The sequence below is a fragment of the Protopterus annectens genome, chromosome 3.part0 (assembly GCF_019279795.1).
Source record: "Protopterus annectens isolate FY-2018-M chromosome 3.part0, PAN1.0, whole genome shotgun sequence".
Classification (NCBI taxonomy): Eukaryota; Metazoa; Chordata; order Ceratodontiformes; family Protopteridae; genus Protopterus; species Protopterus annectens.
Window position 1 is genome coordinate 1,486,018,486 of NC_056731.1, and position 72,089 is coordinate 1,486,090,574.

Here is a 72,089-nt window from a genome sequence, read left to right on the forward strand (position 1 = left end):
ATATTGACCAGACTGGCAGGAGAAAATTTAGGAAATTGTCTATCCATATTTGTCAGAAACTGAAAGAGCTAAGAGGGTGGAGGAAGGTCTAAGAGTAGTACTACTAGATGTTAACACAAGTGCTACTAAGGGAAAATTTGCAGCTGGAATACCTCAAAAAGGGTTAAAAACATTCATGTGAAGCTCTGGTTGCAGCAGACCTGTATATAGACTATGCTACTCAATGTTAAGCTTAAAAACTCAGTAAGAAATACCCACAATGAAGCACAGATTAATCACTTATAGTCAAAAGAATAGAACCCACAGTATGAAATAATACAGTTAAACAGCAATGAAATGAAGTAAAATGTAGTTAAACAGTAATGAATTGCAGTGGATAGCAATGAAGTATATTTAATCAGCAGATTGCTTTGAAACAGAAGCTTACAATCACAACAGTAACAGACAGCGATTCAGTTGAATACTGTCATCAATTTACTGAGGTTACCAACAAGCAGTAATCAATATGACAAACATAAATGAAGCAGAAAGAGGTACATTTTTTTTTAGTAGAAAGTGAAAATGAGGTAATTCAAGGTTCAGAAGCTAAAGGGGTGGGCCTTTACTAAGTTCTTACTATAAACAGTAGAATGAGCTGATGTAATGTGACTGAGGGGAGTGTCCAGTATCAACTTAATATTAGAGGTGGGCAACTCAAAGGCACCAAGATTTAAGACCAGCACAACAGCTGGCTGGGCAGGAGGGTGGGACAAAAAACAGTTGCACAGATTACACCAATATGCAGTAAAACAGAAGTGTAGAAAACTAATGAAAATAAGCACTTTCCTTTTTCCAATATCACAGCAGAGCAAATGGCAGAAGGCCTATCTCATGCAACTTTCAACAGCTTGAGAAAATAAGTACAACTGGTTTAAAAGGCTGGCTATTAAAGGCAGAGAAACATAAACCAGCCTAATTATCCAATCAAAGTAACAGTGTTGCAGGAATGCTTCTAGCTTGATCAAACCAGACTGATTTTTTTCTGCTGCAAAGAAAACAGCTAGGCCTCTCTAGACAAAAGATTTCACTACAAGCTTTAAAAGCTGGAATGTATTGTAACATAAACCAATGCTTGTTAATGATCTCTTGTATTTTAATTATGTTGTATCCTCTGTTTTAAAAAATCTTTAGCCATAGCCATAAACATATTCTCTTGGTTTGTATTTAACATAGCTAACCTTGAAAATTGGTTTCTAACTATATTGTTAAAACTATGTGGAGGGTGTGCACTTTGTTTATATAGATATATGTTTTTCTTGACAGTTAAAAGTGTGGTTTCTATTTTTCTAGTAGTACCTTTATATAACCATATGTCTCAAAAGTCTATCTGAGAAAAGTGAATTGTATGTTTAAACTTCAGAAAGTTGGTTGTTGAATGCAAGTATGACAAAAGTTCATTAAATAATGTTAAAAAGCCTTTCCATGTTAAAAACAAGTCATCTACAAAACATCTATTAAACATAATATTATTATAAAAAAACATTATTGCTTTCTGATTAAAAATGAAATCCAGCTCCCTTTGTTCATAATTAAGTTGGCATAACTATTAGCCATGGGAGTTCCCATGGCTACACCTTTGCATTGTTTATAAATATTTTCATGGGACAAAAATGTGTTCTTAGCAAGAACTATCTCAGTAAGTACACAGATGGCATTTGTTTCAGTTGCACAATGTGCTTTAGACGTCATAAATTCAATTAGGTGCTTTATCCCTATTTCATTAGGTATACAGGTAAATAGTGCATCAAAGTCTGGGGTGATAAAGTAACAATCAATCATATCATTTGTTTTTGTCCATAAGTACAAATGCTCTAAAAATTCTGAAGTGTCCTTAATAATTACAGTAGAGACAGCAAGAGCAAGTTTAAACTTGTTTTCAAGATAATAGGAAATGGGCTCTGCAACCATCCTCTAGATGAAACTATAGGCCTTACAGGAGGATCTGTTAGTGACTTGTGAATTTCTGGTATATCATATATTGTAGGTATGATTGGAGTAGGTACATGAAAAAATTCTAAGGCATCAAGTGGTAATTCTTTATTAAGATGCATATCATAAACCATGCTGTTAACCTGTCTAATAATGCTGTTAACTTTATTCTTATCTATGGCTAAATATTAATTTGTATTCAAAATGTCATACAATTTTGAATCATAGAATTGCCTATCAGGCATCACAACACTTCCTACTTTGTCTGCTGGTTTGATGACAATGTCTGTACTGGTAGAAAGTGTTTGTATTCCAACATTTTGGTCAGTTGTAAGATTATAAAAAATGGCATTTCTGATGGTCAAACAATTGATAAATATCCTTTTCTACAGCTTGCTCAAAAGCTGCTATAATAGGATTATTTATCTGTAAAAAAACACTGCTTCTTTTAAGTATGTTATTCTCGTCTGAATTATTGAGACCAAGTAAATGGTTTAAGTTAATATTCCTAGTAAATAATCTAAAATCTGTAATAATATCTGAAATATCAATAAAATGGGTGGGAATAAAAATAAGCCCCTTGTAAAGTAATGCAATTTCATCATCATTTAGTTTGTATTTCGATAAGTTAAAAAAAATGTCACAACTTCTCATTTGGCTCTTGGTCTGCATTCTCTGTTCCATGTGTCTTCATCTGCTGTGGCCTCAATTGTTGGAAAGAATATGTTTCTCCTGCAGTAAGGGGTGTGGTTTATTCAGTTGTAGTGGCTCCTCTAAAGGGTCCAATGCAGATACAATATTTGCAACCACCAGAATTTGTTCTCTTGCCTGTCCATTCATTAGTTCTGTGGTTTGTACTATGGTAGAGGTATTGGCAACTGCATCCTGTTGAATGTTATGCTGAATTATTTGAATGTTTATGTATTGTACTTCCTCGGGAACAGGGTGGTTTAGACAAGGAGTTGCATGTTGTTCCTCCTGCAGTAGTATAGCACTGTGGTGTTTCACTAGGAGACCAACAAAAAACTTGGACTCCTGGATACCCCATCTCTGAGCCCTAATTCTCATATCTTCTCCATGAATGTCTGCCATGTCGATCACAGAGCTAAAGCAATGGAGACTGATGGTTTTCTGCCAGTTGCAGTTATTGTGTTTACTGGGAGTGCGTACTCTGTTTGAAAATGTTGCACACCACTTACCATTGTGCAAATACGGTGCTTAGCAGTGCACACCCCCATGCCCCATGTTTGTGCCATGTTAAGCAGTGCACAACAGTGGTAAGCAGTGAAAAATTACACAGCCAGTTGTGTATGTGTTAGGTAAATGAGATGGCCATGGCAGTCCAGATGCAGAAATATACTTACAGGAATATAGTACACAGTATATCAACAGTCATACATTTAATAATAATGTAATAATACATAATGGGAATTGGGATAAAAGTAAAAGTATATGGAACAGTGCTGTGTTTGAAACCAGGACCATGTCTATGGTAGTCCTACATTTACACCTGTTGCCACAAGAGGGTTGAGAACTCTTTTGCTCATGTTGCAGTTCACTGCTGTCAGGGTCCTGTCTGCTTCCTCGGGGGTCCAGTTGTCCAGTTTGCACACAGCTGCACTTCACATAAACCAAATAAACACAGCCACACCTGCCATTCATTTTTCTTCTTTTCCTGCAAACACTGGTCAAAAGAGAAAGAGAGAGAGAGAGAGAGAGAGAGGGATTTGAAACAAGTACCATCTGGCCCCAAAAAGGAATGTATCAGGGCATTAAAACATGCTGCCACATGTGTATGACATGACATTGCATGTGGAAACATTAAAAAATGAAGGCCCTATCTCACACTATGTCACATATTTACAATATAGCCATGTGTTGCCCCCACTTAACAACAGAAACCCTGGTGTCTCAGTACTTTTTCAGTACTTTTTTCCAGAACTACAACTATTAATCCATAAGTCTAACAAGGCTTATCTGCAAGGCTAAGGAAGGGATCAGCATGGACCTTATCCACAGGGGCATAGGTGACCTTCAGCACACTTGAGTCGACCCATGTTGAGTTTGTCAAGGATAGATCTTGCCTATTGAGCCTTGAGGACTCCTTTGATACTGACCCAAAGACCTGGATGACAGCTAACAGAATATACTGCCTATGTTTAGTTATCCAAGGCCTTTGACAATATCCCCCGGTCGTGTCACATAGTGAAACTGTCCTATTTGGGAATGAAGCCATACAGTACTAGCTGGATAGCCAACTGGCTCACCAACAGAAAACACATTCTCAAAGCCACTTAACAATGAAATACCCAAAGGATCTGTGCTGGGCCGTCAACTACCTGGAAAGTACTTCCCTTAAGTACAGGCCATGGTAGATGGCCTGTGGTTTACCACATTTTCAGATGACTGTTAATTAGAAGCACTCATATAGATTCTCCCAATGGTGATAACATATTACAGAAAGGTCTGACCGAGACAAATGATTGGTGCCAAAATCACAGACTGAACCTTACAGCAAACAATGCCTCATTGTCACCTTTGGCAATGAAGTACCCCTGCTAATTATGATAGCTCTCAGCTCAAACACATGTTGTGAGACTTGTGAACACATTTATAGCAATCTACACTTTCATCACTATGTGTCCATAGTGCTGAGACACACATTCTGAATTGTGCACCGCATACATATGGACATCGCTTACAAGACCAGTGAGGTCATAGCTCCATTATACTCCACCCTTATCAGACTACTAATTGAGTACAAGGCTTCCTTCTATCTGTACCTCAACAGACATCTGCAACAATTGGAGAAAAACAGAGGTTTGTAACTGGGACAATTCAGGTTCTCCAAACATCACATACATTTGAAAGACTATAAAACCAGTCACTGCACTCAGTATCCTGCAAGCTGCTGAGAGGTGACCTATGGCTGACCTACAGAGAAGTCTCAGACCCTGCTCTACTGGAAATGTTAGACATCTATAAATCAAATGGGACAAGAATAACTTGCCCCAGGGTTCTCTACTTTGCCTGTGACATAAACAGAACATGCTGGAGACAGATATATTCCCCAGTAACTCACATACCTCTGTAATAGGCTCCCACTGCATGTGAAGCAGTGCTCCTAAGTGATACTGTTCAAGCGCAACCTTCACTACTGGTTGAGTGATTGTAAAGTCACCTCTGGGGTGGCACCTATGTTGCTGCTCACAAAATCACTTTTCTAGCAATGACTGTCTAAATAGCTCATTACAGCCGAGTGCTCCTCCAGGCATTTCTGCAGTTACCTCTTACTGCGCCTCCAGGTGTCAAATATTATTTTTTCATATTTGAATGCATAATACTAAAACTGTGCTACATACAAGGTGTCAGAATATTTTATCTTGAAGCATACATGAAGACAAACTCGATTGTATTGATATTTGACCTCTGTTAATGAGTATTTGTTAGAACTGTAACGTAATAACTTCATTTTTTTAAAGCTCAAGTCATACCCACTGGGAGTTAAAGGTACACACTCAAAAGAGCTGTACTGGGAGGAATGAGTTAACTCATTCCCTACAGTACAGCTCTTTTGAGTGTGTACCTTTAACTCCCAGTACTTGCATTTTTACACAGCTAGGCTTCTATTGCCTCATGTATAGTGATAACCATGTAATCCTAAAACTTACAAATGCAATATATGAGAGATGCAAGTATACAATGAATAAATGCTCTCTCTCAGGAACAACAAACCAGATAACAAACAGGTTATCAGCACACACACTTCACCTTCTCAACAAACCAAATGCACAACACACAAACCTACATATGCAGAGGTACTCATTAGAAGTTTATCAAAAGAGCAGAGACCTCACAAATGCAAACCTTCTGCAATGATTACAGTCCCAACAGAACCCACTACACATAAAAGCAAATGTATCAGTGTCTCACTCATTAAGCCCTTAAGGCAAAACACCTCAAAGCCAATGTCTTGGTCATAGGTGAATCCATACTGAGACACACAGATGTCCCCCTCACCAGGCTGTGCATGGAGAAAGTCATGGTCATCTTCCTGTCAGGTGCCAGGATCCACAAAGTCATGCAAGCACTTAAGTCTCTCAACAAGAAACACAGTTACACCTCTGTCATACTCCATGTCATTGTCCCGGGATGATGCCTCAATACAAACAAAGGAATTATCGACTTCAACAATTGGCTTAGCTACTGGTATCAATCCAGAGGGGTCCAGTATTTGTCAGCCTGGGATGATATGATCAACAGACCATGCTGTTTTGCAATGGATGGTCTCCATATATCACCTCTTGCCTTTTGGCTACTGGCCAAGGTACTTGTCTCCCCCATTGTGCCTTTTTAGGCAATGTCAAAAGTACAAAATTCCTGAGGTAAAAATATTCTCAAAGGACAAACTCAGGGTTATGTTGCTTAAGGCTAGATGTCTAAATCAGAAACTACAATCAATGGAGGCACTTCTTACTTGAGAAGATGTCAATGTTTGTGCAGTCACAGAGTCATGGTTTAAGACCGCAGAGAGTACTCTGACCATGAAAGACTATGATGCCTTCCCCACATTCAGGCCACAAAATCAACATGAAAGAACCCAAGGAGGAGGTGTATTCATCTTCATAAAAGACAAATACATCTCAGGACTGGATAGGCAGTACCACTCCCTAGAGTTACTCCAAGTCCAACTAACTGTAGGAAAGACCACAACTCCATGTCATTGTTAGTTACAGGTCCACCAACAAGAACCATGAAAACTACACAGTGCCTTCCTGGACCTAATTAAGTCACTCATAATACAGCCAAACACCCTTAGGCATGGGTAAATTTAACTATCCTTCCATTGATTGGGATACATATATGTGATCAAACATGCTTGCCCTAAGGTTTCTGCACTTTGTAAACACGAATGCTCTGGAACAGTTAGTCTGCACACCCACAAGAGGCTGAAATGATTGCTGCATCACCACATGTGTGAGACCCTCCCGGGTAAGGTCTGACCATAAATCAGTCACATTCAATGTAACAATCATACCTGAGCCCCTCCCCCCAGGTTCTAAAAAGTTGAAAACTTTCTCCAAAGCAAACTATAGCCTCCTAATAAAAGATGGCATAAATAGTTCCAAACCTCCTACCACCACTGACAGCAAAGACTCCTATATGGAGGTGTACACAAATGCCCTGTATAACACTTTTACAAGTGTATAGACTAGATGTACCAGCATGGATCAAAATTTATTCATAAAAAAACAAGGCACTCTGGTGGACATCTAGCATAAATAGATTATATAATAAGAGAAAGAAACTGATGTCCACAAATAAGAGTGAACAGTCTCCACAGAAGAAAACAGTCCACTGCTTGAACAAGCAAATTAGACATCTTTTAAAGTTGTCTAAACCTAATTATGAAACTAAATTAGCATCCACAGCTAAGGATAATCACAAGGCATTCTTTAGCTATGTCTGTAATATAAAAGGGAAGGCCCAGCTTTGCACCAAATTCTGAGTGGATGGTACCACTCATACTAAATCTGAGGGCATAGCAAACCTGTTAGCAGCAGGTTTGGCAAAACTTTCACACCCCTGTCTCCAGCAATCATGCCCTAAATCATACCTATGAATAGTTCTGTACATATTATCTCCAAAGAATAATCATAACCTCCCTTATCAAGGCCAAAAACACAGCCTCTATGGACCATATAACATCCCAGGCTGCTTACTAAATTGTCTAAAGCAAGAGTTAGCAGAATCACTGGGTGCACTCTTCAACCACAGTCTAAGTACTGGCTTTTTCCCAGCAGAGTGGAAAACAGCAGCTGTAATCCCCTTGCACAGAGGGTGTCCTTCAACCAACCCGGAGAACTATACACCCATAAACCTGTCCAGTCTTGTCTGTAAGACCATGGAGAGAATAATTTTGGACCTTAACAACAAGGAATTAGTGACCTTCAAACTCTTCAGCCAATCCAGTTTGGCTTCATTAAGAGCAGATCATGCCTGTTAAACCCAGTGGAATGCTTTGAGAGTGTCAGCAAAGCCCTGTATGAAGACAAATTGGTACATAGTACCTATTTCAACTTTGCCAAGGGCTTTGACACAATCCCTCACTCAGCCATCATTGCAGAGCTCAACCAGCTGGGGATTAACCCATACATCATTAGAAGAAGGCAGACATTGGGATAAAACAACAATGGCCAGTGAGACAAAATGAGTAACTTTTGTGTGTGTGTCTGTATGGGTACTCCAGGTGAAGTTGGTGTGTGAGTGTCTACATGAACACAGCCAGGCTCTGTGCTAGCTCTAGGTCTTGGTCTACTGGACACATGTGAGCCATGCATGGTAGAGATGGCAGTTCATCTTTGTCATCTATGAGAACTGCCTCTAGCAGGAGTTGCACTGGCCTGTCCACACCCATGATTAGATGCAGTGCTGCTACCTGAACATGATTAATGTCTTCTGGATGAGCTCCCTTCATGAGGATGTCCAGGACCATGATCCCATGGCCTGCCATGTCTGGTTATGGATAGCACACTCACTGATGGAGCAGTAGAAATATTGCCACTATGGGAATGTGATCTGGCATGGCCACATTGGCTGACAGCATGTGGTGTGGCTGACCTATGCCCATGTGGATGCCATTCCGTTCCCAGTAGACATTCCATGATAGACATCCATTGGTCCAACAAAGACATCCCTCATTCAAATGTATCATTCATCCTATTCACTGAATTGGCAACATGGTGGGGGCAGTTATGTACGTCAGACTGTGCCACATCCACAACCCTGAACATTTGTCTGGAGTAAGTATGGGAATGTGCCTGTGCCTCCATAATGACTCTAGATATATGTTGAGTGACACAGAAAGTGACTCCTGTACCAGCGGGTCCCTCCGAATACCACTATAAATTCCTGTGTGGTACCTCATGCACATTTTGGCTATGGCCAGTCTCAACAGGCACTGAAGCCATAGAATCCATACTTCCCTGATCAACGTCCTCTCCTTCCACCTGTCCAATATCTGTGGGATCTAGAGTCTGGGTAGCCATAGACCTTCTGGATGTGTCCAGTGGAATTGCTGGGGATGACTGTATGTCAATGTCTGTATCAGATTCAACCACTACACCCCCCCCCCGGACTGTGCCGCAGTTTGGGCACCACCATCATCAGAGTCTGCTGATACACTGACATAAAGTGGCACAGGACCCATCTCCCTCCGTCATGATCACCTGTGATAAAAAGCAGATAACACAAGAATACATTAATACCTGCACTACTGTAGTGTAATATATGCTAACAAACTAACAGTGCTGTCCTCATTTTACAGACAGTACAGCAGTACACACAACAGGCCTGAGATCAAAATCACACATTACAGTATTTCTTTAAATTTCTCAGCAGTATTGATATAAAAATATTTGGCTTACCATCTGCAGAAGACATACTGTGCTGTAGTCCAGATGTTCCTGGAAGATGTTAAGCAAGAGGTAAGAGCAACATCATCACAATTAACAGTAACAAAGGGGGTTATACATTTACCAATTTATATGTGCATTAACTCTACTTTCAACAAGAATGTGACCTAAGCTTATAACTGCAGTAATCTTCAATCTCACCCCCAAAAAAGGCATGTGATACAGAATTACCATATTCATTTCAATTGTTTTGCTATACAACAGTGTTCAACTGTTCAGACAACAAAGCCTACTTGGAAGCTCCTCCTGGGCCATGCTTGCTGTCTCAGAAGGTATTGTGCCACATCCAGGACTTGTTGTACTGCACTCTCTTGGGAGCTATCTGGATCTCTGATATTGGCCAGAAACCATTCACTGGGGGTTAGTGGTGGTTCCACTAGCAGGCCCTCCCCCAGTAACCATTTGGTCATGGCCCACTGCAGCTGCTAACCTCTTTGCAGATGTGATCATATCAGTAGCCCTGCGGGGCACCCATTCATATGTCCAGCCATGGCCACCCATGGCATTTACATGCTGGACAATTTGCTGTCATATATCCTACATGTCATATTTCCCTGTCCCCTTTCCAGGAGAAAAGCACCATGTTGCCTAAACCCATTAACAATTACTTGGTTTTCAGCAGTTGTTAAGGGGGGGGGGTCTCTGTGGATTGTGATGCCTGAGTGGTATACTCATAGGTGTCCTAAAAGACAAAAGAAGTATAATACACATACGTATACCATAACTACAAAATAGCTGGTTCTAAGGTAGCCAGTCAGTATTACCCACTGGAGAAACATAAAACAGTCTAGAGATGTGAAATGCTAACAAGAGTCAGGATGCAAAACAAGGAGAGTAACAGTAGCAACATATCCTTGTTTGTGCCATAACAGTAACTCACCTTTGCAACCCCCCCCCCCAAAAAAGAACAGTCCATTCTTATTTGCTCCATAACAGTAACTCATATTTGCTCCACCACCCACAAAAGAACAGGGAAATGACCCATTTTACTATCAAAACATCATTAAACTGCTAAATGTTCTATTAAAGGACCTGTCCTTGAACCATTTCTACATATTTATCACACAGCATTCCACTTTCATTTATTGGCAATTGTGTATCTCTGAAATGGCTTGACAAACATGCCCATGCCACCAGTACACTTCTAACTAAGGCATACAGATTAAAGTGTAAATGCCTTTGCTTCACATTATTCTTAAATGCATTCCAGCATATGCAATATGTAGGTAACAAAATGGCAGCCTACCTGCTGAAGTTCAGACCTCTCTGTACAGATATATGCTGAAGAAAAAGTGTTTTTGCACTCTTCCAAACATACAAATCTTCTCACCATCAGTTTAGTTAGCTACACGGTTGCCTTTTTATATGATGTAGATTATTAATGGATTGCATCTCTCTTTGTCTGTGTTTCATAAATGCTAATTACAACATAAGCAGCTGAATTGCATGCTAATCAGCCAATCTAACATGGTGGAGCTATTCAACAAGCTATAAAGCAACCATATTGACTCCATGCTGGTTTTTCCTGCGGATTTCAAAACTTTTGAAGTACAGACATGGAAAACCTACACAGACAGAATGTTAGGGTTGCTGCTTCTTTAATCCAGTTGTATGTACTACAACCTAAAGACAGTGCAGCTGTTGCTGCTGCTTCAAATAGGCTTAAGCTGAGAAGGAGAACAGTTTTCAGGCCCCATTTAACTTTTCAAAACCTACATGAAGTGGAAATTGTAGTGTGCTACAGGGAGGACAGGGACACACTACAGGAACTCTTCAACCTCTGCCCCCCCTCAACTCAAAGCCAGAACCAAATGGGGGAACCCATCCCAGTTGAAACTCAGGTATGTGTATCCATTATAATCATAGCTACAGGTTCCTTTCAGAGACCAACAGAAGACATGCTGGGGGTGTCACAGGCATCAGCATCCAAGCCTCCTCTACCAGTTGCTGAATGCTGTGCTCCAACATACCAGTAAGCACATATATTTTCCCCATAGTTCTGAGGAGAGGACCAGAAACATGTAACAGCTCTACTAGGTAGCACACTACCTTGACATACTGGGTGCAATAGATTGCACTAATGTAGAAATGAAGGCACCACCTGGGGAACATGGTAGGCTCTACATTAACACAAAGGGCTACTACTCTATCAACTGCCAAGTTGTGTGTAATGCAAAGGGAATCATCTTGAATGTGTGGGCTGGCAAACCTGTCAGTTACCATGATTCACATATCTGGCACACCTCCCAACTGAACCAGATGTTTGCTAGGGGTGGTTATCCCACAGGTTGATTTGCTGCAGGATGCAGGCTATGCACTAGAACAGTGGCTGATGACACCCATTAGAAATGCACACACTTATGGAAGAATGCCATAATGAGGTACATGCTCAAACCAGTCATAAAGCATGTGTTTGGGCTGCTGAGGTCATCGTTCCAGTGCCAAGACAAATGTGGGGAAGACCTGCAGTACAAAACATGAACATGAACTGAAATCTTTACAGTATGTAAGATGCTACTCAACATAATCCCAAGAAAACACCTGCAGCAGGATCAGTAAGGGAAAGTGGCACACATCCCAACACCGATGCCAAGGTCACCACAGCAAAAGGCATAAGAGGAGTCAGAAGGGGAACTGCTGTGAGAGTAGGCAGACATAGGTGTGCTCAGTATGCCCTTGCATTGGCTAAGAGACAATGCATAACACACTCTCTCATCACCTAGGGGCTTAAAGTCTTCCTCCTACCCACATAGATACAGTAACATTGATGCCAGGCAACTCACACAAACTTCACTGCTCCATTTATTGGTCGTGTATTGTTTGCATCAGACAGAGTCAGCCCAGAAATAACACTGTGGCAAGTAGGTAGGACCTAAACCTGGTGTGTTTTGTTTAATAATATTATGGCATATCTTTGTATTTCATCACTTGGTAAAGTAAGCAAGTAAAAGGCGGGAGATTTTTATAGAGATTACCTTAACATGTGTCAGCAGAGACTTATTTGACTTATATCTGTCCATTAGTATGCAGTAGGCCTCAAGCATTAAATATTCACACAGTTATACATCTTAAAGTACTGATGATCACTGCATACCCTCAGTTTAGCACCATATGTTTGTACTGGAAAATCATTAAAGAGAGAAGTTAGAAAGCAATGATACACAATGGCTTCACAACTCTCACAATATCAAACAACAGACAGGATACAAAACAAGAAGAGTAATAAGAGCAACATATCCATGTTTGTACCATAGCAATAACTCACCTTTGCTTTCCCCCCAAAGAACAGTCCGTTCTTGTTGGTGCCTTAACAGCAGCTCACCTTTGCTCACCCCAAAAGAACCGTCTATGCTTGTTTGTGCCATGACAGTAACTCAGCTTTGTTTCCCCACCTCAAAAGAACAGTGCACCCTTGTATGTGCCATAACAGTAACTCACCTTTGCTCTCCTCCACAAAAGAGCAGTCTATGATTGTTTGTGCATCCAACCTGCCCTTCAGTTGTTGGCAACTGCATATCATATTATTCCTACTTAAAATCCTCACACATTTTAAGGCCAATGATATACAATGGCTTACACACTGCATGTCTTAGAGTACTGGTCAGATAAGTGATTAATGACCAAGAAATACAGAAAGATAAGACAGAGTTGTATATTTGCAAGCAATAATCATAATAGGTTGTGTGATCACTATGTGCTCTATTTCCAAATATAATAAATGTAATAAATGTAAAAATAACAGTTTATGGTTTGATATCAATGCACATTCTGCTGCAGTTGGTTGTGTGAGGAATGACTTTAGTTCTTTGCTGCAAAGTATGGTATGAGGACATGTTGGAAGAGGTGAAATTTATAACGTCCTTATTTAAGGACAGAGGCTATGACATCAGAGTCATGGAAAATGTAAGTAATTATGTTGTGAGGAAATGGGGTAACCAGTACAAGCCTTTGTTGGGTGAAAAATATAGGACAGCTATTGTTTCGACTGTGGATACATTGCATGATATGAAGTCTGAAACTTGCATTTTTGGTAAATCTTGCATTTTGGAATTTGGCATGTATTCAGGTAAAGTTAAGAAGATTTTGATGAACAACTGGCATATAATATCTGCTGATCAAGATATAGCACCTATATTAGGTGAATGCCCAAGGTTTGTGTATAAGGTAGGGGCTAATATAAAATCTATTTTAGAGAAGGGTATCTTCATTAAGAAGACAGAACTTATGAAAACTGCAAAATGTGGGGCATGTAAACAATGTCACACTATATTTCAGGGAGATAGTGTGAAATTGGACAATTACAAACACACTAGAATTAAATTCTGTGGGGGCAACTGTACAACTAAAATGGTGGTGTATATTGCCATCTGTAGAACATGTTCAGGATTCTATATAGGTAAGACTCAAAGGAGTTTAAACAAACGTATATACTCTCACCTTTATAGCATCAGAAGGAAGGATGAAAAAAATGCTTGTATAAACATATTAAGCAATATGGTGATAAACATTATTTTAATTTTGGTATAGTGGACATTGTGCACACCAATAACAGAGGGGGTGACTTTAATAATTTATTATTATATAAAGAATTTTGGTGGCAAATATATATGGATGCTTCCACTATACCAGGTTTAAATGACACTCTATCTGTCAAACCACTATTGGTCTTAAAATAAACTATTTATAAGGTGCATTGCTATATGTCTTTAAACATGTTTTGATTTGATCCAAATGTTGTTGTTAACATTTTTTCAGTGTTTTAACTTGTTCATTTTATCAATACATATTACATGTAACATTGTTTTTATAAATAATATGAATATCATTTAATATTTTATGAATAGAGAACAATGGTCATAGGATGTGTGTATAGCTTTAAAATTTCAAACTGAAATTTGGCACCAAAAATGTTATTTAAGCAACTGTGATGCAAGCTATGGTGTTCTGAGGAAGCTTGTTTTATTCAAGTGAAAGCACTTAACCATTCTTTGTTTGTTGGCATTACAATAAACTTTTGTTTACTTCTACTTGGTTTCATTGAAGGTGTTGTGGACTGGTATGAGCTTTGAATAGGGGTGAACTCCCAAGACACAGAGACGGAATTTTGTACACAGTGCATTTGATGTTTTTTCTTTTCTAGTTGAACTTTTATGGTTGCTGCACTGTTTGCTTCAGTCAAACTCTATTTATTATAGATTCCTTTTTCTCATTTCAACTATTTCTCCCTTTTTTTGGCCACAATTCGTGTGATGGACTGCGTAGTGCAAACATGGGTACCAGACAAAAAAAAAATGTCAGGTTTTTCTGTGTTTATCTCATTTGTGCAAAGCATGGCAGTGTGTAAACTGAACAACTAGAACACCCAGAAAGTAGGCAGTCAAAATAGAAACCGGATACATTCAATTAATGCTATTGGGTATTGCGCAAACCCAGTAAGCAGCATTGTACAATGATTAGCAGCGAGACCTTAACAATGATTAAAGCAAAATATGGGATGTTATGTAACTAGTCCTGTACAACAGGTATAAGTGTACAGCTGGAGCACCAGATGGTTCTGTATTCTAGTACTTGGTGTACAACTTTTTTTTTCATTGTCGTGACATTGCAGTTGATAGCAATGAACTGAAACATGAACAGCTGATACTTCAACTCTCTTGTGGCAACAAGTGTAAATGTAGGACTGCCATACACATGGTTCTGGGTTCAAATACAACATATTCCATACACTTTTACTGTTGTACTACTTCTCATTATAGTCACTCTAACTTATAACACTTGACATAGTGTAGATGATATTAGTTACATGTATGAGGGCTGAGACACTAATATTATGTTAGTTATTTAGTTAGTTATCTCTCTATGTATTATCACATTTATTATTAAATGTATGACTGTGGGTATACTGTGTACTATGTGCCTATAAGTATATTTCTGCTATCTGGAGTAGCATGGCCTTCACATTTGACTAACATGCTTACACAACTGGCTGTATATCCAATAACCTTGAAATTGCATTGCTTGCCACTGTAGTGCTTCACTTACTATCACTCACTGCCTAGCACCATGTCTGTGAGATGGTAACATAGTGCAACATTTTCAAACAGGATGCATTCTCCCAGTATATACAATAACTGAAATTGTTAGGAAACTGTCATTCTCCATTGCTCTTGATCGATGGTAGACATGGCAGGCATTCATGGAGAGGGTGCAAATTTTAGGACTCAGAGATGGGGTGTCCAGAAGTCCAAGATTTTTGTTGGACTCCTAGCGAAACGCCACAGTGCCAGGCTACTGCACAGGGACTATTCTGGGTCCCAGTATAAGTCAGACATTTCAGATGGTTTGTCCAGGCTATAGCTATGGTTATTTCCTACCTCCCTCCTGCACATTCCTGTATTGATTTCTATTTGTTCTTCCTCTGCTTGCTCCCCTTTCACTACTGTCCTATCTTCCCCATTTCTTTTCTTTAATGCTTTATTGCACAATGGTGCACCTTGTGCACCAACACATAGCAACAGTAATGCAAAAGTAGTTAAAAATATTTGATACAGCTCTATTCAAACACAGTAAAATCTGTCCCCTAAAAGGAACGCTTGCTGCCACAGAGTCAGTTAAGTACCAAGTGCATTCCACAGATTCAGTGCTAACTGTCATACTTTAGCAATGCTGCCATTGGAATAGTTACATGACATTTCCTTATTTACTAATCATTCTTAAGGTCTTCCTTTTGCCCATCGTGCAATGCCATGTCTACAAGATAAACACAGGCAAATGTCCCATTCATTCCTCCTGTGATTGCACTGAGTGCTGCATCGTGCAAACAATGGCCAAAAAATAACAAAATAATAATAAAAACTGACAGAGAAAGCACAATTTTCCAACAAATGAAGAGGAGGTTGGATGTTAACAAAAAAGAACCTGTGAATTCTGTGCAAAGTACTTGCATTTTCAACCTTGACAGATGTATATGTAACACTTTCTAAGTCTAACCTGACACACCCACTTGATATAAGCATTCACAGTCATCATCCATTAAACACAAACCCCGAGGGAGTGCCAGTATTATGTTTACATCAGATACACAGAGCCAAGCATTTGGAATTCAATAATTCTAATGGTTCAGACCTCATTTGCTTCTTCACAGTGTTGACAGCCCTGAATCTAAACCAGACAGAAGCACTGCAGCTAGGTAAACTGAAGGGGAGCCAAATTGTTTATGTGTTGAACACAGAAGTAAGGATATCACTTTGAGATATTTCTGCACAGATGAGTATTGATTTTTAGATGATATGCCTGCATTTTGTGAATGAAAACAGGGTCATTTTCAACCTTACACGAGACATGGAAGGGATTATACGAGGCCGCACAAGAAGTCTAAATGGTACTGATTTTGTGGACTCTAATGTGGTGAATATGTCTAACTATGTTTTATCTAAATGTCAAGAGAAAGTGCTTAATTATGGATTAAAATTTATTCCAAATGTAATGCCCCACTTACATGTACTAAAATGTGAAGTGTTTAGATTAAGCTGTAAATTGCACTTGTTATATCATTTTAATGTGAATAATACGGAAGTGAATGAGGGGACAGAGTGTAATAATTCTGATAGTAGTTCAGAGGATAGTTTTTGCTCTTGCAGTACTATTTTATTGTACGAAATACAGGAAAGTAATGATTTTAATGCATATAGTTTATTTAACACTGAAGATATTATTTGCAAAAGTGACTTTATTCCACCATATAGACATGATGGCATCAAACAGTTTTTTGTATATGCTTAATTATGCTGTGGAATGTGAATTTAATGCATTTATGAGTAATAATAAAAATAAGGTGTATAACCTTACCTTGCAAGAATGGAAAGAACTACAACTGCTGGCAAGAAATAAAAATATAATTATTAAACCTGCAGACAAAGGGGTAAATTTTTTTAATGAATGTGCAACAGTATTTTACCATGTGTATGTCCACTTGGATAATAGGGATGTTTATAAAAAGAGTAATGTGACTATATATAGACAGGCAATACGTGATTTTGAAGTTCTTATACAAAAAGTTTACCAACTAGGATATTTCTCTAAGAATGATTTAAATAAGAAATTTGGTTGTGATAGTAGTGAATTGGTGGTATTTTACTGCCTTCCAAAAATCCGCAAAGATATTATAAATCCTCCAGGTAGGCAAATTGTTTCTGCACAAAACTATTTTACTAAGAATGTTGATCTACTGTTACATAAAGTGTTACTTCCATATGCACAAAAATTACCTTCATATATTAGAGATAGTATGGACTTTTTAGAAAAATCGTCTCATTTTGAATGGTCTAATGATATATATTTTATAGTAGTAGATGGATGTAGTTTGTACATGAATATTAGGCATGATCTTGGTATTGAAGCAGTTAAGTACTTTAAAGGAGATAGTCCAAAAAGTAACTATATATTGGAATTATTAAAATTTTGTTTAGAAAATAATTATTTTACATTTAATAACAATATTTTTCACCAGCTCCAAGGTACTACCATGGGGGCGTCTTTTGCTCCCATGTATGCTAACCTGGTAATGGGATTATATGAAATAGAGTATTTGTATCATGATGAGTTTTTTAAAGAATCTGTAGTTAAGTACTACAGATTCATAGATGATCTCATATTTGTGTGTAAGGGGAGGTTCTACAAATGTTAACATGTTTGTGGAATGGTTACAGAAAAGTAGATTTGGTTTTAATGGTTTGCAGATGAGGATAAGAGTTACATTTTTGGACATTACCTTGAGTATTAATAATAATAAATTACTTACATCAATACATAGAAAATTTGAGGATGGAGGAATAATTTTATATGGCACTAGTTGCCATCCACCTCACACCCTTTCATCATTACCTTATAATGAATGTCTTAGAATAAAGAGATTATGCAATAATAAAATTGACTTTTATAGGGAAATTGATAGTATGTATTGAATGTTTGTAATGAGGGGTTATGATAAAATAGTACAAACTGCTATTAAGAAAATTATTAAAGGTATGGATGAAAATGATATTTGAATTGACATATACTATAATAATGCAGTATATAATTAAGAGAGGGAAATTAATAATAAATGCAAAATATATTTTGTTTCTACATATGGAACATTTAGTTCCATATTTGTAAATTTAGTCAAGTATAATTGGCAATATTTTTTTAAATCTAATGATGTAGGTAAGATTTTAAGTCCATTCTTAGGTATATCATACAAGAGTGGAAGAAATCTTAGAGATATATTGGTCCATAATCATTTTGTACTACCTGTCTTAAATATTATGGGAAATATGAAGGCACTAATGGGAACTTACCCCTGTGGTCACTGCAATGTTTGTGCTTATACTGTTAGAACATTTAACTTTATAAAAGGACATGCATTTTCTCCATTGGAAATGTTTAATTGTGAAACAGAGGGTGTTTATGCCCTACAATGTTCTTGCAATCTGGTATATATTGGAAACCAAGAGGAAATTTAAACATAGAATGCAGGAACATGTTAGGAATGTTAAAAATAAGAAGGTGGCTAAATACGTTTTAGAATGCCATGACTCTAATCCAGATGATTTAAAGGTTACTATTTTAGAAAAAGTACATTTTCATTCAGATGGTTTGTATAAAAAGAAACTAATGCATAAAGAAAGCATTTACATTTTAAAATTTAACACTCTGTCCACTTTAGGGCTTAAGCTTGAATGTAATTGGAGACTGCGTGTTTGAATTTTAATTGATTAATTGATCTAAATAATTTTGTATTTAAATGGGGGTTAACTAATGGTTTTATGTACTCTTTGAAGGCTTTGCTGAGGCACTAAATTATGTTAAAATTTTGTACTTTTGCTGGCTTTTGTTTTGTGGACTGAAGTTTTATTTCTTTGTGGTTGATGTAACTATGAATAGTCTGTTTAATGATTTTTATATTTATTTTGATTAGCACACACTTTTTTACTTGTATCTGTCTGCATTACTTACAAGTATACTGTTCGTTTGGGGGTGGGGGAGCAAAGCTCAAATTCTGTTGTGGCACAAAAAAGGATTATGTTACTATTGTTACTCTCCTTTGTTTTTGCATCCAGCCTGTAGTTAATGCTGTCACATGTTAAGGTTAGCTCTGTACAAATCTCACTCGTTTTACTTTTTATTCTATCTGTGTAGACTTCTTTCTATGTCTGTATTCCAAAATGTTTGGATTTCACTGGGAATGCCAGCACAGAGTCTACATGGTTGCTTTATAGCTTGTTGAATAACTCCACCATGTCACCTTGGTTGATTAGCATGCAATTCAACTGCATGTGCAGTAGTTAGCATGCCACGGTGTTTACTTTGCACAGTGGTGTGGGCTACTACATGATGCTTACTGAATCTAAAACTTTCTGCACCCCTGTGTGCATCTTGCCTTGATGTGCAAATGGTTAAAAACAACCATGTAGACTTTATTGAATCCCCCTGAAAGCCTAAAAACAAAGAGCAGACTATTTTCATTTTATTTGCTACAGAATGCATCTCTTAATCCTACATAATGATTGCAAAATCACCCCGGGGATAACTCCACTGGCTCTACGAGACAGAGGCAGTGGGACCTAAGGTCATGTGGCACTATGCCAGGGTAATCCTATGGCTAGGCTTGCAAAGGCCCCAGGGCCATTAGCTTAGTACACACCTACGAACCTATAAACATTAATAATCTTTGCATACTTATAATTACCCTCAGCAATGTGGTTAGCATTTTTTTGGCAATCTCACAGTTATAGGCTATTTCCTCTTCAGCTACAAAAGGCAGAAGAAAATGGATACATAGTCACTTACCTGTCATACATCTATGTGCATATCTCTGCACCACAATTATTTTTATTGTATGTTTTTTTTTCAATCAGATAATATACAGTTGGCAAACAGAACAGTAGGCCTAGATTCAGCTAAATGCAAAGTGCTGCCAGTGATGAGTCATTCATGTGAATTCACTGCCAATTATTTTATTTCATATTATTACTTTTTCTTAAATTTGTTTTCTATAACCAAACAGTGGCCAGCCCAGTGTAAGCCAGGATGTACACTGCAACTGCTGAAAATATCACATGGAATGATTTCAGCAACATGTCTTTAACATAAATAATGTCACTGTTTAAAATAATTAGAAATGAAAAGAAAAAAGAAAAAAGGGAAGGATGGAGAATCTGCAGATTAAAATGTGCAGCAGTATATGTGTGACTTGAGTAATATTAATGCTTAGAACAATGGGAAATATAAACAAATAAAAAAGGTGGGAGATGGGGAAATCTGCAGACTGCAATGTTGAGCACTATTTAAGGCATATTTAGTAGCATGTGATAGACTTGAGTAATGGTCATGCTTATAATAACAGGAAAGATAAAAAATAAATAAATAAAAAAATAAAAAGGTGCAAGAGTCAGTAGACTTCAATGTAGAACAGTATTAATGGCCTAACATACAAGGGAGATGAATAATTACAGGAGTAACAGAAATATTGCCAACAAAACTAGCACTGTTTGTCACTTCATCCTCAGCACTGCTTAAATTATTGGTGCTACTTCTGATGACACTAGGGTCAGTGACTATGACAGACTAAATTACTTTGATGTGCAGTACCTTAACAGATGAAAAAAATATTTCTTATTTATTAGAAAAACTTACAGAAACACTACAGTATACCATTACAAAGGTATAATTTTCTTTTCTGGCGAAAGGGAGCAATTCAATTAAAGTGCAAGGTGGACCACAGCAGTAGTACATAGTGAAATACGTGCACTTCTTCAAGTTACTTGGTCAGGTCCTATAGGAGAAATCATTAAGTAATGAACATTCTAGCAAAAATGATACCTATGTATTTCATGGCAGTACCTAAATGAAACACATGCAGCAATACAGTACTAAATGACATATTCAACATTTTACTTTCTGTCAGTGCCATTCATGCACAGATCTCATTGAATAGTTAGGCATACTTCTTACTACATGGCATATGTATACTTAAAAATACACTAAAAATTATTGAAAGATACAAGTGATTTTCTGATGTACAATGACAGTAGGCCCTGAACCACAGAGCATAGCCCAACATAGCACTGTATGCATCAACTATACTCTGTATGTTTTTTTTTATATGTTAAGGCAACACTAACCTGAATGTCATGATCCATAATTATGCATTATATGCCATCTCTTCATTTGCACAGCCATATAGCATGCACAAGCCTGGCACATGGGATTCCATACTAATGATGCAGGCTGGATACAAACACTATCATCAGTCAAGGAAGGACCTATATTAGGAGTTGCATTGCCATCGTGGGGCAATTCATCTAAACACAGACACAGGATCATGTTGTGCATAAACATCCTACATCCAGTAGCTGGGTCATACTTGAAGGGCACCCCAGACTCATAAAGTCAAATGAGACAGACTTTCAGCAGGCCAAATAATCGCTTGATGACATAAATTGTCTGCGACAGGGTGGTGCTGTACCTTCCTTCTGCATCTACCATAGGCTTACATAAAAGTGTCATCAGACACAGCTCAAGTAAGTAGCCTAAACCACCTGGTAAATGCAAGAAAATAAAAGGGGGACACTACAAGGGAAAGATGGTTTACTACTAAGCAATACAAATTACAAACTATAGCTAATTGTGTAATTATAGTAAAACTTTTGGTTCCCTACTGAATTGTTGACAGCTTAGGTTGTCGAATGCATAATTATTGACACCTAAGCATCGAATGCTTACAACAGCGAATGGCCACATCATCGAATTCTTTCCACGGGAAAGAATTTGCATGGCCATTATCGGAGATTTGCCCTTTCCCCAATGGAGTGTAACTTCAGAGTTGTTGTATTTAGTTAGAGGGGTGTGGGGGAATGAAGTCCTCCACTGTATTTAGGTGTGTGTGTTTATTTTGTTTGTGGATAGACAACTTAATTCTTTCCCTAGGAAAGAATTTGATGATTCGGGCGTTCGCTATTTTTAGCTTTTGATGCTTAGGTATCAATGTTTTTAGATTCGACAACCTAAGATGTCAATGTTAATGATATAGACGCACACTTTCCACTTACCAGTAAGGTGACAGTGGAGTAATCCTACCATGCAGGAAGAGGTTGTAGAGTGAGCTTGTTTGCCAGGCTGTTGGGATGACACTTTTATGAAGCACCCCCGTGGAAAACAAACTACCTGGAAGTTGATGGAATAATAGCCCTTTCTATTTCTGTACTGCTCCCCCTGTGATCCTGATACAGCCCTCATGGCTACATGGGAGTAATCTATTGCAACAAGCACTTCAAGGAAACATTCCATTCCATAGAAAGTATGTATTGTTCTGGCTGAGTCCTATGGTGACACTGGCAGATAAATATACTGATCCACATGTGAGTAGAGTATATAGAGGAACAGCTGAAGTAGCCTTGAGACAGAAGCCTTAACAAATGCCCTGCGTGTTTACAGTCTGCTTCTGGAGGGTCCCCATGGCAAATATAGTGAGGAATATGCATACATTAGCATCAGCAGGTGTAGGCAGGCCACATATCCCCCATTTCTCATCTGAAGACCTTACAAATTTAGTTAAGTCCTTATAATATGCCTGTCCACTGTAACTCTAATCAAGAATTTCTTGATTATCAAAGTTATAATGGGTTACTCTCTGTATACATCTTCACCATCTTGACTGGCTTGGCTCAAGATGTTTTGACTCAGTCAAGAAAATATGCTCACACAGAGAAATAGCTAGGGTGTCATCAACAGCAAGCATCTTCATCAAATGGAAAGTAGATATAAAATGTGTAATTTTGCTTTTTATAATGTGCCTGCACTCAGCTCCAAATTGAATCAAGAAACAACTATGAATCTCAAGTTGGTGGAAGTGGGATCACTGGCATAAGAAGGAGTGTTATCTCCTCTTACACTAACTCACTATCTTCTTTCATAGAACAGAGCCTACGGTCACTTCATCTCTCCTCGATATAGCAGGAGCACTGCCACAAGGTCCTACACCTACAATTCTTCTGAGAATTTTGTCAGTATTTAATAGCCTGCAGTCACTATATCTCATCACAATATTGCAGGAGCTCTGCCATAAGAGGGGCATGGTTATTATGTACGAAGTTGATTATACTTAGAGTACTGAAAGCATGTTGCCAAACCCTGCTGAATACTAAATAGTTTCTTTGATGGATATTTATAAAAGTTATAAATATATCAAAAACATATTGTTTAATTCATTTTTACAATGATTGTATTAAGGGCATCTATCAATCTAGGACAGCTGAGTATTTTAAAATTGCCAGATTATTTGGATTTCCTAAATTACACACTAAAGAAGTTCCGATACCATAAAAGACCCATAGTCTCGGCAGCTGGGAGCATCACAAAAGGCATTTCTATTTTTTTGGATTCCTTATTAAACCCGTTAGTTCAAAAATTAGGTAGCTCCATCAAAGACTCTTGGGATTTTTAGAACTTGTGAGTCCACTCAAACTCAGCTATGTTTATTCACTTTGAATGCAAAGTCATTCTATACCAGCATTCCTATCAGTATACGGTTAGATTATTTAAGGTTTTTTTTTCTTATCCAGCAAGACCAGTTTTGATAACAAATTGATCAATACCATGTGTGTGTTGATGGAAACTATGTTAGAGCTTATTTTTTTCATGTTTAATGGAATAAACTATCAACAGCTTAAAGGTGTAATGATGGGTGTTACTGTAGCTCCACTATGGGATGTTGGGATATTCATTATTTAAGAAAGATTATTTTTTTTCAACAGCATATTTTTATTATAGAATATTTGTTTATGGTTTATTTTTGACACTGATGGAATGCCTAATGATGTGGAGATTTTTGTAAAAGAACATAATAGTACAACTCAATGTTTACCCTTTGTTTTAGGACATATAGGTACTAGTGTTCCATTTTTGGACATTTTTGAACTCATGTTGGTAACAGATTTGATAGAATTTACTGTAAAGCATGTTTTGCTAACAGCTATTTACATTATTCTAGTGCCCATCCATCTTTTATTAAAAAATAATATGCCAAGAGGACAGATGACTAGGGAACTAGATTATCTACTGATGGATTCACATTTCATAAAACCTTGCTAGCTTAATTAGCATGTTTTGTGAAAGGGGTTATAATAAGGCTAAATTGGATGCTACAGCAGAATAAGTAAAAAGTAGAAGGAAAGATTGGTTTCCTTCAATATTGTTTGTGGGTTTTTTAGATAAAATCCATGAAAGTACGGAGAATGCCAACTATAATAGTGCATTTGTCTTACAAATGAATATAAATTTCAGATATCAGAAATATTATCCCAGAGAACTGAAATATTTTAAAAGGTAATTCAGAACTTGCTAGAATATTTAACACTAGACCTAATTTTGTTTATAGTAAAACTAAAATCATTAAACAACATTTAGAAAATAAGATTACCCAGTTATCTAAATCTTTTGATTCTGTTTAATACCCCAATACCTACATGTGTTCTTAGATCAAAATATTCAGTTTTATGGACTTTGCTAGCTATAGGTTACAAAATAATCATTAAGAAGTGGAAAGTGAAACTTCTCCTTCATTTAAACAATTCAGGAATATTGCACTTGTTTCTCAAATGGAATAACGTTTCTCAAATGGAATTGTCTATTATCAAAATGAGAACTGATAGAATCTTTTAGCATTATAACTCTTGGATAAAAGTTATAAAAATACTGGAAAAAATTGACTGACACATGTTATGAGATAGAATTATATCCTAAAAGGCTAAATTTTGTTTGTTTAAGTGGACACCTTTGTAAATAGTTTTATTTTACTTTAATTTATTGTTATGAAGTTTTTTTTTTTACTTTGTGCTGTTTATTTGCTCAAAATGCACATTTCTTTATTTATTTACACAGACTGTTATATCCATTCTTATTTTTTTAAATAATAAAAATACTTGAGGAAAAAAAAGAAAATAAGAATACCGAAGTAGGCAGGCTACCTACAGATAAGCTTAAAGGCATATTCAAATGCAGATGTTGCAGTGTCTGTAAATATATATTAGAAGGGCCAAATATTGATCTACCATCTTATGATACATCAATTAAGATTTTGGTAGATGTAAACTGTAATGCTCCTGGAGTTGCATACATTGCTTAGTGCTCTTGATAAAATGCCTTCTATTTTGGTATGATGATGTGTAAGTTAGTTACACGCTTTAAGGAATATTTATATTCTGTAAAAAATAAGGATGAAGGAAATGCTTTATACAAACACACTGTGTCTTGTCATTTTTTTTAATTATTTTACTATTCTAGAGCGTGTATGTTGACTGTAAGATGTTATGAAATAGAATAACTTCCTAAAATCTAAATTGTGTTTAAGTAGACACCTTTGTAAATAGTTTTGTTTCTCTTTAATTTATTGTTATGATGTTTTTTACTTTGTGTGGTTAACTTGTTCAGAAATGTTCATTTCTTTATTTATTTACATGAATTGTTATATTCATTCTTTTTTAAAAATATATATTTTACTGTTCTAGAGTATGTATGTTTTGATTCTAATGGTGTAAATTATAGGAATTGTTTAGAAATATGGGAGATTTTTGAGGTAGATTAAACTGCAGGTTGATAAATTTCCTGGTCTTGATAAAGTGATTAACATCATTTTTTTTATGTAATAATAATTTTATTAGATAATTGTTAGATAGTTTTCATTGGTTTATTGTACAATTAATTGCAGCTGTCTGTTGGATGATATGTATTTAAAACTAGGACATTTTTATATGTGCTATTCTGAAGAAATCCCATGTGGATGAAAGCGCTTAATAGATTTTCTTATTTTTCCAGTGATGCTTTGTTTCGGATGAATTTTCTTTTGGTTGAATTTCTTTTTTCATCTGACCATGTTTTTATAGCTGGTGTGTGTTATTACTGAGAATTTTATCAGCGTTTAATAGCCTGCAGTCACTACATCTGACCTTGATATTGTAGGAGCTCTGCCACAAGGCACTACACTTATATGTTTTCTGAGACCTTTGTCAGTGTTTATTAGCCTGTGGTTACTACATTTGACCTCAGTATTGGAAGAGCTCTGCCACATTGCCCTACACCTACAAGTTTATTGAGAATTTTGTCAATGTTTAATAGCAGCAGTCACTACATCTGACCTCAATATTGCAGGGGCTCTCCCACAATGCCTACCACCTACAAGTTTATTGAGAATTTTTTTTATTGTTTAATAACCTGCAGTCACTACATCTTACCTCAATATTGCAGGAGGTCTACCATAAAGCCCTACACCTACAAGTTTACTGAGAATTTTGTCAGTAATAAATAGCCTACAATCACTACATCTGACCTTGATATTGCCCTATACCTACAAGTTTGCTAAAAATATTGTCAGTGTTTAATAGCCTACGGCCCTACACTTACAAATTTAATGAGAAGTTTGTCAGTGTTTAATAGCTTGTGATCACTACATCCAACCTCAATAATGCAGGAGCTGTGCCAAAAGGTCCCATGTCTACAATTTTATTAATAATTTTGTCAGGGTTTGATGAAATAGTCCATGCTCTTTAAGGACCTCTAAGTTGGCCACTATCCCTTTTGCTTGACCATTAGACTATACTGCATATGCCAGTTATTTAGTCTCAGGAAATGACAGACAACCTATTTTACTTACATCTCTTTGTTAATTGTTTTGTTCTAGCTATAAATTGATTGCTCTCAGTTATAAACTGACCTAAGGGTGTGAAGCTCACTCTGTTCAGCCTTGCTATGCTTGGCATCTCTTTACTCCCTTATCCTACCCACCTACCTCCTCTTACACTAATATTATACTTCCTGTGTAGATATTTCACTTGTGACACTTATTCCAAAATACTCCCTAAATGACCTTACTACTTCTATGCATACACTTCTGTTTGTTATTTCATACTTCTCTATCTTTATTTCATTTTTAGCCCCATTCCCAACTATCTTTCTCTGTCTCAAACCGTTTTGCACAATATCCATTTATAGTCACAACCTTTCCTAATATAACCTATCAATTCCACATTGTTCCTTTTTCTTTTCAAAAATAAACCCTCATTTCTTCATATTTTGAATACATTTTTATACTCTATCCTTTAATACCCATCTATTTCTTATATTCATGTGAAGGTATCAGGACAACCTTCATCTCTTCCTTTATAGAAAATACTTCTCTTTCCTTATCAATCCTCTTCCAGCTTTCAGAATCCACCATCACTGAATCTTCTACTGTCCTGCAACTTCTTTACTTTTTCATTGCTACTTCCCCACTACCTTACATCTGTAAAATATAGATTCTTGAACTGAGTTATGCTACTATTCAGCTTATCCTCTATTCTTCTCCTCCCACTGTGCCATCTTTCATCCTACCATGACTGAATAATCTCTCACAACATCTCTCCAACTCTGTCCCAACCACCTATCCATACCTCCTCTCTACAGTCTCCACACATTGCACCAAACCTATTTAATATTGCCCCTCACATTTATTCCAAATATAGGATGATTAATTGCACTTCAACTGAAACTAAAACAAAATTAAATGCAAGACTCCTCTCGAAAAAACAAGCATGAATAATTCCCCAGTATACTAAAATCCTTCTGGGAAGAGATATACCCCCTAATCCTGGCCCCACCTATTACAATGAAGACAAAGATAATTCACTCCCACATACTTCTGTAACCCAACAACAGTCAATTCCCAACCCTGGTGATCTAAGATTTTCTGCAATAAATGTTAGAAATATAAGAAAAAAATTGCCAAACTACATGCCTGGATTATCCAACATAAGCCTGATGTTCTCACTTTAACCAAAACTTGGCTTAAACCCAGTATAAATGACTCCGAATTTATACCTCCTGGCTATGATATCATCTGTAATGACCGTATAAAGAGGAAAGGTGGTGGTATTGCTTTAATATTTCCCAATAGCTACCACATTTTCCCTTATAGCAAAGCAACAATAAAATTCAGTTCAGCAGAGCTTCTTATTACTTTTCTCAAAATAAAATCAAATATGTATTACTGTCCTTTATATCCCTCCTGGTGCCAATACAGCTACACTGGAAAATATTCTACATTGGATATCTATAACACTTCCACAAGAAAATATTATTAGGTGATGTGAATATTAAGTGCTTGGACATAAACTTGAACTTCCCTACATCTAGCTGAACTCAAATGGTTTCACACAACTAATTAACATAAAACTGTATTTGTTTATTTAGACTTCCATTTCTTTTCTTTTCCACTTCTATACTATAGACTACTAACTAGTGTTATAAAACTGTATTTTCTAATTTATGTTGAAATTATGTTCCACAGACATCTAATATGATTTATGCTCTATTACTGGAGGTTACTATGGCGTGTTAGCAAGTGTTTGTCTACCTCAGGTTCTTTAGTATATTTGTATGTGCTATTTGCATAGTTGCACCTTGCTAACTAATAGTATTCCTGTGTTGCGCATAGACAGCTCGTACTGGTGTCTAATTATATCTATATAATTGTGGTGTAAGTGGTACATAGAATCACATTAGAGACCCAGGATAGAGTGCTGCTCGCTATATTTTTATCTGCGACTGCCTGCCTGTCAGCTGAGGTTTGTTCTTGCAAATGTGTTATCCAATTGGCTTAGTATCTGGATATACTAGTAATTGATTAAAGACATATTTTACTTTATGCAGTAGCTAATTGTACAGTTTGTTTTGTAATCTTTATAATGTATCTTTACCATCTCAAAAGTGTTCACTCTTCTCTGTACTCTTCTTTTCTAGACCTAACACCACTCTAAGCAAACAGCTGCAATAACACCTTTATCTTTAACCTGACTGGTGGATACATTGTTATATGAAAAGTGCTGTCCGAGTCTGAACTGTTTGCAAACATAAACAGTTAAAGTTAACTTTATGTATGTGTCTACCTGTTTGAGCTAATATTCATAATCCCCTGGAGAGCACTCTACTTTGGATTGCAAGCAGCCCCACCCACACTCACCTTCCATTTCTCTTTTATTCCCTTCTGTGAGCAAATAGTATCAATAACTGATCAAATACTGTGTGTGTTTGTTAATTTAATTGAGAGCACAGTAGCCTACAGATACAAGGATATGTTGTTTTCCACCTGTTAAATAGTTAAGAAATGACTTACAGCTTCACAGCAGTTTGTGGTCAATTCTGATTGTTCTTCTTACACACAAACTTGCCTTTGCTTGGATCTTGGCTCATCCCATGCTCTTCATCCTTGCAGCGATCGGGCTCACTATGCTCCCCACCCTGACCCTTATCCCACCTGTCCCAGATACCCATAATTTAAACTTAACCAAACCACACCCACTGAGTTCAAATCACCCAATCTGCTATACTAATTACAACTAACCCCTCCCATTACAAATTATTAGCTTTCTATAACACATTTGCACACACACATAAAAGTGACAACCCAAAGAATCATAACCTGTAACATCCCAAACATTTCATATGTAACCCCTAACCTCAAATATGTGGTATTGTAATATACTAATACCTTAACAACCAAGAATTTAACTTCCCTCAATGTTATTGTTGTTGTGTCTTTCGGCATTTCCCGGTTAGAGGTCGCCACAGCAGAACTCCGGTTCGCTAATGATTGGCAGTAGATTTTTGCATGCCAAGTTGCCGGCCCTGACGCATAGCCTTCAAAGGTGGTACGCCCATTCACACATGTCTCCACACAGAAGATGCTCTAGCTGAGAATTGAACAGGACAACGTCTTACTGTGAGGTGACAATGCTAACGCAGAACCATCAATGCAGTATATACTGATCATTTTTCAAATAATTTATCAAAGACAAATACTATCATGTTTGTACATGGTCTTATATTAACTTTATTCCTCAAGATTACAGCTAACATCACCACTTACCATTTCCAACCAGACAATCAGTATATAAAGCAAGCAACTACATTTAATAACCCTACCCTAACAACACCTAATGGATTTTTTGTGTCCCCATCATTGTTTATAACCACACTCACAGACCTAAAACAACACTGACTACTCTTTACAAATGAAAGCCTCCATAATATTTCCTTTAAAGCTCACAAAAGACTAGTCAGACTTTTTCAGTTGCTCAGTCACATAGCAGCCAAACTTATGCTTAGTGATGATATCCACACATACCCAGGCACGGAATGCATGATCTCATTAAACCCCCCCCAATGCAAATCAAACTACCTACTCCACATAAATGTTCTGAAATACTACTGCTAAACCTAAATCTTAGAAGTATGCTGAATAAAATACATGAACTCCATGCACCTCTCCCTTTACAACCCAGACAGTGCCATCCTTACTGAAACCTGGTTGAAACTACATATACCAGACACAGAGATAACTCCACCTGGTTACAATATTCTAAGAGATGATAGAATAGAGAAGAAGGGAGGTGGTACAGCAAATCTCTTTAAGAACACGCTCAACTTACAAGCTGTAAACATAAGTACTCATAACCAGATTACAACTAAACCCAAACAAATATATAAATATATATATATATATATATATATATATATATCTCATAGCCATCTACATCCCTCCAGGAAACAATTCCAGTACAATTGAAATCATTCTCCAAAATATCACAAAAGCCATATCACAGGATGAAAGATGGCCATATTACAGGAAGCCATTATTGCAGGAGACCTAAACATGGACTGGATGACATGTATCTCTGACAATCCTCATAACTACCTAAACCGCCATGGTTTCATTCAAATAATTGTCACCCAACTAGAACCGACAAGAAGCCATTTAAACAATCAATTTTTGACTGGTTCTTAACTAATAAACCCAAGTATTACCTAATAGCAGGGTGTCTCCCAGATCACTTAAGTGACCACTTTGGAACCATCATACTGAGAAATCACAGTAACCTTCTAAACTAATCAACTTCCACCAAATTCGTAATAAGAAAAATCTTAACTTACAGATCCTACTTAATATTCTTGTTAAACCTGGAGTCTCTCAGGGTTCAATCTTAGGGCCCCTCCTCTTCAGCATATTCATAAATGATCTTAATTCTGCCTCCTCTCAAGCATCTGCCATACAATACGCAGATGATTCAACCCTCATATGTACAGCATTCACAATAACTGAACTTCTTACAATCACACAAAAAGCCTTCTCTGATACTGAAACATAGCAAACTCACAACTCATTCTCAACCCTAATAAAACTAAACTTATGATCTTTCATCTATCTAAACCTACTAACCTCCCAGCTAACTTTTATATCACTGCCAGTAATAATACTAGGATTTTCACAGATTCCCAAACAAAACTATTAGCCATCATAATTGACAACAGACTAAAATCTGACATACACATTTCTAACAGAATTAAAAAGGTTTGCAAGAAAATGGGGTACAATGTATATAAAAAAAAATTCTTAACAGATGCTGCAAGAATAGCCATAGCTATAACCCACCTTCTCCCCTCATTCTTATATGCACCCCCCACACACTTACCAACCTCAAAAATTCAGAACTTCAACCATTAACCAAGCACATGTCTCTGGCAAACTTGTATCTTCCCTGTTCATTAACCTATCCAAAGCTTTTAAAACCATCTGTCACCCTCTACTTCTATCCCAACTCTCCTCTCTCAACCTCTCTACTTCAACCATAGCCTGGTTCTCTAGCTACCTTTCTGAGTGACAACAAGCCATCCAATGGAAATCCCCTACCACTCCCTTCCTTCACACCCCACTGGGGTGCCCCAAGGTTCTGTTCTAGGTCTTTTACTCTTCAACATATTTACCAATAATTTCCACTGCACCATCCCTGAATCCTCACTAATCCAGTATATTGATGATTCAACAATAATCTCCTCAGCATACTCCCCCTCTGACCTACTTCTACAAATTCAAGCAGCTTTCTCTAAAGCAGAAACCTGGATGCAAAACAATCATCTGGCCCTAAACACTAATAAAACTAAATTAATGATCATTTCCCCCTCTAGAAACTCTCCAATTGACAAAAAACAATTCTCCATATTCAGTCAGAATAACATCCCCATTGAAATTGTATCAAACACTTAACTGCTTGGAGTCATCATTGATGAACATCTAAAGTTTGACACTCATATCCAAACCACCATCAAGAAAACCCACCAAAATCTAGGGCTTCTGCACAGACACAACCTCTACCTCACCCCCTCTAACAGAAAAACCCTAGCCTCCTCCTACCTTCTCCCCTGTCTTATGTACGGCACTCTCAATCTCCAACTTGACCTGCAATCTAAACTCGAATCCTGCTACAATAAGTAAATTCACTGCAAATTCAAAAAACTCTTACCACCATTGCCATCTCTCCATACTCTACAATGGCTTGAACTGCCCGATTACCCTCACCTTCCTTAAACTCACCACTACCCACAAGCTCATCTTCAAATCCTTCAGCTGCCCCTCTTTCTCTACCACCTTAACACCCTATATTCCTAAAGGCTTACTTAGATCAGAAAACCAACACTTCCTACAAATCTACAAACCCTCACGACCCCCTGGCCATCTCCTGCTATCCTGTTCTTTATCTAAACTATGGAACTCCCTCCCTCCACCCCTTCACAATACATCAAATCAGACTAACCTCAAATCTCTCTTGTTCTCACACCTATCTTTAAAATGGACATGCCCATGCCACTCTCCAACATAACTACCCCTCTACCCCTACTCCTCACACCTTTGTTCAACTACTACTTGACTCCATTAAACCCACACTGGACAGTCTCATATTGCAACTGGAATAATCCTATTTAGATACTCTATATCTAACTGTACCCAACTATGTATATACATCACCACCACCTATATCTCATTTTCTGCATTTCTTGTCATAAATTTAATTTACCTCGTATGTATTATTCTGTATTTCTCAAGCCTATGAAAACATTTGTATAGCTATGTATGCCTAAATCTCATTATATGTATTCCCTTTCATAAGTTTAATTTACCTCATTTGTATTAAGCTGTATTTCTGAAGCCTATGAAAACTACAATTGTATAACTTTTCATGTCTTTTATTGTTCATTGGAGCTTTTCTCCCTGGGCCTTCACTGAAAACTGGCTCTTCTTGGCCCAGTGGACTTTCCCAGTTATCAAACTGAAATAAATAAATAAATTAGAATCATGTTGTAATAAGATTGCCAAATTTGCAACAGATTCCACACATTCAGCCCATTACTGCCAAAGCCTAAAAAAAAAAAAAAAAATCTTTTTTTATTTATTTATTTAATTATTTTACATTTGTTATCTGGGAAAGTCCGACTGGATATAGATCTATTTTCAGTGGAGTCCCAGGAAGAAAAGCTCCAGACATACATAACATGTATACATATAGTGAAATATTACAAAATGGATATTTGTTCAACAATTTGGTTGAAACTACCTCATATTATGAACTTTAACCAGTTAATAATGGCTCACAACATAATGCACAATCCTTAAAGTGTACCTTCACTAAAAATCTTCTATAACCCTACTCTAACATTCGTACTCTTCGATCATCTAACAAAGACTTACTCCAAGTAACCACAGTATCCATTACAGCAAGCATTTCTCTTTACTCTAACTTTGTTGCTAAAAATTGGAATACCCTTCCACATAGTATTAGATCCATAAGCAATCTTAATCATTTCAAAATATCTCTCAAAAGACACTTATTTGAAACCTGCTTTGGACATGTAACACTCCAGGTTAATTATTAACTCATCATTACTTATACAATTTGGCTGTACATACTAACTTTGTTAACATATCCCTTCTAACAACACCACTTCTCTATAAGTAGTTACATTCCTAGCTGCAAGTCTCACCAAGGAAATATTAATAACTATGCATTACTTTGCATAAGTGATTCTCCCTACTTATATTCTTAACTAATATTATGTTCCTCCACATATATAAATTCAACCATATATTTGTCTATATTCAATTGTTTAAAGTCCTTTTCTATTTGATACTATGTTTATATTTTTGTTTTTACATTTTTATCCTGTAAATGTGTAACACTCATTTTGTTGTCAATTTTGTTTATAATTTCTATTACTTATGATAATTTGTATGTAAGCTTAGACTGAAGCTTATCTCCCCGGTCCAAAATGGGCACTGTCCCCTTCAGGCTATCCCGGTAAACAAATGTAAAATAAATAAAAATAAATAAAAATTAATAGCCCCACACATTATAGCAAGACATCAACTTCTCTTTTAGACTGGATCCTAGTATCAGACCCTAGCAAATACTCCACCAGAGATACAATGTCAGACTCTCTCAGTGATAATCTCCCAATCTATATGACCAGGCATCTCACACATCCAGTAAAGCAGCATATTTATAAAACAACATGTAACCCTTTCCAAGTTTAACCCAGACATGTTCATCACTACACTATTATCTATTAACTGGAACTTCCTAAGACAATGCTGTAATTGACTTCTGTACAGCTTTTCTAAATATCCTAAATAGCCTTGCACCTCCTAGAAAGAAGACACTGAAAAAAATGCAATTGTTCTATTCAAAAGGAGTAGAATGCTAATGCAGGACAGAGAAAAAACATGGAAAGAATGAATAAAGTATAAAACACCTCAATATGTTGAAAACTTCAGAATGCTTCACAATCTTACTAAAAAGCAAATAAAGGAAGACAAAACCTATACCATAATAACTGTCAGAATAATACTAAACATGACCCTAAAAACATCTGGACATCCATTAAAGAAATCTTACATTCCGGCCAAAAATTCAACCCAAACCCCTCTCCCAATAACTCAGCACTTGACACTGCAATACATTTCATCTCTTATTTTACAGATAGTATAGCATCTCTAACCAAGGATTCCTCAACATCTAATACCAAACCTGCCCAGCAGCCACATATCACCATGTCCACTTTCACCTTCAAATCTGTACCTATATCCCATATAAAACTACTCAAACAAATTTAAACCATGCTCTTTTTCAGCTGATGACCTTCCAAGCAAGTACCTAAAAATAGCAGCCAATAGCATTGCCTGCCCTGTCTCAATCCTTATAAATAAGCCAGTCTGGCAATCACACATTGCCTCTCTCTGGAAAAAGTCACACAGTGTTCTTCTGCACAAAGGATGAAATTCAACAGACATTAATAACTTTAGACATCTAGCTATCTTATATCCCCTCAACAAAATATTTGAAAATGTATTCAAAAACAATTGCTAGACTATCTGCAGCAGGAAGAACTTCTATCCCCTATACAACATTGCTAACCCATCCTTCCCATATTACTGGCACTGCCCTTCTAACCTATATAGATACTGGCAATAAAGCTAGAGATAATGGCAAACTAGTCTCTGCCTTATTTCTAGACTTGTCTAAAGCCTTTGACACAATTTGTCACAACAAACATCTACTTCATATGTCCTCACTGGGTCTCTCTCAGCCCATTCTTCTGTGGTTCAAAAGCTACCGGTTCTATAGGTATCAGTCAGTAAAATGGCACTCCATGATCTCTCCTTACCTCCCAGTCACAACTGGTGTACCACAAGGCTATACTTGGTCCTCTCCTCTTTAACATCTTCACTAACACCCTCTATACTTCAATACAATAGGCCACCCTAACACAATATGCAGATAATTCCACTCTCATTTGGACATCTCATAACATGGTACAACTCCAAAACAAATACTCAGGAAGCTCCAACAGCCACTGAAACATGGTTTTGTAGCTTATAACTCATGCTCAACCCAAAAAAGATCAAACTTCTACTTTTTTACCTAAATCCCTCTCTCTTGAAAAAAATACTTAAAGTCCTCTCTCTTGATAAAACAACCATTGAAGTCACTTCTTATAGCAAACTATTAGGGGTGATAGTGGATGATAATCTTACTTTCGACCTGCATATACAAAATTGCCTAATAAAAACTCATCAAAAACTAGGGATGCTTTAGATAGCCAAAAATGTTCTCACTGATGCAACTACAACTACACTTGCCACTGATTATCTCCTACCTACTCTTCTTTATGGTGATCCCATCCTTACTAACCTCCAGGCTTCACAAAAATTAAAACTTGAACAATCTTATAACAAAGTTGCTAAGTTTGCAGCACATACCCTTTTCAGAGCCAACCACTGTATAGCTCTGGAAAGCATTAACTGGTTAGAACTGCCAGATCAACTAAAATACACAACTTCTTACCACCAATAAAATTATCCAGCATCTATCTGCCTGTCAGCACTAAAAAACATTCTATGCAACTATGTTCCCCGTTGATCATTGCGATCCAGTGACCAAAAACTTCTGCCAGCCTACAAACCTAAGAAGTCTGATGGGCATTGTATGTACTCATACAAGGTTGCTAAGGCCAGAAACTCCTTACTTGTATACATTATGTCTATACCCTCCCTCCCATCCTTCAAAACCACTCTGAGAGATGTTCTAACTAAAATCTGGCACTGTTCTTACTCAAAACCAGAATAAATGATATCCCTAAATGTGAACAAGTACCTTTTCATTCCTTATACTTAAATCCTACTTAAATACTACCTTAAAATCCTACCTTACCACCTTACTACCTCTCAAACTTTTAACACCCACCTGTTGCAAGTGTCTCTTATTGATTAAAAAAATACTAACTTTTGTACTGCATGTTATGCACATTATTGTAATGTTTATGTAAACTTCATTCTCAGACCTTTTGTAAATTTCTAATGTTCTCATGTAAAGCACATTATTGTATTGTTTGCATACAACTTCATTGTCAGATGTCTTTCTTTATGTAACTTTGTAATAACTGTCTGGAGCTTTTCTTCTCGGGTCTCCACTGAAAATGGGCCAGTGGCTCAGTTGGACTAAACCAGTTAACAAACGACAAATAAATAAAATAAATACATTATACCTCCTCACTCTCCCTTCTTCACTTACTTCTTTACTGCTATCTAATTCTCTTCCCTGACTTTCTCTCTGAATATACCATAAGCCTGTTTTTCCCCTCACTTCATATCACAATTCTTATTTGTATTAGACTAACTTATCTTTAATTTCTCTACAAACTGCCTAACATTTCTCTATATGATTGTCATATATCTTATATCAATTCTTAACCAATGTTTTTATATTATGTTTAATTTATTAAAATTATTTAAACTGCAGATGTTTTTGTTTTATTTTCGAAAACTGAAAAAATATTAGTCTTAAAATGTTTTGTAATAATTTGTTGGCTTTCTCCTCAGGCATCCACTGAGAATGGTCTTCTACTCAGTCGAATTTTCATGGTAATCAAATGTCAATAAATAAATAAACTATTTTTCATTTAGATCTCATTAAGTCATCATTCACACAAATCAACTGAAAGCTCTTGCGCATAAGAGCAATTGACTTCTATGAATTGCACTTAAGCTGTGCTTAGCCACAACCTGCACAGATTGCCTTTTGGCCTAAGCAGAATGACTATGAATGCCAACCTAAGTGTCATGCTTCAGCATGTACACTCTTTATTCTGGCAAAAGAGGTGGGCATTAACCATTGTACATCCCTTATATCATGACATCTTCTCATTGTTTAAATGACAGATTTTCATTTGTACCTGTTATAACATTCTGCTTGTTTAACCGCTGTTCATAGGTTCATAGATTAGTACTAGGCTAACTGCCCCAGTGAGCCATTTAAAGCCCAGCCAATTACCCCATGTAATAATCAAACCCTGCACTTTGTGTCTGTAAGGAAAACACCTTACCCATTACACCAACCTCCCACCCTATGGTTGGTGTAATGGTTGGTTGTTTGTTTAATGAATTCTGTACTGTAGTTTTGTTATTCAGCAAAGTACCCGTGTCCATTATATAATCTTTGTGAGATCTTTTTACATTCTCCTAAGCTCCTTTCAGCTCAGGCAGATGGAATCGCATTTAACATCTCATTCCAAGGACAGCAAACTCATAAGTGCAGCTCCCCACCCTTATACTGCACTGCAGTGATAATAATGAAAAATGAGTTCAAGCACCTGAGATGAGAACAGGAGATACAGCCGTCTGATTTTCCAGCATCAAAGCAAAAGTGTGTTATCTGCAGAGCTACTCAAACAGCATTTTCATACACTGTTCTATAGAAATACAGCCAGAACATTTCCAAATGGCTAGCTTATGTTCAAGGAGGAAAATAAATTAAATGCATGAATCCCCTTATATTTCTCAGTCTTTCTATATTTGTTCTATACCAATGATTAATATGAATTTAGTTGTCTCTTGGAGAGAAAAGCCAACCTCAGAAATGAACTCCTATTGAAGAGATTCCAGATTCAGTAAAACAAAGTACAATCTTACCACTTAAAGGTGACGCTTCGAATATCTACTATTTAGGATCTCGAAATCAAAGTACCTCAACAATGAACAAAATGGCAATGAGGTAGTATCACACTAAACAAAGAACTATGCATATCAGCTACATTCTACTACTTTAAAACAGCATTAAGGAATTATATTTTATACAGTTTATTCTGTTATTTTACACATCAAATTAAAATACGATATCTTAAATGAATAGCTCTTAACACTGATTGCTTGTAGTTTAGTTGATTGTCTGTGTGCATAATCCACAGCTAATTAGGGCAAGAAAACCAATAAGCAAAAAAGGATTCAATGTGCACTTGTGCACGTGTATATGTATTATGTGTGGGCTTGTGTGTGTGGCAGAAAGAGGGAAGAAAGGGAATAACAGTATTTATCATTACCATTTTACATTTGTTGTTATGAAGTATTCATTGCCCTGTCTTTCTTACTTCTTTGTGCAGTAACCCTTATTCCTTAAATTGTTATGACACTTTTATGCTAAATATTTAAATTGTGATTAAATCTGCAACCCACCTGCCATCTGTGCATTAAAAATAACGTCTGTCACATTATGTGTGACTTTTCTTACATTTAAAGGGCTTGTCTTTCACATTATGGTAATAACTTTTAACTTGTGTAATCCTACTTGACATGGACTAGCACTTTTTTTCTTCCTAAGCTGTCTTTTTGTTCAGTAATAGCAGTACAAGTGAGAAGTGCTAGTTTGATGAAATCAGAGATAAGAAAATATTTGTAATCTAGGTAATTTCAGCAGAATGGTATAACATAAGTTTCTATATTATTTCTATAATAAATTCAGTAAGGATTGTATTCCACTAGGTATATGCTAATGCACAGAACAGATTTTGCATTAAATAAAATCACATTTTCAGACATTGCATAAATGTAACAAAGGAAAAAAATGCACTGACTAATAACTGTGTCTGTTATTCTAGATTAGTAAAGCATCCATCAGAAATCAGTCCTACTGAAAGCAACACAATTTTCATTACCAAATATACATAGATTTTCTTTCTATCAATTATTCTTTGATTTTAAGATGAGCATGCTTGTCAGGAAGCAAGAATTGTGCTTTATACCTTTATTCTAAAACAACATACTCAACTTTAAAGCAGACTTCCCATCAGAATGGGTCCACTTTGTAAATTCGAAATACTGAAATCTTGAATTGCAGTATTTCAAACTTACAAAGCCGCAGACTCACATTTCCAAAAACTGGCAGAAGCGCAAAATTCAAAATACAGAAGCACGGATATTTTGAATTTCTGCTTCCGTTGGAACGGTATGTGGATGTTTAGATTTAATTTTGGTAAGTTTGTGTGTGTACGTATGTTGGTTAGGGGTTTAGTGTGTGAAAATGTGTGTTGTGACTGTTATTTGTGTGTTTGAGGGACTGTAAGATGTGTATGACGTTTGTGTTTCTGTTTGTGCGATCTCGAAGTTAGACTATATAAGTAGGGGGGTGGGGGCACAGCCCCTCACATGGGGGTTGCAGGGGGTCTTGCTCCCCATGCTTATATGTAGTTTAGATGAGTTTGTTTGATTGTGGGGAGGGAGTTGTGTGTATGTTTATGTGTGTACTGTATATGTGTAGTGTAATTACAGGATTTTGAATTTTGCGGTTGTGTGTTTTCGAATATGTGAGTTTCATACATACATATATTCATATACACACATGCGCACACACACACACACACACACACACACACACACACACACACACACATATATATATATATATATATATATATATATATATATATATATATATATATAAAATATATATACTGTATATATAGCGTCTGTATTACATAATTGAACTTTTAAAAGTTTGAATGTCATATGGTTGACACCTTATGATCGAACTTTTAAAAAGTAAGAAAATGTAGTAAAAAAAAACAAAGAAAAACCTACATGAATGGTTCAAGCAGGGGGGCAAGCCCTCAAGTGACCCCCCACCTGCTCTTTAAATATACCAACTCCGAGATCACACTACAGTGCAGAAAAGGGAAATTTTCCCATTCTGCACTCTATAACAATAAATGAGAAGGTCACTGAAAAACCAATCAGTAAAAACAAAAGGAAAACTCCAGCAAAGCTAGAACTTACACTGAGTGACCTCCCAAACCTTTTGTATCAGAGGTACAAGGGGTATATGCAAATGACCCTTATGAACATCAGGTGTTTCAGCTAATTAGTGATTCTGAATGCCCATGACTTGTTTCATCGTTTTAATGGACAATTTCAAGCCAATAAAGCCAAACCCCAATAGCTGTGGATATGCATATTTCGGCCTTGTTATGACATTGTCAGCACAGCACAAGCAGAGTGTTTGATTAAGCATAAGAAACACAGGGTTGTTATACCCAAACAACAAACTAAAACAATAAGTGAGACGTTTTCATTTTGTTTTTACTGATTTGTTTTTCAGTGACATTCTCACTTATTGTTTTAGTTGGTTGTTTGGGGTATTTTTGCAGTGACCATAATGGTAATAACAACCCTTAGTGGAAGTTCTAGCTTTGCTGGAGTTTTCTTTTTGTTTTTACATTCTGCACTCTATGGAGATCTCCGTTGAAATGTTCAAACTTTTAAAAGTTAGATCATATGCTGTTGACCATATGACATTTGAACTTTTAAGAGTTCGACAATATGATGTAGACCATATATATATATATATATATATATATATATATATATATATATATATATATATATATATATATATATGTTTCCCCTTTATAATCTCAAAATACTGAAATCTCAAATTTCAGTATCTTAAAACCATAAAGTTGAATCCACAAACACCGAAAACCCAAACCCATGAAACTTAAAATCCCGAACACACAGCATACACCACACCACAATACCCACACTACAAAATAAAAAAAAACACACAAAAACATAACACCACACATCCACAAACCTACACTACAAAAAAAAAAAATATATATATATATATATATATATATATATATATATATATATATATATATATAAGGATCTATGTCATAAGATTAAAAGTTCAAATGACTAAAAACCAAAATATCTGAATTGCAAAACATGTAACATGGGAATTTGCCCCTACTCCACTGTTGTGTAACCTTGGAATTGGTGTATATAATGGTGTACATAATTAGCAAAGGGTATGGCAATTGCCCCCTTGCATTAAAAATACTTTTGATATTGTATGCTCATAGATTCATAGAGCTATATATATATATATCTATATATATATATATATATATATATATATACATATATATTTTATATATATATATATATATATATATATATATATATATATATATATATATAAGTGTGTGTGTGTGTGTGCAGGTGTGGTTTCATTGCAGCTATTTCAGCTACTCATTTTAAGTTTTTTTGTCTGTTTTCATTAGCAATTGGAGACTTAGAGTAAGGCAAATATATATGAAAGATTTCCAATTGCTAGCATGCTAAGAAGTATGACTTTTTCATGCTACATTATATAAAAATAGTTGTTTGTGCCAGAATGGCTGAATTTGGTAAAGGCTACCATTTTTCTGATGGCCTCATTTCCTGAACTCATAAAGCCCATTTGTTTCCCTCTTATCAGTCATGAATTTGTATTCAAAATCTTGCAACTATAATAGACTGAGAGCAACAGAGATGTGTAATGTGCTTCTCTCAAATAGGTTCTCTTTGCACACTTTAAGACCTCCTGGCGAGTTTTGTTTTACCAGCTGAGATTCATAGAGGAAAAATATGACAGTTTCAAACACGAGATTCTGCAGCATGAATTTAGGATCGGTGATGGGATTATTTTAGTTATTTATTTTTGTTGTCAGGCAGCCAGAGATATTGTAGTAAAATAGCTGAAGTTTGAAGTATGGCTTTGAAGGACTACTTTATTATAGCTGTTTAGCAAATGTGTGCATGTTTGGGTAAGGGCAGTTGAAATACATTTTTATTAATTATTGTCAGGTGACTTAGATGTACATTTTTTCAGCAGTACATAGTCCACCGAATATCTATACTTCCTCAGTATGGCCAAAGACTGACCTATTTGCTCATTACTCTGATTCGTAGAGCTAATATAGTTTTGTGAACAGCAAAACATATTTTTGGTGATACCTGTTTGTATGGGGCAATAATAAAATGCATTAATGAGGCACAACTATCATCAAATCTTTTTTTTTATCCTTGTCAGAACTTTAGGGAGGTACAAAGTCAACACAGTGGTTATAACTGCCGAGTGGAAAAAACTGCTTGTTGATCAAAGTGCTGGACCATTATGTCATTTTTTCATGTATTTTCTGCAAATTACTCATGATTTCCCTTAAAATTATACATTTAAGTTTCTTAAATAATAGTACAAAAAATACAAGTGGAGACTGATGTCCCTATATCTGTGAGCTTATCTTTTCATTACAATAAATGTTTTTGATTGACAAAGGTAAAATGTTTTTGTGAGTACCTAGGTGTTATCCTGAACAATTTACAAGAAAGTGCGGAACGTTACTGAAATATATTTGATTAAAGTAGGTTTGAAATGGTCATCATCAATCATCTTGACCTGTACAGCTTTGCTTAAGCATTTATAGACATTTTCCATATTTGCATCGTTTATGATAGCATGCCAAGGAGTGGAGCTTCAGTAATAGGGTCTCAACTGTCAGCTGCAAGCCATACCTCTTGACCCCTCAGTGTTCAAAATCATGGCAGGGGGACATCAAATGTCATAGCAGAAGGTTCAGTGTAATCGCACACAAAATTTGCATATAGGTAAATTCATTTTCTTAGTGGTTACAGCACAAATCTGAAAATGTACTCTTTACTGGGTACAAGATATAAAATTACAACCTTTTTGGTACTAATGGATGCATACCTACATATGTGCACCAGAAAAATATATGCTTGCAACACTGTAAAATGATACGTGCATGTTTCTTGGCTTGTTATATGTGCCAATAGTAACTACAGTTTAGTTAGCAGAATTAGTACAACATTTGTATACTCTCATTTGTCCACAACATGGTGGTACAACTTTCATTAAACTCACTGTGATTTTCTTGGATAAATAAAAACACAAAAGACACCTCGGCCTAAAATGTTGAACCTAAGCCTAAAAGTTTCTTGCCCATTTGTGCCATTTTAATGTGAGTCCTGCCTTCTCCAGCAAAAAAAAAAATTCTACTCATTTTCATTACATATGATATATTGATCCAGTTAGAAGTACAGAACTGTTTAACTCATGACCAAAATATTGTCTATAAGCTCTTTTACTTTTTTGCATAAAGCATATAACATTTTCACAGGCCTGTATCTTTCCTGCTTGTCACAACATTATAAAGGTTGTGCAGCTGTGCAATGTGTAATTACACACACACACACACACACACACACACACACACACACACACACACACACACACACACACACACACACGCACATAAACACACAAATGCAACTATCAATTGTCATTGTGTGACTGCCTGCTCCTTAGATGTCTGCTTGCTGTCAATGAATAAATATATGTATAAATAATGGCTCACAAATATATTTCAGCTTGTTGCTTTTGGGACTATTCAATGCAATCCACTGCAACCACCGATGCCATTTCAACCTCTTAGCTCAAGAGTCAGCAACAGGCTCCCAAAATCATGAACAGATTTTTGATACTTGGAATACCTGGACATAGTCTAATGATCATATTGCTATATCTGTCCTACTCATTTCCTATGAACTGTATAACACCATAAATGTAACAGTCCAGTGCTCCTAGCTTAACTTGTGTTTAGATAACACTTCATACTCTCCTTTTATTTGTAAATACTATAACATAAATAATCATTTGTGTGTTAGCTAAAACTAGTGATCATACTGCATGTAAACTATTGCATTGCTTTTGTTAATTTCATGTTATGTTTATTGTTTAATCCTTGTGGAGCTTTTCTCCCATGGCATCCACTGAAAATAGGTTCATCTGGCCCAGTGGACCTTCCTGGTAAACAAATGCAAATAAATAAATATATAAACATATTAATACTTAACATATGAATTAAATAGCTGATTTATGTTTGAGCATGGCTGAAAAATCAGCCTAATATGTGGTATAGCAGTAAGAGATTACAAACGTCTTGTGCAAAACCACGTAATCATCACATCTAGGACTCCTGTTCTGTCTTTAACCACGTATAGCAAAGCAATAAGCAGATCAGTGATGCAGAAGGATACTAGACTAATGTATTTGAGCTTAAATTTACCTGCAAGACTTAAGGTAGATGGAAAGGGTTTGTCTAAAGCACTTATAGTACACTAATACATCTTAAAGAATATAACTTAGTGAAGCACACCAGGGTACATTAAATACTGGTGTCTTACTACTGTGCATGACAGCATCACTAAATGATGTTATTTTTCATGTAAATCATAAAACAAAAACTTCTTTAATCCAAGCCTGCATGTCTTATTGATTTCTGAGGGACGTTATTACCATTAATGCAACATGCTGTACTTCTACAAGATTACATTACAGTCACTGATTCTGTAAACACTCGACTAGATTTCTGAATAACGTTTCTTTGTAGCAGCAGGCTATTCTGAGCATTTAGCAATCTACAAGTAAAATGTGGAACATTACTACTCATAATGCAAAACAAATTGGCAAAATGTCTTGCTAAGAGCTTCATCTTGGAATCTAAGAGCTGTATTAACTAAGGAAGGAAAAGCTGCTTTTGATATCTTATAAAGGCTACTTCAGCAAATGTTAACCTCTTTACCTAGGTAGGTGTTTTTCAAGATGAAGTGGTGAAGAGCATATAAAATAACTGCACAACTTTTCCTGTTTTCTACAATGTGTATGTGTGTTGACCTAAATTCCTACAAATAAAGCTGACCACTATCCAATTGCTTTAGCTGAATAAGCAACTCACAATAACTATTGCATCTCTATTTTGTGGATGCACCAGAGGTAATTGACTCACTTTTTCTAAATACATAAAATTGTTCTCATGAATATATATATATATATATATATATATATATATATATATATATATATATATATATGCATATATATATATATATATATATATATATATATATGCATATAATATATATATATATATATATATATATATATATATATATATATATATATATATGTGCATATACTATATATATATATATATATATATATATATATATATATCAATTTGATTCATTTTCAGGAATATGAATGGTAGCATACACATAGATCATACACCACACTCTACTCAGTAACCTCTGTTTAACACCTCTGTTTAAAATCATAAAATCAATGCCAGATATATCTTTTATGGTACTGTTGTTATGACCTGAGATAGTTAGCTGTTGGATGGTGTCAATGAAGTAGTTGTTTAGCAGGTTGCAGTTTCTACTGGAGTGTTGTTGGGGAAGGGGTTGGGGTAGAAGGTTTGCCAGGGTGAAGGATATTGTTAATGGTGGACCAGAATTTCATGGGGTTGGGCTGGTGCCTGGATTGTGCTGTAGTGTAAATGTTTTTATTATCCCTATAAATGTGTTATTTTGTTCAGTTTCTGATCTCTTTGTGGGTTTGTAGTAGGGTAGGGGATTTAATTTTCTGACAGGCTTTCTAGATACTGTCCCTTTTGTGCATGAGGGACCGAGTGATAACCAAGGTGTATATGAGGCTTTTATCCTAATTTTTCTTTAGGGGGCAAGTGTGTTTAGGATGTGGAGGAATATCTGGTTGAGTTTTTATACAGCCTCATTGAGGGGGTGATAGTGAAGGAAGGACCAATTGATAGAAGCTAATTTAGAGTTAAAGGAATTGATGTTGAATGATGAAAGTTTATGGCAGTCTCTGTATATGTGGCGTTTAGGTGATGTTGTAGAGCGTCTTTGGATGTGAATGGGCAGATGATCACTGAGAGAGTCAGGCAAGGTGCAGGACTTGTGGTAAAGATTAGGGTCATTAGTGAGTATCCAGTCAAGGATTGAGCTGGTGCCAGTATTTGTGTTAATACGGGTGGGGGATGTGATGAGTTGTTTGAAGCCATGAAGTTTTATACACATATTGGGGGAGTTAGCCATGAATTTAGTCCAGTCTATATTAACATCTCCCAGAATGATAGTATCATAGTAAATGTCAATGAGCCATGCAAGTATATTTTTGAGGACAAGAATGCTATTGTCTGGTGGGATGTAAATTGAGGCAATGGAGAACTTTTTGTGGTAGTTCAGGTGATAATTTAGTATAAGTAGTTCAGCAGGGTGAAAGCTAGGTAATGGTGTTTGTAAGGGGTGAGATTAAGTAGGTCAGATTAGATGATTGCTACCCCACCACCTTTTCTTGTCTTTCTATTCGATCTAAAAATGTTGTAGCCTGGGGGTAGGATTTCATTATTAGCTATATGAGGTTTTAACCAGGTTTCAGTTAAGGTTAAGATATGGGGAGAGTGTTGGGTTATCCAGGAGTCTAGCTCTGTGGTTTTATTAATGAGAATTTGTATGTTAATAGAGAAGATGTCTAGGGATTTCTGAGTGGAGCAGTGAGGAGTAGGTGGAGGTGTGTAAGAGGTAGAAGGGGTGGGGATGGAGGTAAGCTGGGGTTGAGTGTAAAGGGAGAAGATACTGGGTTGGGGTGCATGTCTCCAGCTTGGAGGAGAGATAATTTAGAGGATGTATGGTGGTGAGAGTGGTTTTGGCTGTGGAACAGTATTTTAAATTTGTCATTTGGGTGGGAGTTACTGAGAGTTTTCAACTTGTAAAAATGAAAATAGGAGGTGGCAAACAGTGATGGTGAGATGACGAAGGAGTAGGTTTTATCATGGTCATAGCATGGTTAGGGAAGATTTGGGAGGTATGTGAAAAATGTACTGTAATGTGATAAGATGATAGTTGTGTAAGGAAAAGAAGAAATGGGATGAAAAGTGATGTGTGGGACATTATCATTGGAGTATGAATGGAGTGGCAAGGTTAATTATCAGTAATGCTGGAATGAATTTGGAAGAAAGGGGAAAGGGTTGAATTGTGGATGGGTGTATAGTTTTGATTGGATGGATGATATGGAAGGGAGCGGTGTGGTTTTAAGAGGATAGAGTATAAATCAGATGAAGGTAGGGGTGGGTGAAAATGGGGGTAGTGTGGGGGTGAAGTCATACCGAATACAGCGAGTGCAAACGGAGCGGGCTGAACTTGAGACAAAAGCTGTAGGTCTGACAGAAACAATCAGAAAGGTAAGAACACATGTCTGAAAAGGAAAAGAACTAAGTGGTGCTAGCAGAGAAAAGGCAGCAGAAATACAGAAGTACCTTTATGGCACTGAGTGAGGGAGAGAATAACAATAAAACTAAGGAGAATAGGAGAGATGGACTAGTTTGGGAAGAGAAAACAAACAAAGTAGGAAGGAAGATATATATATAAATATATATATATATATATATATATATATATATATATATATATATATATATATATATATGTAGAGAGAGAGAGAGAGAGTGGGAAGCAGCAAGAGGGGGTGCAGGTTCCAAAGAAAAGAACAGAATAGATAAACTTGGGCTGCTATAGGAAAAAAATAGAGAGAAAGACAAAGACAGGGTTCCAGATAAGTAGATAAGAGTGGGGAGCAGCTATTGCAGGTATAGGGAAGAGGGGGGAAAGGGGGGGTTAGGTCAAGAGTGAGTTACATCAGGGGATTCACTGGGGAGTGAATAAACAAAAAACACAGCCTAGTGACTTGTTGCAGAGTCAAGGGCAAGACAAGGCAAGACAGCACTTTTAGCAAGGAAAACCAAACAAATGGAGACATACGTTCATCATTGGAAGATGTGTATGGCGGGACATGAGGAATTGTGCATTGTACTCAAGTATTTGTGTGGTGAAGGCTGTGAAGTATGATGACATTATGGCCTGTCATGTGGATGTCCTGCATACACTCAGTAGTTGTGTTACATACAAGGGGGTGCTCACCATCATGGACACATGCTGGTGGACATTCCGTATACCATATATCTCAGGACACAGGAGACATAACCCCTCGTCTGATGATAGGGTATGATGCTACATGATCCTTGGTGTGTGCATTTGTTTACATAACAAAACAAATCCCTACAAGTTTTTATTTCATCTCATGTGTTATCACGGTTGTGGCACCAGTCTTTGATGTGTGTTGGCACTGTCTGTACTATACCAATATCACAGCTGGAGTTAATAACTGTTCAAAATCTGTAGTCTTCCAGACAGCTGTTGGAACACAGGATTTATATGTCATTCTTGACGTCTATGATTTCAATCATGGACAGGCAAGGGCTTAGCAGAAAGATGTACACACTTGCTTAATGGACACGACATATAGGTCACTTCACACATTTGTGCATATTTAGAAGGCACATATGTGATCGACTGTTCTACTCACTTGGTGATATAGGTGTTGGCCACATCTGTCATTGTGCAGTGAATACCTCACTGTGGACAATAGTCAACTGCCTTGGCTTTTTCAAGTTCCACAGGATGATGCTCCTTAAGGACATCAGATAGTTGTAACAGACATAGAATTAGCATCAAAAACTCACATATGTTTGCTGCATACAGCTGGGATATAACTAGTGTCCATTTAGAGAAGGTCTATTATAAAATGTTGGTCTACCTCACAGATCAGGACAGTTAGGATATGTCTATACATGCATGTATCTATTAGGTTCTGTCTCCAGCCCACTCAGATGGATACGTGTCAATGTACAACCTTCTACAGGAACATAGTCCATCTGGAGGGTGTGTTGAAGTATGTATCACACCGTGTCAGGTAGGCGTATGTTCTGAGACATGTTATAGGTGATATTTGATATTGTCACAATCCATTGTTTCTGTGTGATAGGCCTGATTGAAGGTAACACATTGCATACTGCCTATCTTGATCTGCCTAAGGGTTTGGACACAATTCCCCTACTCAGGTATCATTGACAAAGTCTACAAGATGGGGATTACCACTTGCGTCACTAGACAGTTAATCACTGTCCTCACCGACAGACCACATAGTGTGAAAGTTGGTGAATCAACCTTTACCATTGCAGCTGCCACCACCGGTGCACCCCAAGCATCTGTGCTGGTTCCTATACTGTTTGGAATCTGTTTCTCAACAGTCCAGGCTATAGAATATGACCTGTAGTCTACCAAGTTTGCTGATTCATGCATATTGTTTGTAATCACTGAGTCCACCAATGATGTGACTATAGTACAAAAGAGGCTAACTCACACAAAAGATCAGTGCCAAAGTCACATGGCCTAATAATAAATATAGAATGTGTCAGGATTTGTGGCTTATGAAAAGTGGAACTTCCTGGTAAATACACCATTGACAACACTTACCCCATGCTAAAACCAGTGGTGCAAGAATTGGGAATGCAAGTAGATAGCAATCTGAAGTTTGAACACATGTCCACAGTGGTATGGAAAGGCTACATCTTGCACCTCAGAAGTCAGGCTATTGTATCCAGATCTGAGGAGGATATAACAACACTGTACTCAAACCTCATCTGAACACTAATGCAGTGTAATGCTTCCTTCTGAATGTACCTCACCAGACATTAGCAGCAGCTGGACAGACAAAGGTGGTTTTGCACCAAGAAAATACAGGTCCTGCAAACCATGTCATGAAATTTGTATCGGAAAGGATGAGGTGATTTGTGCCTGAACTACAGGACATTGCTGACCCTGCCCCGATGTGTATACTGCACATCTGCAAATCAGCAGAGTCTGTTGAGATGAAGATAGTAAAAGCAATGTCCCACATGCTGCTGTAAAATGCTCTCTTTACTGTAAAGCAAGTGCACAAACACTTACACACGGTTAGTTGACTGCAGTGAAAACAGAGACCCTACTTATCTAAATACATAGACTAGAAAATACAGTACTTTTCACAAATGCCACAGCAGAAATCTGACTTGGAGTTTCTCAGACAACACTTTATAGCTGATGACATCAGCAGTGTCTTTTAAGGTACATATAACAGTGTCCCATATGCTGGTGTAAAATGCTCTGTGTAGTACCAAGCAACAGCTCACACACACACACACACACAGTTTACTGCAGTGAGAATATAACCCCTACCTATCTAAGGACACAGACTGCAGAACACAATACTTCACACATGTGCCACAGCACAAGTCTGACTTTTGCATGACTGCAGGTCAACTTATAGTGGATGACATCAGCAGTGCATATTGTAGAGAAGAAGTTGGGAGGCCTTGATGAAATGGCTTTTTAGGCATGTGCAAGTATCAAAATACTGTCAATATATGGGATTGGAGCAGGAACTGTAGGATACACACTTCTGCTTAGACACAGACACAACAGGGTGACTGCAGTGAGAACAGAATCCATACCTATCTATGTAAACAAACTACAGAGCATAGTACATTATGCAAGCACCACTGCACAAGTTTGACTTTTACAGCACTGCAGGTTAACTTATAGTAGATGACATCAGCAGGCCATGTGGGAGACAAAATGTGGGAGATGCATAGGCTAATAGCTTCATATGTACATAGGAGGCTGTTAGCCAAATGGCCCTACAGTGTTTAGAGGCTTAGCTGTGTAAAAGCAAAAGTACCCTTACTGTGCATAGTTGGATGGTCATTAGCAGAGAGATTTTGTAAGCAGCAACAACTGGCCTTGTCCATGAGGGACATAGGTATCACCCCAGAGGAGACTTTACAATCACCCAACCAGTAGTCACATTTACAATTGAACAGGGTCATTGAGAAGCACTGATTTACATGCAGTGGGTGCCTATTACAGAGGAATGTGAGTCATTGCAGGATATATATATATATATATATATATATATATATATATATATATATATATATATATATATATATATATATCTTTGGCATGTTTGTTTTATGTCACAGGCTTGGTTGAGAATCCTGGGCCAAGTTATTCTTGTCCCATTTGATTTGTAAGTGTGCAGAATCTCCTGTGGGGCAGGGTCTGAGACTGCACTGTAAGGCAGGCATAGGTCACCTCTCAGCAACCTGCATTATACTAAGTACACTGACAGGTCTCTCAGTCTTTCCATGTATGTCATGTTTGGAGGCCCTTGGATCTTCCAGGCACAATCCTGTGTTTTCTGCGGTTGCTGTAGGTGTCTGGTGAGGTACAGACAGAATAAAGCATTGTACTCAATTAGTGGTCTGGTAAGGATAGACTACATTAGAGGTATGACCACCCCTGGTCTTGGATGTGATGCCAATATGTATCATGTGTGCAAAGCAGAATGTGTGTGTCGTCACTGTGAACACATAGTGATTGAACTGTAGATTGGTCTCAACATTTGTTCCCAAGTCTCACAACACTGGGTTTGAGCTTAGAATGGTGCTATGTATATCATAATTAGTATGGGGTACTTCATTACCAAAGGGGAAAATGAGGCATTGTATGCTTTAAGGTTCAGTTTGTGAGTTTGGCATTATAGAGTGATAATGCAATGATATGAATAGTTTATACCAGATGTGTTGCTGCATTTTGCTGACAGTTACCATACCTGCACATTGTTATGTGAAGCTCACCTCCACACAAATATGGAGCCCAAAAAAAGAAGGGATCCATTGCTTTTTCTACTATTTTATGTGTGCTGTATGTGATTCTATTTTTGACCAAATTAAAGATGTTAACATGGGGTAAATGGGAAAGTGGTGAAATGAGGAGCATGCCGAGGATAAACAAAGTCTGACAGTTAGTACTGAGTCTCTGGAATATGCCTATTACTTAAATGACTCTGTGGCAGCACATGTTAATGCAGTTAATGTAGTCATACATTCCTTTTTTGGAGACAGATGGTACTGGTTCTGAATCCTGCTGTATGTAATACTTTTAACTACTTTCTCATTGTCGTTGCTGCATGTTGTTGTGCAATGCACACCATCATGCAATTATGCATTAAAAAAAGAAATGGGGAAGATAGTACAGTAGTTAAAAAGGGAGCAAGCAGGGAGAAGAACAACAGGAAAACAGGGTAGGAGTGTGCAGCAGGGAGATAAGAAAGAACCACAGCTATCCATTTCATTAACAGTGTAAAGTGAACATATCTGCCAAATATAAACTGAATTTGACTATCAGCTCCAGAGAGAGGGGTGACCATAACAAAATCATGTTGTAGAGCCAATTGGACTGGATCAAGTGTGTCAAGAAGACATGTGTGTTAAATGAAGAGATATGTATTGGACAATTTTTTTTTGTGGGACAGGTGCCATTTTTTTTGTACAGTGGGAGAAGAATATGGGGGTAGGGATGTATGAATATCTGGGCGAGGTAAGTTGGGTAGGTGAGGAAGCAATTGCAGACAGACAAGAAAACAAGACAAGAGACAGGGACAGTGATGAATACAAAAGGTTGGGGACACCATGATTGGTGTGAGGGTGGGGACATCACAAACCCATGGTTGTTAAGCTGGCTGACAGTGAGAATTGAGTTCTCACCCACTGGACTGTCATCACTGTCACCTCATTCCGCCACTGGCTGGAGTGTCTGACACCTGCATCTCCTCTTCCTGGTATTATATAAAATGAGGGAGAGCAGCCTCTCCAGCCAGTGCAGGTGTGCACCAATGGTGCAACACACAACCCTGTGCACCTTCCCTGGAAATTCAATGCTTGTGATAAAAATCACCAGCTCCACCACTGCTCCCATAAGGTACCAATGGACCAGCCTCTGGGGCAGGACTACCTGAGGGGGCAGGTAGTGTGGGGGCAGCAGAGGAGGTACTGCCAGGTTGGCTCCCAGACATGCTGTGCAACAGTGCTGGAGCTGGTAGAGGAGGGGCACCAGATCATACAGGGCAGGGCTACCTTGTTGTGCTGTGGAGCATTTAGTGATGTGGTACACATGGATGATATGGACACATTTTGATAACGTAATAAAAAATAAAAAATGTAATTAAATTAAAATAAAAAAGAGAAGATAATGGTTGGGGTGAGAGAGAAGAAAAACATATAAGATTAGTACCTTCATATGTAACATACAATGCAATGCTACAATTAATTGACTCTATTATCCTAACTTTTACTTTTATGACTACCAACTCCTAACAGATAACTTACTTATAAGAGTACCAGCTCCTAACAGATGCACAATATACTACAGATTGCAGCAAGTACTCCTTGACATGTGCATATATTGCACATGTGTTTCCCAGTTATACAGATTACAGTTTACAGCAGTGCATGTGTGTCACTGTTATAGAGCTTTTTCTTTAAACTTTTAAATTGCACATTATTGAAGAATTAACAGCATTGTATAGTTGGGAAGTGTGGTCTTTGAACCCACAACCTCCAACTAAACTCTAACATTGTGGTCTTGGTTTGTGCTACAGAGTAATGCATGCATACTTGCTTTTACAGTTGAGATATGCATGCTCAATTTGATACAACTCTATAAATTACCAAAAAAGCTATATTTAACTTTTAATGGTAGAATAACCTACTATTCTGCTGCATACATACCAATGTTTCCCCTCATCCTCACCAATCTAGCCCCATGGGTTTGTACATTCACCTCATGGTCCCTGGCTGTTGTGAAAAAAAAAACAGAACAGAATATCATTATGAATAATTGTTTTGCCTGTATTCAGCTTTTAATTCTTACAACTAGTCTCTGTAACTGATGCTTACACAGGTATGGGATGTCAGCAGTCCTATAATTCTTGATCCACTGGATGAGGGTATCCCTCTTCCTACTCGAGAGGTCATTGTAGTGATGCATACATTGTTCACCAGTGGGAGGATATCATTGGCACTGGTTACAGCCTGGGCTAAACTATCCCAAGCTTCCAACTTATACTGGAAGCCAGAATAGTCCTCTGGCAAAAGATTGACACTGTGGTTCTTAACTACAAGTCCAATAAAAATCTTGTACTTCTGTACACCCCACCTCTGGACCATAAACCTGACACCCTCCTCACAAATGGCTGCCATGTCTGCTATGGATCTAGAGCAATGAAGAATGATGCTTCCCTGCCAATTCCATTCATCACATTTACTGGGAGTGTGCACACTGTTTGAGAATGTTGTTCTTCACGTACCATACTCAGACATGGTGCTCAGCAATACACACCTCCAAGCACTCTGTTTGCACAATGGTAAGCAGAGTACAACAGCAGCAAGCAAAGCAAATTCAACATTATTGGATGTGAAAATGTGAAGGCCATGGCAGTCTAGATAGCAGAAATATACTTACAGGAATATAGTACACAATATACCCACAGTCATACATTTGAGAGTAAATGTGATAATACATAGATAAATGAATACATAACTGACACAGTACTTGTGCCTCAGCCTTATATATATAATTAATAGTATCTGTACCATGTCAAGTGTTATAAATGAGAGTGACGGGAAGTGGAACAGCAGTACAAGTGCATGGGAAATGCTGTATTTGAACCCAGGACCTTGGTGCATGTTACACCCTGTACTAGAACCCAGGACCATCTATACTGCAGCTCTACACGTACACCTGTTGCCACAGTACTACTTGCATTACATCCCCTGTTTTACTAATCATTCTTAAGGTCTCACTGTTAAACACTGTGCAACATAACTTATCAATGCCCAGTAGTATTAACTGAATGCATCTGGTTTCTATTTTTGGCTGTCTGGGCCCTATCCAGCCAGTTGTCCAGTTTGCCTACTGTTGTGCTTCACACAAATGAGATAAACACTGCCAAGCTTGACATTAATTTTTTCTTCATTTGGCTGTGTTTGTGCAAAGTGGACCATCATGCAAACAGTGCCCCCCCCCAAAAAAAAAGAGAAAAAAGGAAGAAATAGTTGAAATGAGGAAAAACAACCTATGACATATACACTAGAAAATGTTAGTACACATGATACATTACTGCATACGTCTGGATTTGAATTCTCACTCCAGGGCATCTTCAGAACACAGGATGGGTGCTTTATCCCTCTTTGCCGCAAACAGCTTTGCAGCAAGGAACTTAATTCAATATGCACACAACTGACTGCAACAACATCTACAGTAATATCAAACCATACAAGTATTATTTGTATATGTAGTAGTTTTGGATGTAGTGCAGCTGGTGATCATACATGTCATGATTATTGCTTGCATATATACAGCTCTGTTTACATTCCTGTGTTTGTTGGTCATTCTTCGAAGTACTAATCTGAGACATGCAGTTTGTAAGCCATTCGATATCATTAGGTTCATTGGTTCATAGGTTGGTACGAGGCTATTGGCCCTAGGGCCTATACAAGCCTTGCCATAACAATTTTGTGGTTATTTATTCCCAGAATATTTACTTCCCTGGTCCCCTGTCTAGCAGGACAACTGACATGATCCCTGGGGTAAATTTCCTATCTCTCATCCAATCGTCAAGGTTCCTTTTGAAAAGGGCCAAAGAGGCGCTCAGCTTGACATGTATGGGCAGTCTATTCCAGAGTATGGGGATTCTCTGGGTCAGGAACCTATCCCTCCAGCTTGTTTTGTTCATTATGATGACCAGGTTTAGATCCCTTGAGCATGTGGCTCTGTGGGATTGGGATTTCTTTAAGTGTAGCATGTCCAACAGCTCTGGGTTTGACATGGCCTTGTATGTTAAGCAGAAGTCACCTCTGAGTAAGCGATATGCGACAAACTATAGCTGGAGTTTTTTAGACGGTCAGCATAGGGCATCTGCTTTAGGCTTGTGATTCTTTTAGTGAGGTATTTCTGTGGCATTTCCAGTTGTTGCAGATGTCTTGTGAGGTGTTCTATAATGGGTCTAATGAGGGATGAGTACAGTGGGACAATGGCCTCCTTTTTTCAGGATGGAAAACCCTTAGTGATGAGGTGTGTCACATAGAAGGACTTCCTGACTGCTGTGGCAATGTAGTTATTGAAGGTGAGACCACTGTCCACCTGTGTCCCTAAGTCCCTTGTCATACTTTCGGTAGTGTACTGCCACTTATGTGGTAATTCATGGGTACATGTTTTTTCCCAAAGGGGATAACTATAAATTTCTTGGTATTATGCTTGAGCCCATGGCTCTGGCACCAAGCATCTGTTTCTGTAAGGCCCTTTTGTAGAATATCCACATAATTTGGGGATTTAATAATGGCTCCCAGTTTGCGGTCATCTGTGAACTTTGTTAGCCAGTCCCTTAGTGCTGGCCTGTACTTCATAGAGGTAGACCCCAAACAAGAGCAGTCCCAGGACTGAACCCTGAGGTACTCCACTTGTCACTTGTCTGGAGCTGGATTTTGAGGCGGCTACTTTTACAGTGTGGGCTCTGTCAGTAAGCCAGTTGGCAACCCATCGAGTGATGTAGGGATTAATGCCCAGCTTAGTAAGTTTATCTATGATTCCAGAGTGGGGAATGGTGTCACAGGCCTTGCCAAGGGCCAGATAGGCTGTGTGAACTGCCTTGCCCTTGCCCATGGCTCTGGAGACTGATTCAAAGAAGTCAATCAGGTTGAGGAGACAAGATTGGCCCTTTATGAAAACAAACTGGGTGGGTTCCAGTGTTTCAAGGTTGCCAATGTCTTTGTTTATAAGTTCCATGGTAATGCATTCCATGGCTTTGCAGATCAGGCTCCTCTGACTGATTGGATGATAGTTCCTGTGATCCAAGGTGGATCAGCCCTTGTGGAGTGGGATAACTGTAGCCATGCACCACTCATTTGGCACGAAGCCTGAGGTGAGGCTATGATTAAACATGACATTTAGGTGAGGCTCCAATTCATTTTGTAGTTCATATAGTACACAGTCCAGGATGTTATCTGGTCCCATGGATGCTGTAGTCTTAGCTTTGAAGATTGTGTTTTTTACCTGTGTGGCCATGATTACCAGAGTTTGGCAATGTTTTGGTATTGAGATGGGCCCTTTAGGGGGTGAGAGGGGGATAAAGTTGGCACTGAATCGATCTGCTAGGATATTGGCAATATCATTGGGATCAGTATATTTAATGCTATTATGTTGTAGCTCAGAGCAGATCTGAGCATTGCCATTTAGATTCTTGACATAACTATAGAATGTCTTGTGGTTGTCCTTCTTTGGCAATTTTCTTTTCGTAACTAGCTTTGGAGGATTTTAGAAGGGATCTCAGCTTCTTGCTGAGGCTGGTAAGGGAGTATTTTGCATCCTGGGATTTTCCTTTTTTTCTGCAACAGATTCTTCCATCTGTTGTATAATTTGTTTATGGCAGGGGTACACCAGATTGGCTTCCTTTTTTTTTTTGGAGGAGAGCATCTTGGTTCTATTTGGAATGGCATGAATTATGCAAGAGTGGATGTGCTCATACAGTGCCTTAGTGTAGGATTCAGCAGTTGAACTTTCAGTTCCTGTCTGCATGGGTGTCATGAAGTTTGTCACTTCTGACTTGAATAGCATGAAGTTAGTTTTGGAGAAGTTTTTTTATGGAGGTTTCCCTACTGGGGGTGGGATGTGGACATCAAGGGTGATTAGCTTATGGTCAGACCTGACCAATGAGGGGGCTGACCACTGGTGTGGAGCATCGATCTCCCATGTTGGTAATGACCAGGTCTAGGATATTTGAGCCCATGGTGGGTGGGGGAAGCAAAGGTGAGTTACTGTTATGGCACAAACAAGGTTATTAGCCTTAAATGTGTGAGGATATTAAGTGGAAATAATATATGCAGTTGGGAAAAAAATTAAGGGCAGGTTGGATATGAAGGAACACAACCTGTGACTTATGTGCTGCTTACTTACATTTCCAACCTTACATCTAACACTTTGTAGCTGTGATCTGACACATCCACTGGATGGAAGGCAGCCTGCAGTGCTGTTGTGTTTTCCTTCTCCCAACCACTAATCAGTCACAGTTGCAATCCATTAAAACCAAAAATGAGATAGTGGCTGCACTATGATTATATCCCTGCACGGATCCAATTATGTTTGGATTCAGCAATTCTAATTGAGCTCACACCACATTTGCAAACTTCACTGTGCTGACAACCCTGTATCTACACCATATAAAAAAGGCAACCATGTAGCTAGGCAACTGATGGTGTGTAGACTTGTTTATGTGGAGAAGAGTGAAGATACACTATTACAGGATATATCTGCACATAGGAGTATTGAACTTCAAAAGGTATGCTTCCATTTGTTCAGCTACATATTGCATTTGCTGGAATGTATTTATGAAAACTCTGAATGAAAGGACTTTTACATTGTTATCTGTATGCATTAGTTAGAAGTGTACTCTTGACATGGGCATGTTTGCCAAGTCATTTCAGAGGTATACATGACTGCCAATACATGAAAATGGAATGCCTTATGATAAATATGTACAAACTACCTGATAGAGGCACTGGGAACTAAAGTTGGGTGGCACAATACCAGGGCAATTCTATGGGCTATGCTTGTAAAGGCTGCAGGGCCATTAGCCTAGTACACACCTATGAACCTATGAAATATTTCAGGGACAGTTCCTTTGATAAAACTTTAAGCATTTCAAAGATGGTTTGTTAGCAAAATGTGTCATTTTCCTGTTCTTATGGGAGGAGCAAATCTGAGTTACTGTTATGGCAGAAACAAGGACAGACTGTTCTTTTGTGGGTGGGAGGAGCAAAGGTGAGTTTCTGTTATGGCACAAACAAGAATAGACTGTTCTTTTGTGGGTGGGGGAAGCAAAGATGACTTACTATTATTGCACAAATAAGGCTATGTTGCTCTAATTACTCTCCTTGTTTTACATCATGTCTGTTATTAATATTTCACATCTGTAGGCTGTTTTATGTTTCTCCAGTAGGTAATACTGACTGTCTTATTTCTTTATTTCTTTATTTATGTATTTATTTATTTATTTACAGTTTGTTGACCAGGGAGGTCCACTGGGCTCAAAGAGCCCGTTTTCAGTGGAGGCCTGGGGAGAAAAGCTCCACTAATACATAGTATAAGCTCCATAATATGAAGTACAATACATAGTGGAAACAGAAACAAACTAAGCAAATTTTACATACAAAATAGCAAAAACTAAACAAAAATTAAACAGCAGCTTGGAGAAGGATGTAAAGCATATTTACGTTTAGTGGTTGAGAACAGTAGTACAAGGTTAAATTAATAAAGAGGTTTAAATCATCTGAAAACGGTATAGAAGTAATATTAGCATGGAAGAGTTCTTTATGCATGAATATTAGCATGAGTTAAATTAACACAGAGGTTTAAATGCTCTGGTCTAGAGGTAGCATTAGCATGAAGGCAGTACATAGGGTTAATCAATAGTGTGTAAGGAAGAACAAACTTTGTGCGTTATAAAGTATTTATGTATTAAGCAGGTTAGGTAGATGGAGTGCAATTGCATTTCCATTTTTGAGAGAGGTAAGAATGCAGTTGGGTTTTGAAGTGTTCAGAGTTCTCAGAAATTCTTAGAGATGGAGAGAATTTCATTTTTTGGTGATGGAAAAGGATAGGAGAAGCTGACCAGTGGGATGGTTTGGTTTAAAAACAGAGATTAGATTTTGGTGGGTAGATCTTAGAGTTCTGTTTGGGGTGTATAATGTTAAGATATTTGTTAGTGCTGGGCATATAGTTGGTTTGAAAATAAGCTTGTGAGTGATGATGAGTTGGAGGTAGTCAAGGTAGTTTGGGAGTTCTAGCCATTGCAGCTGGTGGAGAGGTTTACAGTTGTGAGTGGAGTATTTGGAAGTGGTGGCAAACTTTGAAATTTTATTGTAACAGGATTCTAGTTTACAAGAGATGGAGGAAGTTAGGTTGATTAGTAGGGGAGCACCATACATTAGTGAAGGTAGTAAGAAGGTAGTGGTGATGGTCCGTCTTGTTGAGGGGGAGAGAAGTGAGAATGTCTGTACAGCATGCCAAGTTTCTGATGGGTTTTCTTTATATTTAGCTGAATATGGGTATCAAATTTTATGTGTTCGTTAATAGTAACTCCAAGATGTTTAGTAAAAGGAACAAGTTCTATAGTGGAGTTAGCAAGGCTTGTAATCTTGAAAGAGGTTTTGTCTAGGTGGATAGATTTTGAGGAAGAGAAAAGAAGGATCTTTGATTTGTTGGCATTCAAAGAGAGGTGATTTTGGAGCATCCAGTTCTTAGTAGTTAAGAAGGCAGTTTGAGTTTTTGTTTGGAGTTCAGGGAGGTTTGATGCAGAGAAAACTAAAGTTGAGTCATCTGCATATTGTACTATCTTAGTGTTAGGAATGGCTGCATGGAAATCATTAATGAAGATATTGAAGAGCATAGGGCCAAGAATGGATCCCTAGGGTACCCTGGTTGGGGTGGAAAAGAAGGCTGAGGTGCCCGTCTTCCATTTTACTGCCTAAGATCTGTCAGAGAGGTAGCTGCTGAACCAGGTAATGGTGTTTTGTGAGAGGTTAAGATTGGAAAGGCGATGAAGAAGTTGGGTATGAGAGACTGTGTCGAAAGCCTTGGAGAGGTCAAGGAGGACTGTGGATACAAGTTCTCTGGAGTCACGGGCATTGTTTATGATGTCTAGAAAAGAAAGAAGAGCTGTTATTGTGCTATGGCCAGGGCGGAACCCATATTGTGTTGGAGTGAGGAGTTGGTTATGTGTAATGAATGGCATGAGCTGGAGGTGTATGCATTTCTCAAGAAGTTTTGAAATAGGGGAGAGAATCGCTATGGGTCGGAAGTTGGAGATGTTATTACATTTGCCTCCTTTATGGAGGGGTAGGATAAAGGCTGCATGCCACAGTATGGGGGCATATGATTTTTGTATGGATCTGTTGATGAGTATGCTAATGGGGATGGCGACGCTGTCTGCTGCAATTCTTAAAAAGAGTGAGGGGATATTGTCAGGGGCATTGGAGCAAGGCTTAAGCTTAGAGAGGAGTTTTTTTATATATGAGGTGGGGATGAGTTTGAAGTGGAATATGGGAGGTGAGATTGGGGTGGAAGGTTGGGCAGAGGGTTTATTTGGGGGGAGGTGTTGTTGTTTGGGAATGTTTTAGTGAGTTCTGCTATAGGTTCATAGGTAGGTACTAGGCTATCTGCCCGAAAGCATTTATAAGCCTAGCCGGAATGTGTTGGCTTTCGCCACCCCTTTAGATTAGTTCCCCGTGCCTCTGTCTAGCAAAGCCATTGAAGTGATCCTTGGGGTAAACTTTCTGTTTCCCATCCACTCATCAAGGTTTCTCTTGAAGAGGGTTAGCGAGGAGCTCTGCCTAATTTGTGGTGAGATTTAGATCCCTGGAGCATGTGGCTCAAGGGGATATGGTTTTCTTTAGGTGGAGCATGTCCATCAATTCTGGGTTGGACATGGCCTTGTATGTCAGGCAGAGATCACCTCTGAGTAGGCGGTATGCAACCGAGTACAGCTGGAGTTTCTTCAGTCAAGCTGCATAGGGCATCTGCTTGAGGCCAGTGATCCTCTTGGTGAGGTACATCTGTGGTCTTTCCAGTTGTTGCAGAGTAGCTGTTTCTGGGTCAGATTTACTAGTGTCAGGGGAAGGGTTGTTTTTGGTGCCTAGGATGAGAAGTGAGTTGTTGGATTTCCAGAACTGTTTGGGGTTAGAGGAGTGGTCAGACTGGAGTTTGATAAAGTATGCTTTTTTGTCTTGTATGATACATTTTATGGCTAAGTTGTGGAGTTGTTTATATTTAAGAAGGGTGTCAGGTTGCCTATTATGATGGTAGAGTTTCCAGGTCTTGTACCTTTGTTGCACAAGTGTTTTGGTATCTTTCCTAAACCAAGGGGTGGAATTGTTTTTTATACATTTTATTCTTGGAGGGGCTTGGAAGTTAAGAGTGTCTAAGAAGGTTGAGTTGAAGAATTCAGCAGCACTCTCCAGAGGTAGAGTTTTTAGAGTGTCCCAATTTATCAGTTTGAGAGAACTGGAAAAAATTGTAGGGTTAAAGTTGTTGAGATTCCGAGTATAGATATATTGGTGTCGATGAGGAGAGGAGGGGGTTGCTCTATGGAGGAAGGCTGGTAAGTGATCACTGATAGAGTCTGCTAAGGTGCCAGTGTGGAAGATTTTGTTTGGGTGGGAGACAAGGATCCAGTACTGTATGGAGCCTGGGGGGTTATTTTTATTGGGTCTGGTTATAGCATTTGTGAGTTGAGTGAAATTACATAGATTGATTGAAATGGTGGGGTTATTGGCAGTACTTTTGTTCCAGTCAATGTTCACATCTCCTAGGATGTATGTCTCAAGCTTGATATTATATGAGGCTCATAGAAGAATTTCCTCAAGTGTGTTAATGTTGTTTCCAGGGGGGATATAGAGGGCTATAACACAAATGCTTTTTGGTTATTTAGTTTGAGATTCCTATGACTAGTTCAGCGTTGATGAACTGTGGAATAGGATTTTGGTCGGGAGTGATGGAGAGTAGGCAAGAGTAGATAAAGGCTACTCTTCCACTCTTCTTTTTTAAGTGGTCTTGTCTAAGTACTTGAAACACAGGGGGTAGTATTTCAGAGTCTGAAATGTTGGGATTTAGCCATGTCTCAGAGACAGCTGCTATGTCAGGTTGGGTATCGGATAGCCAAGTGTGGAAGTGGGCTTATTTGTTTCTGAGACTCTGGGTATTGATGGTCAAGATCTTGAGGTATTTAGGGTTGGTAATATGGGTGGTAATGGGGGAGATGGATTGCTGTTGGTACTAGGTCCTAGATTGGGGTGTATGTCTCCTGCTAGGCATAGGCAGTTAAATGGAAATGAGAGCAGGGGTTTGGATTTGCTCTGTCTGTCTACTTTTCTTTTTTATCTGGAAACAGTTATTTTGTAGTTATGTGCTACTTATGTGTATTATCCTTCTGTTGTCTTTTAGGACACCTATGAGTATGCAACCCAGGTGTGGCAATCCAAGAAGACTTCCCCCTTCACCGATGTCAAGAGCCAAGTGATTGTAGATGGCTTTAGTTAACTTGGTGCTTTTCTGCTGGAAAGAGGAAGGGGATATATGGCATATATGATGCAAATATGGCAGCATATGTTAGGTGATGTCAATGTCGTGGGTGGCCACTGCAGGACTAATGAACAGGTGTACCACATAGCCACTGACATGCTCACATCTATACAGAGACAATTGAATACTGTTGTATAGGAAAAAAACATTATTCGATTGTCTCTGTACAGATGTGAGCATGTCAGTGCACAGAGACAATTGAATACTGTTGTACAGAAAACAATTGAAATCAATAAATTAATTCTGTGTTACATGACTTTCATGAGAGGATTGAAGATTGCTACAGTTATACGCTTGTCAGCCACATTCTTATTAAAATTATAGTTAATGGGCATGTAAAGGGTTAAATGTATTACCCTCTGTATTAGTGTTAATTGTGATGATGTAGGCCTTACCTCTTGCTTAACTTCTACCAGGACTATCTGGACTACAGAGGAGCATCTCATCTGCAGATGGTAAGGCAAGCATATTTATGTCAGTATTGCTGAGCAGTGTAAAGAAATATTGTATTGCATGATGTTGATCTCAGGCCTGTTGTGTGTATTGCTGTACTCTCTGCAATAGTGGCAGGACTATTAGTTTGTTAGTATATATTGCACTATAGCAGTGAAGATATTAATTTATTCATGTGTTTCTTGCATTTTATCACAGGTGATCATAACAGTGCAACTGTGGGACCTGTGCCACCTGATGTCCATTTTCATCAAACACAGCCAGCAGGCCTATACATACCTCTCAACTGTCTAGATTTATGCAGAATGTTCAGATGTTTGCCTCATATATTTGGTCTGTTCCTCATAAAATTTGTGATTTTCTAGATATTTGTGGCAAATCTTGGAGGACTGAATTAATTATATAATGACATGTATTTTGGTTTCAGACTTCATATTCTTCAGAAAATGCATGGTAACACAAAACATTTTATTCTAGCAACTTTGTATGTTTATAAGAGCAATATTTAAAAATGTTCCCCATTTTTGGAGCTTTAACTCCCCCCCCCATTATTTTTAGTTTTGTCCAGATTATTTAGTGCCAAGGGGTTGAGAACTATGAGCCTATACCTACCCAGCCCAGTAAGTCCACGGATATTGGACAGGTGGAGGGCAAGGACTTTGATCAGGGAAGTGTGGTTACCGCTGCTTCAGTTCCTGTTGAGTCTGGCCATAGCTAATGTGTGGGTGAGGTGCCATGCAGTTGGATTGATAGGGATACTAGGAGGGGGCCTGCTGTCCCTCCTCCGACTGCTGCAGGTGTCTCTTCACATACCACTCAACATATGTTTAGGGCCATCATGGAGGCACAGACAAGTTCCCATAGGTGCTCCAGACAAATGCTCAGGTTTGTGGATGTGGCATAGTTTGGCATTGGTGACTGCCTCCACCATGTTGCCAATTCACTTGATTGAATGAATAACACATTTAAACAAGGGGTATCTGTAATGGACCGAGGGATGTCTTTCATGGAACAAGCAGTATCTGTGATGGAACATCTGCTAGGAGGGGAACAACATCATTGTGTGTGTAGGTCAGCCACATCATCTGCTGTCAGCCAACATGGTCATGCCCAGTCAAGGTTCCATAGTGGCATTATGTCCACTGCTCCATCAGTGAGTGAGCTGTCCACACCCATACATGGCAGGCCATGGGCTTATGGTCCTGGGCATCCCAGTGAAAGGAGCTCATCCAGCAGACATCAGTCTCATTCAGGTAGCAGCAATGCACCTGACCTTGGTGCCAGTGCAACTCCTGGCAGAGCCAGTTCTCAAGGTCTGAGATGACAAAGATGAACTATCACCTCTACCATGCAGGTCTCACACATGTCTGACAAACCAAGATGTAGAGCCAGCATACAGCTTGGCTGTATTCATGAAAACACCCACACACCAATTTCACCTGGAGAACCCCTACAGACACACACAACAGTGACTTGCTTTGTCTCACTGGCCATTTGTTGACTTGTCCACATGTCTGCTCGCTCTTTCTTAAACCTACTCAGCATCCTTTTGTGTCAGCATTGGCTTCCAGGCCCCCCACCCGCACAGCACCATGTGCACATGATGATAACTGTGTCATACCCCTGTTTTCTGTCTTTTGGATTCAGGGATACAAAAGCTTTGTGTCTGCTACACAGGGTGTTTTAGTTGACTTAGTGCTTAGTATATCAGCATTTGTAGTGCTGAACTGGTATTTGTACCTCTGACTTATTTTGGCATCAACATTTCCTAACTTTGTAGTGAATTATTTTGTGAGGGTTGTCAAGTCAGAAACTGCAATGTGTATCATTATTTTCTAACTTTTCTCTTTAATCATTTTCCAGTACAAACATCCTTTGCTAAACTGAGGGCATGCAGTGATCATCTGCACTTTTGGGAGGTGTGACTGAGTGAATATTTGACACCTGAGACCTACTATTTAGTAATGGGCTCATAAGTCAAATTAGTCTCTGCAGTCACATGTTAAGGTAAGTTCCGTACAGATCTCCCACCTTATACTAGCTTACTGCACCAAGTACTGAAACACAAGGATATGCCACATAGTCATATTATTAAATAATACACTCCAGGTTCAGGCTTTACTTTGTAAATGCAGCAGTTGACATGGTTTTAGTTCAGGGCTGAGTCTGCCTGATGCAAGCAGTGCACAGCCAATACATGGAAAGTAATGGGTGCGTGATTTGCCTGGCATCAATGTTAGTGTATGCATGTGAGTAGGAGAAAGGTTTTAGGCCCCTAGGTGATGAATAAGTGTGCTATGCATTGTATCTTAGCCAATTCAAGGGCATAATGAGCATGTCTATGTCTGCCTACACCAGCACCAGCAGGTGGTTTCCACTGTGACTCCTCATCTCTCTGTGGCTGTGGAGACCTTGGCATTAGTGGTGGGATGTGTATCCCTTCTCCTTGCTGATCATCCTGAAATGTTTTTCTCAGAATTTTGATGTGTGGTACGGCAAATACTGTGAATACTTCAGTATGTGTTTGTGGGTTGTACTGTAGGGCTCCCCCAGATGTATCAAGGCACGAGAACCATGACTTCAGCAACCTAAACACACGGTCTATGATATTTCTTGTTTGAAAGTGTACCTCATTATGGTGTCTTCCATGGGTGTGTGTGCATTTCTGATGGGTGTCATCAGCCGTGGTTCCAGTGCATAGCCTACATCCCCCAGTATATGCCCTTGTGAGACATCCACCCTAGCAACCATCTGGAATAGCTGGGAGGTGTGCCCGATATGTGAGTTGTGGTAACTGCCAGGGTTGCCAGCACACATATTCAAAACTACTCCCTTGGAATTACACACAACTTGACAGTTGATAGTGTCATAATCCTTTCTGTTACTGTAGAGCCTACTCTGTTCCCTGGGTCGTGCCTTCATTTCTACATGTATGCAACCTATGGCACCCAGTACTTCAGGGTAGTGTGTTACACAGTAGAACTCCTGGATATTTCTGGCCTCTCCTCAGAACTATGGGGAAAATATATGTAGTCACTGGCATGTTGGAGCATAGCATTCAGGAAATGGTGGAGGGTCCTGGATCCTGAACCTGTGACACCCCCCAGAATCCCCCTGTTGGTCAGTGAAAGGTACCTGTAGTTAAGATTATAAGGCTACCCATACCTTTGTCTCCACTGGGATGGCTTCTCTTTGGTAAACTCTGGCTCCCAGTTGAGGACGATAGAGGTCGCAGAGTTCTTGTAGTGTGTCCCAGTCCACCCTGTATTGCTCCACAATTTCCACATCATATAGGTTGTTAAAAGTTAAAAACAGCCTGAAAACCCTTCTCCTTCTCGGTCTAGGTATATTAGCAGCAGCAGTAGCATTGGCTTCAGCCTGTAGCACATACAATTGAATTAAAGAAGCAGCAACCCATAGCATTCTGTCCATGTAGACTCCTTTTCATGTCCATATTCCAAACGTTTTGGAATGCACAAAAATAAACAGCACAGAGTCTACAAGACTGCTTTATAGCTTGTGGAAAGGTTAAACCATGTTGGATTGGTTAATTAGCATGCAATTTAACTACTTATCCTGTAAATAGCATGGCACAGTATTTACCTTGTTTGCACAGTGATGTGTGCCTCTACACAGCACTTACTGAATCTAAAACTTTCTGTGGCCATGTGCACGTAATGACGCATCATGTACATGGTGAAAACCAACTGTGTGGGCTTTATTGAATCCCCCTGTTTAGCTTTATCTTTATAAGAAACATATTCATTCATATCCATGTTAATATTTTGTATACCTTAGTTTTATCTAAAGAACAATTCTCATCTAACTTAGTATATAATGATTAATTTAACATTTCAAAAAGACATGTTCAGTAGTTTCTTCTTTTTGACAATAATCACATATTCTTTCACTTTTTGTTATATGGCATGTTTGCTTTGATAATTTCCTTATCAACAATCATTGCTTCTACTCTCTTTTTAAATCTATCATTTCTTGCTTTTATAGCTATGATTTTCACTTCCTCCAATTCTTTCCATAGGTATACATAAAAATATTTCACCAGTACTTTTTATACCACTTTTTTTCCTTTCATCAAAACTTTCTATACTTATTTTCCACATTGCAATTTTCTCTTGACATGCTTTCATTTATTTATTCATGCACTCTTTACAACCTTTCATCATATCCTATGTTTTTTATATATGTTTTCCATTAATACACTTATTAAATCACCATTTCCTTTAACCATTTAAGTATTTTATATTGATGTAATGCAACTTCAAATAGCACTGGATTTATAAGTGCTAAACAACCATCCTCTTTTGCCACATATAGCACACCTCCTTTACAGGATTAAGATGAGATTCCCATAGAAAGGAGAAGATAATATTAATAATATATTTTGTAATTGACAATGGCAAACTAAACACTCTAGCTATATATGAAATATTTCCTAATGCAACAGACTTAAACAAATAAACTTTTTTTCTTGAAAGAAAGTTTAAAAGACTTCCAAAAGAACACAGTTTGATTTTTTTCATCTTTTACCATTGTAGTAACACAACACCTTGTTTTCCAAAGGTAATACCTAATAACTTTATTTATCAATGACTAAATTCAATATCTTTAATCCTACATTCTTACTCTAAACCTTTAATTTTTCTGAGTTCAAACACATACCAATTTTATCTAAATACAAAGTCAACTTGCTTCTAACTTCTTCCATTCCACTCAAATGCTTAGTAACTAGAATGATGTCATTTGCATATGGCAACATTATATGTACGCAAATACACTCCTGTGTTCTATATTTAACATAACTAGTAATTGCAGTTATAACTAGTGAAAAATGTAATATTACTAAAAATATATCTTTGCCTTATACTTTTTTTAATACTTATTTTTTCACTCAGCTATCCATTATTCAAAGCTTTTGTTTTGTTCAGTGTCTATGCTGTAACACACACAATTATTACTTCTGTACTTAGACTATAAGCTTTGAATATATCCCATAGCATATTATGCGGAATGGTATCAAAATCTTTGCTTAGATATCCTGTCATGTTTAAAGTCTTTTCTTGCTAATTAGTATGTCACCTACAATGTCTCTAAAATTATTAATAATTCTTAACATCTTTTTCCATTAAAACTGTACTGTGAATCAAGTGATATTACGTTTTGATTCCATTCTTTTCTGTAGTATTTTCATAAAGATTTTATATTCAGTATTATTCAAAACAATAGGCCTCCAATTTCATCTATTTTTCTCAACTTTTTTCAGTATAACTTTAAAAATGCCACTACATAATTCCTTATATTTAAATCCTCCATTAAACCACTCATTTAAAACTTATATGAAATACATCTTTTGACTTACTGTCATATTATTACACATTTGATATTCTAAGCCATTCAGACCCACTGTATATTTACTTGTCTTAATACTATATCCAGTTCTTTTAATCTTTTTTTCTACATCTATATTTTCTTGCTCAGAGAATGTTTTTACTTTCCAAGATATCCCTTGTTCTTTAATAGCATCTTTAAATACATATTTTATATATTCTACAACAGTATATATTATATATATTTGGTCTTTCTGTGCTCTCCCTTTTTTGTCTATTAATTCTCTTATTATACCATCTTCCTCAACTAGTTTAAGTAGGGGGTTATTTCTTCTTTTTTACCTTGCAGAAAATATCTTTGTTTATATAAGAGATTTTGTTTTAATTTTTTCTTGATTCATTGCATATAACTCTTGTTCTTTCTAAAATATTAATTTTCATTCCTTTCTAAATGTTTAAAAAGTTCTTCACTTAACTCACTATAATTCTTTTTCACTTCCTTTCTCTTTTTAACTTGCCACTCTTGATAACAATTTTTATATTTCTTTTTAAAAGGCATCCACCATTCAGACCAATTGTTTAGTACTGTTGCATACTTATGTAATCTTCCCATAATTCTATCTTTTTTCACCTTCACCTATCTACTCTGTTTCATTGATTATTTTTAGACCTTTTACTATCATAATATTACTAACTTTGTCACTGAATTCTGTCCAGATAGATTTATGGTCTGCAAAAACTGTGTCTAATGCACTTTCATTTTTTTTTAATTTCACATCCTTCTGAAAGCAAAAAAATAGTCTATTGTGCTCTGTATATTACTCTAGTATATGTCCATGAATTGTTCTTCCATATTCTTAACTTCACACATCTCTTAATTTCTATAACTTTTTTGACATCATTCCTTTTCTTTTTGTTTCTGAACTTTCTCCTTTGTATAGATATTACACTATATTAAAATCTCTTTTTCTTTCACATGTCAATATTTCTTCTTCAAATGTCTCCTGATCTTCCCTTTTCTCCTTACTTTTGAGACTAGTTCCATCATGTTGTGATGTAACCTGTTTTAGACCTTCTACAACAAATCCTGCATTTTGCAGGCACTCTATAACTTAATTTTCTATTTTTTTTTAACTTCTACTTTAGTAATCTTTTTTTCTACCTTTCTTCTTTGTGATTTTAGTTTTTATTGTGAAATTTTCCATATCTGGATGTCTTTGCCTGTATTTCTCTTCGAATATCTTTGGGACTGCCTTCTTTATGTTGATTAATTTGGCTTTTGCCTTTGCATAAATATTGTACCATATCAAATCTCTCTTTCTTTCCCATGTCCATATTTCTTTTTTATACTTTTCAAAAATATCTAGGTTTTTTTGTTTATATTTTCACACTTCCTCAGATCATTTTTTCCCAAACAGATCAAAGTTTCTTGGTCAATATATTGTTTTTTCACAAATCTGTTATATTAACGACCACACATTTTTATTTGAAGCTTCTGATGTTTTTTCTTGTGGAAGCATTTTTCTTTCTTCTAATTTCTCTCTTAATCTTTTTGTATATCTTATGTTTGGAAATTCTTTATTTCTATATGAAAGTGTAAATGTTCTCCAAAATATACAGCTGCCTCTTATTTTAACTAGCATTTCTTTCCATTGTTTTTCTCTCAGTTGTTCAATTCCAAGCTTTATTCCTAGAATCTCTATTTCATCTTTGTTAAAATTAATACCTTTTATTTCTTCTTAAAGACTTAATCATTTACTTTTCTCTTTATTAATAGTTAATCCTAACATCATTAATTTTTTATTGAGCATTTATATAGCTATATTCATCCATGCTTTGTTTTTAACTGCTAGTACTACATCATCCACATATGTAAGCATCACTGGAATCTGAATTCCTTCTGTTGTTTAATATTTTGCTTTCTCTAGTGTCAGGCTTATCTTACTGATTACTGCGGTCATAATAAGAGCAGATAAAATGCTACTTGTCCAATATCCTTGCTTAATACTACTTTTTATTTCCATTATTTTGCTTAACAATCCATTAACTATCAACCTTACTTTGTTTTCCCTGTATACTGATTTCAACATGTTTATTATTTTGTTGCTTATGTTATAGTCTTCTAAAATCTTCCATAATGCTTTATGCTGAATTTTATTAAAGTTTTGTTTACATCCCCTACTAATAATTTTAATTCCATTTTTCTATTTAATACATCTACTAGTTGTCTTATTAACATCAGTATTTGTTGAATTCCTTCATCTTTTGTTCCACAGATTGCTTCAGATAGTAGTTTATTGGCTTTACTTACTATTCTTTTCACTATTACTTTCATGAAGATCTTTTAATATATATTATTTCATTGTAATGGTCTCCATTTTTCTATGTCTGTCCTTTCTCCCTTTTGCCATATAACTTTCATGTCACATAAGCATACCTTTTCATCATTTATTCCATTTTCAAACAATTCCTTTATTAAGTTTAGAAAATATTATTTTCTCCAATTTTGCATATTTTTATACATTAAATATTCAATTCCATCCATACATGTAGCTG